This window comes from Enoplosus armatus, unplaced genomic scaffold (assembly GCF_043641665.1).
Source record: "Enoplosus armatus isolate fEnoArm2 unplaced genomic scaffold, fEnoArm2.hap1 Scaffold_49, whole genome shotgun sequence".
Lineage (NCBI taxonomy): Eukaryota > Metazoa > Chordata > Actinopteri > Centrarchiformes > Enoplosidae > Enoplosus > Enoplosus armatus.
The window spans coordinates 6,300-78,388 of record NW_027261241.1 but is presented as its reverse complement, the minus strand read 5'-3'; the positions used below and the strand labels follow the sequence as shown (position 1 = coordinate 78,388).

Below are 72,089 nucleotides of genomic sequence, written 5' to 3'. Positions count from 1 at the left end.
AAAACCACTCGGCCAATCACAATCAATCACAAAACACACTTTGGCCAATATCTCCCGAACCGAACCTCGTACACTCTCCAAACCACCTTCCGTATACACTAATTACACCACGCTGAACACGTAGGAAGTGTCCCCAGCTCTCTACGACCTACCGTTCCCGAGATACACACAATTTCCGGCCAAAAAATGACGTAGCTCCGCACCGGAAGCTCGTACAGACTCGGGGGTGCTACCGTTGGAACGGCCGTAGTCGATATAGGGGGGACGTATCTTGGTTTCAAGTGTCTACGACCTTCCTATCACAAGTTATTCAAGAATAGCTGATCCTCAAATAGCTGATCGTGGTTTTTACCCCTATTCCTAACCCTAACCCTAACCCTAACCCTAACCCTAACCCTAACCCTAACCCTAACCCTAACCCTAACCCTAACCCTAACCCTAACCCTAACCCTAACCCTAACCCTAACCCTAACCCTAACCCCCCCTAACCCTAACCCTAACCCTAACCCCTAACCCTAACCCTAACCCTAACCCTAACCCTAACCCCTAACCCTAACCCCCTAACCCTAACCCTAACCCTAACCCTAACCCTAACCCTAACCCTAACCCTAACCCCCTAACCCTAACCCTAACCCTAACCCCTAACCCTAACCCTAACCCTAACCCCTAACCCTAACCCTAACCCCCTAACCCTAACCCTAACCCTAACCCTAACCCTAACCCTAACCCTAACCCCCCCTCCACCAAAATGCTCAAAAGTACAGTCAAATCAAATCCACTCCAAATTGCCTGAAACGTGCTCCTAACCACTTTCTGGGAACACCATTTAGTTAGGCATTTTTCACCTCCCTCCACACTTAGGCATTTTTCGATAAAAATTCACTCCATTCATTCTCTATGGAGAATAGCACACACTTGTATCTCCGGACAGGAACGTCCTACAGACTCGTGGCTGCTACCGTTGGAACGGCAATAGTCCATATATGCTAGACGAATGAGGGTTGCAAGTCTCTAGCACCTTCCCTTCAAAAGTTATTCAACAAAAACCACTCGGCCAATCACAATCAATCACAAAACACACTTTGGCGAATATCTCCCGAACCGAACCTCGTACACTCTCCAAACCACCTTCCGTATACACTAATTACACCACGCTGAACACGTAGGAAGTGTCCCCAGCTCTCTACGACCTTCCCAAGCTGAGATACACAAAATCATGACCAAAGGAAGTGACGTATCTCCGCAACGGAAGCTCGTACACACTCGGGGGTGCTACCGTTGGAAAGGCCGGCCCACTATTTCAATTCAAGGACCTTGGTTTCAAGTCTCTACGACCTTCCGTTCAAAAGTTATTCACCAAAAAGTAAGTGAGCCCAGGCTCACTTTGGGTAAAACCCCCTAATCCTAACCCTAACCCTAACCCTAACCCTAACCCTAACCCTAACCCCTAACCCTAACCCTAACCCTAACCCTAACCCTAACCCTAACCCTAACCCTAACCCTAACCCTAACCCAAAAGTACAGTCAAATCAAATCCACTCCAAATTGCCTGAAACGTGCTCCTAACCACTTTCTGGGAACACCATTTAGTTAGGCATTTTTCACCTCCCTCCACACTTAGGCATTTTTCGCTTCAAAATCACCCCATTCATTCCGGATGGGAAATATCACACACTTGTATCTCCGGACAGGAACGTCCTACAGACTCGTGGCTGCTACCGTTGGAACGGCAATAGTCCATATATGCTAGACGAATGAGGGTTGCAAGTCTCTAGCACCTTCCCTTCAAAAGTTATTCAACAAAAACCACTCGGCCAATCACAATCAATCACAAAACACACTTTGGCCAATATCTCCCGAACCGAACCTCGTACACTCTCCAAACCACCTTCCGTATACACTAATTACACCACGCTGAACACGTAGCAAGTGTCCCCAGCTCTCTACGACCTTCCCAAGCTGAGATACACAAAATCATGACCAAAGGAAGTGACGTATCTCCGCAACGGAAGCGATTACACACTCGGGGGTGCTACCGTTGGAAAGCTTGACCCAGAGTGTTTATTCAAAAGTGTTGGATTCAAGTCTCTACGACCTTGCGTTCAAAAGTTATTAAAGAAAAACGAACTGCACCGGGGTGCAATTTCGGTAAAACCTCCTAATCCTAACCCTAACCCTAACCCTAACCCTAACCCTAACCCTAACCCTAACCCTAACCCTAACCCCTAACCCTAACCCTAACCCTAACCCTAACCCTAACCCTAACCCTAACCCTAACCCTAACCCACTTTGGCCAATATCTCCCGAACCGAACCTCGTACAGTCTCCAAACCACCTTCCGTATACACTAATTACACCACGCTGAACACGTAGGAAGTGTCCCCAGCTCTCTACGACCTTCCCAAGCTGAGATACACAAAATCATGACCAAAGGAAGTGACGTATCTCCGCAACGGAAGCTCGTACACACTCGGGGGTGCTACCGTTGGAAAGGCCGGCCCACTATTTCAATTCAAGGACCTTGGTTTCAAGTCTCTACGACCTTCCGTTCAAAAGTTATTCACCAAAAAGTAAGTGAGCCCAGGCTCACTTTGGGTAAAACCCCCTAATCCTAACCCTAACCCCTAACCCAATTCAAGGACCTTGGTTTCAAGTCTCTACGACCTTCCGTTCAAAAGTTATTCACCAAAAAGTAAGTGAGCCCAGGCTCACTTTGGGTAAAACCCCCTAATCCTAACCCTAACCCTAACCCTAACCCTAACCCTAACCCCTAACCCTAACCCTAACCCTAACCCTAACCCTAACCCTAACCCCCTAACCCAACCAACAACCAACAACCAACAACCAACCACCAACCCAAACACCAACCCAAACACTAACCCTCACCTCTCCTCTATCCTTACCCTAACCAACACAGGGGGAGGCAAGCTCAAGGTTGGGCTTAGGCAACACATCTCACACTGGTTAAGGTCAGGGAAAGGGGCCAGGCTAGTGCGTCGTCACCTACCAATCCACCAAAATGCTCAAAAGTACAGTCAAATCAAATCCACTCCAAATTGCCTGAAACGTGCTCCTAACCACTTTCTGGGAACACCATTTAGTTAGGCATTTTTCACCTCCCTCCACACTTAGACAATTTTCGCTGACATTTCACTCCATTCATTCTCTATGGAGAATAGCACACACTTGTATCTCCGGACAGGAACGTCCTACAGACTCGTGGCTGCTACCGTTGGAACGGCAATAGTCCATATATGCTAGACGAATGAGGGTTGCAAGTCTCTAGCACCTTCCCTTCAAAAGTTATTCAACAAAAACCACTCGGCCAATCACAATCAATCACAAAACACACTTTGGCGAATATCTCCCGAACCGAACCTCGTACACTCTCCAAACCACCTTCCGTATACACTAATTACACCACGCTGAACACGTAGCAAGTGTCCCCAGCTCTCTACGACCTTCCCAAGCTGAGATACACAAAATCATGACCAAAGGAAGTGACGTATCTCCGCAACGGAAGCTCGTACAGACTCGGGGGTGCTACCGTTGGAAAGGCCGGCCCACTATTTCAATTCAAGGACCTTGGTTTCAAGTCTCTACGACCTTCCGTTCAAAAGTTATTCACCAAAAAGTAAGTGAGCCCAGGCTCACTTTGGGTAAAACCCCCTAATCCTAACCCTAACCCTAACCCTAACCCCTAACCCTAACCCTAACCCTAACCCTAACCCTAACCCTAACCCCCTAACCCAACCAACAACCAACAACCAACAACCAACCACCAACCCAAACACCAACCCAAACACTAACCCTCACCTCTCCTCTATCCTTACCCTAACCAACACAGGGGGAGGCAAGCTCAAGGTTGGGCTTAGGCAACACATCTCACACTGGTTAAGGTCAGGGAAAGGGGCCAGGCTAGTGCGTCGTCACCTACCAATCCACCAAAATGCTCAAAAGTACAGTCAAATCAAATCCACTCCAAATTGCCTGAAACGTGCTCCTAACCACTTTCTGGGAACACCATTTAGTTAGGCATTTTTCACCTCCCTCCACACTTAGACAATTTTCGCTGACATTTCACTCCATTCATTCTCTATGGAGAATAGCACACACTTGTATCTCCGGACAGGAACGTCCTACAGACTCGTGGCTGCTACCGTTGGAACGGCAATAGTCCATATATGCTAGACGAATGAGGGTTGCAAGTCTCTAGCACCTTCCCTTCAAAAGTTATTCAACAAAAACCACTCGGCCAATCACAATCAATCACAAAACACACTTTGGCGAATATCTCCCGAACCGAACCTCGTACACTCTCCAAACCACCTTCCGTATACACTAATTACACCACGCTGAACACGTAGCAAGTGTCCCCAGCTCTCTACGACCTTCCCAAGCTGAGATACACAAAATCATGACCAAAGGAAGTGACGTATCTCCGCAACGGAAGCTCGTACAGACTCGGGGGTGCTACCGTTGGAAAGGCCGGCCCACTATTTCAATTCAAGGACCTTGGTTTCAAGTCTCTACGACCTTCCGTTCAAAAGTTATTCACCAAAAAGTAAGTGAGCCCAGGCTCACTTTGGGTAAAACCCCCTAATCCTAACCCTAACCCTTGCGTTCAAAAGTTATTAAAGAAAAACGAACTGCACCGGGGTGCAATTTCGGTAAAACCTCCTAATCCTAACCCTAACCCTAACCCTAACCCTAACCCTAACCCTAACCCTAACCCTAACCCCTAACCCTAACCCTAACCCTAACCCTAACCCTAACCCTAACCCTAACCCTCCTAACCACTTTCTGGGAACACCATTTAGTTAGGCATTTTTCACCTCCCTCCACACTTAGACAATTTTCGCTTGACTTTCACTCCATTCATTCTCTATGGAGAATATCACACACTTGTATCTCCGGACAGGAACGTCCTACAGACTCGTGGCTGCTACCGTTGGAACGGCAATAGTCCATATATGCTAGACGAATGAGGGTTGCAAGTCTCTAGCACCTTCCCTTCAAAAGTTATTCAACAAAAACACTTGTCCATTCATATCAATACCAATTCAAACTTTGGCTAATATCTCCCGAACCGAACCTCGTACACTCTCCAAACCACCTTCCGTATACACTAATTACACCACGCTGAACACGTAGGAAGTGTCCCCAGCTCTCTACGACCTACCGTTCCCGAGATACAGACAATTTCCGGCCAAAAAATGACGTAGCTCCGCACCGGAAGCTCGTACAGACTCGGGGGTGCTACCGTTGGAACGGCCGTAGTCGATATAGGGGGGACGTATCTTGGTTTCAAGTGTCTACGACCTTCCTATCACAAGTTATTCAGGAATATGTCATCCTCAAATATGTCATCGTGGTTTTTACCCCTATTCCTAACCCTAACCCTAACCCCTAACCCTAACCCTAACCCTAACCCTAACCCTAACCCTAACCCTAACCTCGTACACTCTCCAAACCACCTTCCGTATACACTAATTACACCACGCTGAACACGTAGGAAGTGTCCCCAGCTCTCTACGACCTTCCCAAGCTGAGATACACAAAATCATGACCAAAGGAAGTGACGTATCTCCGCAACGGAAGCTCGTACAGACTCGGGGGTGCTACCGTTGGAAAGGCCGGCCCACTATTTCAATTCAAGGACCTTGGTTTCAAGTCTCTACGACCTTCCGTTCAAAAGTTATTCACCAAAAAGTAAGTGAGCCCAGGCTCACTTTGGGTAAAACCCCCTAATCCTAACCCCCTAACCCCTAACCCTAACCCTAACCCTAACCCTAACCCTAACCCCTAACCCTAACCCTAACCCTAACCCTAACCCTAACCCAACCAACCACCAACCCAAACACCAACCCAAACACTAACCCTCACCTCTCCTCTATCCTTACCCTAACCAACACAGGGGGAGGCAAGCTCAAGGTTGGGCTTAGGCAACACATCTCACACTGGTTAAGGTCAGGGAAAGGGGCCAGGCTAGTGCGTCGTCACCTACCAATCCACCAAAATGCTCAAAAGTACAGTCAAATCAAATCCACTCCAAATTGCCTGAAACGTGCTCCTAACCACTTTCTGGGAACACCATTTAGTTAGGCATTTTTCACCTCCCTCCACACTTAGGCATTTTTCGATAAAAATTCACTCCATTCATTCTCTATGGAGAATAGCACACACTTGTATCTCCGGACAGGAACGTCCTACAGACTCGTGGCTGCTACCGTTGGAACGGCAATAGTCCATATATGCTAGACGAATGAGGGTTGCAAGTCTCTAGCACCTTCCCTTCAAAAGTTAGCAAACAAAAACCACTCGGCCAATCACAATCAATCACAAAACACACTTTGGCGAATATCTCCCGAACCGAACCTCGTACACTCTCCAAACCACCTTCCGTATACACTAATTACACCACGCTGAACACGTAGGAAGTGTCCCCAGCTCTCTACGACCTTCCCAAGCTGAGATACACAAAATCATGACCAAAGGAAGTGACGTATCTCCGCAACGGAAGCTCGTACACACTCGGGGGTGCTACCGTTGGAAAGGCCGGCCCACTATTTCAATTCAAGGACCTTGGTTTCAAGTCTCTACGACCTTCCGTTCAAAAGTTATTCACCAAAAAGTAAGTGAGCCCAGGCTCACTTTGGGTAAAACCCCCTAATCCTAACCCTAACCCTAACCCCCTAACCCTAACCCTAACCCTAACCCTAACCCTAACCCTAACCCTAACCCCCCCTCCACCAAAATGCTCAAAAGTACAGTCAAATCAAATCCACTCCAAATTGCCTGAAACGTGCTCCTAACCACTTTCTGGGAACACCATTTAGTTAGGCATTTTTCACCTCCCTCCACACTTAGGCATTTTTCGATAAAAATTCACTCCATTCATTCTCTATGGAGAATAGCACACACTTGTATCTCCGGACAGGAACGTCCTACAGACTCGTGGCTGCTACCGTTGGAACGGCAATAGTCCATATATGCTAGACGAATGAGGGTTGCAAGTCTCTAGCACCTTCCCTTCAAAAGTTATTCAACAAAAACCACTCGGCCAATCACAATCAATCACAAAACACACTTTGGCGAATATCTCCCGAACCGAACCTCGTACACTCTCCAAACCACCTTCCGTATACACTAATTACACCACGCTGAACACGTAGGAAGTGTCCCCAGCTCTCTACGACCTTCCCAAGCTGAGATACACAAAATCATGACCAAAGGAAGTGACGTATCTCCGCAACGGAAGCTCGTACACACTCGGGGGTGCTACCGTTGGAAAGGCCGGCCCACTATTTCAATTCAAGGACCTTGGTTTCAAGTCTCTACGACCTTCCGTTCAAAAGTTATTCACCAAAAAGTAAGTGAGCCCAGGCTCACTTTGGGTAAAACCCCCTAATCCTAACCCTAACCCTAACCCTAACCCTAACCCTAACCCTAACCCCTAACCCTAACCCTAACCCTAACCCTAACCCTAACCCTAACCCTAACCCTAACCCTAACCCTAACCCAAAAGTACAGTCAAATCAAATCCACTCCAAATTGCCTGAAACGTGCTCCTAACCACTTTCTGGGAACACCATTTAGTTAGGCATTTTTCACCTCCCTCCACACTTAGGCATTTTTCGCTTCAAAATCACCCCATTCATTCCGGATGGGAAATATCACACACTTGTATCTCCGGACAGGAACGTCCTACAGACTCGTGGCTGCTACCGTTGGAACGGCAATAGTCCATATATGCTAGACGAATGAGGGTTGCAAGTCTCTAGCACCTTCCCTTCAAAAGTTATTCAACAAAAACCACTCGGCCAATCACAATCAATCACAAAACACACTTTGGCCAATATCTCCCGAACCGAACCTCGTACACTCTCCAAACCACCTTCCGTATACACTAATTACACCACGCTGAACACGTAGCAAGTGTCCCCAGCTCTCTACGACCTTCCCAAGCTGAGATACACAAAATCATGACCAAAGGAAGTGACGTATCTCCGCAACGGAAGCGATTACACACTCGGGGGTGCTACCGTTGGAAAGCTTGACCCAGAGTGTTTATTCAAAAGTGTTGGATTCAAGTCTCTACGACCTTGCGTTCAAAAGTTATTAAAGAAAAACGAACTGCACCGGGGTGCAATTTCGGTAAAACCTCCTAATCCTAACCCTAACCCTAACCCTAACCCTAACCCCTAACCCTAACCCTAACCCTAACCCTAACCCCTAACCCTAACCCTAACCCTAACCCTAACCCTAACCCTAACCCTAACCCTAACCCCTAACCCAACCCAAACACCAACCCAAACACTAACCCTCACCTCTCCTCTATCCTTACCCTAACCAACACAGGGGGAGGCAAGCTCAAGGTTGGGCTTAGGCAACACATCTCACACTGGTTAAGGTCAGGGAAAGGGGCCAGGCTAGTGCGTCGTCACCTACCAATCCACCAAAATGCTCAAAAGTACAGTCAAATCAAATCCACTCCAAATTGCCTGAAACGTGCTCCTAACCACTTTCTGGGAACACCATTTAGTTAGGCATTTTTCACCTCCCTCCACACTTAGACAATTTTCGCTTGAATTTCACTCCATTCATTCTCTATGGAGAATAGCACACACTTGTATCTCCGGACAGGAACGTCCTACAGACTCGTGGCTGCTACCGTTGGAACGGCAATAGTCCATATATGCTAGACGAATGAGGGTTGCAAGTCTCTAGCACCTTCCCTTCAAAAGTTATGGACACTTAAACACTCGGCCAATCACAATCAATCACAAAACACACTTTGGCGAATATCTCCCGAACCGAACCTCGTACACTCTCCAAACCACCTTCCGTATACACTAATTACACCACGCTGAACACGTAGGAAGTGTCCCCAGCTCTCTACGACCTTCCCAAGCTGAGATACACAAAATCATGACCAAAGGAAGTGACGTATCTCCGCAACGGAAGCGAGTACAGACTCGGGGGTGCTACCGTTGGAAAGGCCGGCCCACTATTTCAATTCAAGGACCTTGGTTTCAAGTCTCTACGACCTTCCGTTCAAAAGTTATTCACCAAAAAGTAAGTGAGCCCAGGCTCACTTTGGGTAAAACCCCCTAATCCTAACCCTAACCCTAACCCTAACCCTAACCCTAACCCTAACCCTAACCCTAACCCTAACCCCCTGAAACGTGCTCCTAACCACTTTCTGGGAACACCATTTAGTTAGGCATTTTTCACCTCCCTCCACACTTAGGCATTTTTCGATAAAAATTCACTCCATTCATTCTCTATGGAGAATATCACACACTTGTATCTCCGGACAGGAACGTCCTACAGACTCGTGGCTGCTACCGTTGGAACGGCAATAGTCCATATATGCTAGACGAATGAGGGTTGCAAGTCTCTAGCACCTTCCCTTCAAAAGTTATTCAACAAAAACACTTGTCCATTCATGTCAATACGAATTCACACTTTGGCTAATATCTCCCGAACCGAACCTCGTACAGTCTCCAAACCACCTTCCGTATACACTAATTACACCACGCTGAACACGTAGGAAGTGTCCCCAGCTCTCTACGACCTTCCCAAGCTGAGATACACAAAATCATGACCAAAGGAAGTGACGTATCTCCGCAACGGAAGCTCGTACAGACTCGGGGGTGCTACCGTTGGAAAGGCCGGCCCACTATTTCAATTCAAGGACCTTGGTTTCAAGTCTCTACGACCTTCCGTTCAAAAGTTATTCACCAAAAAGTAAGTGAGCCCAGGCTCACTTTGGGTAAAACCCCCTAATCCTAACCCTAACCCTAACCCTAACCCTAACCCTAACCCTAACCCCTAACCCTAACCCTAACCCTAACCCTAACCCTATTCCTCCAAACTCACGGTTTGACTGAAAACAGGTCAAATATGCAGTTTGAGAGTGACCGAGGGCCGAAAGTGAAGCTTTCATTCAAAACAGGAGGAAAGGACAAGTTTTCAGTGAAAGCGGCCTGAACGTGAACTTTTCATTCAAATCAGCTCCATTGTCACGGTTTGACTCAAAACGGGTGTAATACGCAGTTTATGACTGAAAAAGGAGGAAAGGACAAGTTTTCAGTGAAAGAGGCCTGAAAGTCAAGTTTTCAGTGAAAGAGGCCTGACAGTCAAGTTTCCACTCAAAACAGCAGGAAAGGTCAAGTTTTGACTGAAAGAGGCCTGAACGTGAACTTTTCATTCAAATCAGCTCCAATGTCACGGTTTGACTGAAAACGGGTGTAACACGCAGTTTATGACTGAAAAAGGAGGAAAGGACAAGTTTTCAGTGAAAGCGGCCTGAATGTCAATTTTTCACTCAAAACAGCAGGAAAGGTCAAGTTTTGACTGAAAGAGGCCTGAACGTGAAGTTTTCATTCAAATCAGCTCCAATGTCACGGTTTGACTGAAAACGGGTGTAACACGCAGTTTATGACTGAAAAAGGAGGAAAGGACAAGTTTTCAGTGAAAGCGGCCTGAATGTCAAGTTTTCACTCAAAACAGTTGAAAAGGTCAAGTTTTGACGGAAATAGGCCTGAACATGAACTTTTCATTCAAATCCGCTCCAAACTCACGGTTGGATTCAAAACGGGTGTAATACGCAGTTTATGACTGAAAAAGGAGGAAAGGACAAGTTTTCAGTGAAAGAGGCCTGAAAGTCAAGTTTTCAGTGAAAGAGGCCTGAAAGTCAAGTTTCCACTCAAAACAGTTGAAAAGGTCAAGTTTTGACTGAAAAAGGCTTGAACGTGAAGTTTTCATTCAAATCAGCTCCAATGTCACGGTTTGACTCAAAACAGGTCAAATATGCAGTTTGAGACTGAACGAGGGCCGAAAGTGAAGCTTTCATTCAAAACAGGAGGAAAGGACAAGTTTTCAGTGAAAGCGGCCTGAATGTCAAGTTTTCAGTGAAAGAGGCCTGACAGTCAAGTTTCCACTCAAAACAGCAGGAAAGGTCAAGTTTTGACTGAAATAGGCCTGAACATGAACTTTTCATTCAAATCAGCTCCATTGTCACGGTTTGACTCAAAACGGGTGTAATACGCAGTTTATGACTGAAAAAGGAGGAAAGGACAAGTTTTCAGTGAAAGCGGCCTGAATGTCAAGTTTTCACTCAAAACAGTTGAAAAGATCAAGTTTAGACTGAAATAGGCCTGAACATGAACTTTTCATTCAAATCCGCTCCAAACTCACGGTTTGACTCAAAACGGGTGTAATACGCAGTTTATGACTGAAAAAGGAGGAAAGGACAAGTTTTCAGTGAAAGGGGCCTGAAAGTCAAGTTTCCACTCAAAACAGCAGGAAAGGTCAAGTTTTGACTGAAATAGGCCTGAACGTGAACTTTTCATTCAAATCAGCTCCAATGTCACGGTTTGACTGAAAACGGGTGTAATACGCAGTTTATGACTGAAAAAGGAGGAAATGAAAGTTTTCAGTTAAAGAGGCCTGAATGTCAAGTTTTCAGTGAAAGAGGCCTGAAAGTCAAGTTTCCACTCAAAACAGCAGGAAAGGTCAAGTTTTGACTGAAAGAGGCCTGAACGTGAAGTTTTCATTCAAATCAGCTCCAATGTCACGGTTTGACTCAAAACAGGTCAAATATGCAGTTTGAGACTGAACGAGGGCCGAAAGTGAAGCTTTCATTCAAAACAGGAGGAAAGGACAAGTTTTCAGTGAAAGCGGCCTGAATGTCAAGTTTTCACTCAAAACAGTTGAAAAGGTCAAGTTTTGACGGAAATTGGCCTGAACATGAACTTTTCATTCAAATCCGCTCCAAACTCACGGTTTGATTCAAAACGGGTGTAATACGCAGTTTATGACTGAAAAAGGAGGAAAGGACAAGTTTTCAGTGAAAGAGGCCTGAAAGTCAAGTTTTCAGTGAAAGAGGCCTGAATGTCAAGTTTTCACTCAAAACAGCAGGAAAGGTCAAGTTTTGACTGAAAGAGGCCTGAACGTGAAGTTTTCATTCAAATCAGCTCCAATGTCACGGTTTGACTGAAAACGGGTGTAACACGCAGTTTATGACTGAAAAAGGAGGAAAGGACAAGTTTTCAGTGAAAGCGGCCTGAATGTCAAGTTTTCACTCAAAACAGTTGAAAAGGTCAAGTTTTGACGGAAATTGGCCTGAACATGAACTTTTCATTCAAATCCGCTCCAAACTCACGGTTTGATTCAAAACGGGTGTAATACGCAGTTTATGACTGAAAAAGGAGGAAAGGACAAGTTTTCAGTGAAAGAGGCCTGAAAGTCAAGTTTTCAGTGAAAGAGGCCTGAAAGTCAAGTTTCCACTCAAAACAGTTGAAAAGGTCAAGTTTTGACTGAAAAAGGCTTGAACGTGAAGTTTTCATTCAAATCAGCTCCAATGTCACGGTTTGACTCAAAACAGGTCAAATATGCAATTTGAGACTGAACGAGGGCCGAAAGTGAAGCTTTCATTCAAAACAGGAGGAAAGGACAAGTTTTCAGTGAAAGCGGCCTGAATGTCAAGTTTTCAGTGAAAGAGGCCTGACAGTCAAGTTTCCACTCAAAACAGCAGGAAAGGTCAAGTTTTGACTTAAAGAGGCCTGAACGTGAAGTTTTCATTCAAATCAGCTCCAATGTCACGGTTTGACTGAAAACGGGTGTAACACGCAGTTTATGACTGAAAAAGGAGGAAAGGACAAGTTTTCAGTGAAAGCGGCCTGAATGTCAAGTTTTCACTCAAAACAGTTGAAAAGGTCAAGTTTTGACGGAAATAGGCCTGAACATGAACTTTTCATTCAAATCCGCTCCAAACTCACGGTTTGATTCAAAACGGGTGTAATACGCAGTTTATGACTGAAAAAGGAGGAAAGGACAAGTTTTCAGTGAAAGAGGCCTGAAAGTCAAGTTTTCAGTGAAAGAGGCCTGAAAGTCAAGTTTTCATTCAAATCAGCTCCAAAGTCACCGTTTGACTCAAAACAGGTGTAATACGCAGCTTATGACTGAATGAGGGGCGAAAGTGATGCATTCAATCAAAACAGGAGGAAAGGACAAGTTTTCAGTGATAGAGGCCTGAAAGTCAAGTTTCCACTCAAAACAGCAGGAAAGGTTTGACTCAAAACGAGTGTAATATTCAGTTTATGACTGAAAAAGGAGGAAAGGACAAGTTTTCAGTGAAAGAGGCCTGAATGTCAATTTTCAGTGAAAGAGGCCTGAAAGTCAAGTTTTCATTCAAATCAGCTCCAAAGTCACCGTTTGACTCAAAACAGGTGTAATACGCAGCTTATGACTGAATGACAGGCGAAAGTGATGCTTTTAATCAAAACAGGAGGAAAGTACAAGTTTTCAGTGAAAGAGGCCTGAAAGTCAAGTTTTCAGTGAAATATGCCTGAAAGTCAAGTTTCCACTCAAATCAGCTCCAAAGTCACGGTTTGACTGAAAGAGGCCTGTACGTGAAGTTTTCATTCAAATCAGCTCCAAAGTCACGGTTTGACTCAAAACAGGTGTAATACGCAGTTTATGACTGAAACAGGAGGAAAGGACAAGTTTTCAGTGAAAGAGGCCTGAAAGTCAAGTTTCCATTCAAAACAGCAGGAAAGGTCGAGTTTTGACTGAAAGAGGCCTGAACGTGAAGTTTTCATTCAAATCAGCTCCAAAGTCACGGTTTGACTCAAAACAGATGTAATACGCAGTTTATGACTGAAAGAGGGGCGAAAGTGAAGCTTTCATTCATAACAGGAGGAAAGGACACGTTTTCAGTGAAAGAGGCCTGAAAGTCAAGTTTCCACTCAAAACAGCAGTAAAGGTCAAGTTTTGACTGAAAGAGTCCTGAAAGTCAAGTTTCCACTCAAATCAGCTCCAAAGTCACGGTTTGACTGAAAGAGGCCTGAAAGTGAAGTTTTCATTCAAATCAGCTCCAAAGTCACGGTTTGACTCAAAACAGGTGTAATACGCAGTTTATGACTGAAACAGGAGAAAAGTACAAGTTTTCAGTGAAAGAGGCCTGAATGTCAGGTTTTCACTCAAAACAGCTCCAAACTCACGGTTTGACTCAAAACAGGTCAAATATGCAGTTTGACACTGAACGAGGGCCCAAAGTGAAGCTTTCATTCAAAACAGGAGGAAAGGACAAGTTTTCAGTGAAAGAGGCCTGAATGTCAAGTTTTCACTCAAAACAGGTGAAAAGGTCAAGTTTTGACTGAAATAGGCCTGAACGTGAACTTTTCATTCAAAACCGCTCCAAACTCACGGTTTGACTCAAAACAGGTCAAATATGCAGTTTGACACTGAACGAGGGCCCAAAGTGAAGCTTTCATTCAAAACAGGAGGAAAGGACAAGTTTTCAGTGAAAGAGGCCTTAATGTCAAGTTTTCACTCAAAACAGGTGAAAAGATTAAGTTTTGACTGAAATAGGCCTGAACGTGAAGTTTTCATTCAAATCATCTCCAAAGTCCTGGTTTGACTCAAAACAGGTGTAATACTGTGACTTCGGAGCCGATTTGGTTATAAACATCACTCTGGAGCTGATTTGGGTGAAAATGTCACTTTGGAGCTGATTTGTGTCAGATCTTGAATTTTCCACTTCATTTGAGTGAAAACGTCACTTTGGAGTTGATTTGGGCGAAAAGTTTTATTTTCCACCTCATTCGAGTGAAAACGTCACTTTGGAGGTGATTTGGGTGAAACGTCACTTTGGAGCTGTTTTGTTTGAAAACTTCACTTTCAGGCCTCTTTCACTGAAAACTTGAGTATTCCCCCTGTTTTGAGTGAAACCGTGACTTTTGGAGCTGATTTGAATGAAAACTTAACTTTCAGGCCTCTTTCAGTCATAACCTCCGCTTTCCTCCTGTTTTGAGTGGAACCGTGACTTTGGAGCTGATTTGAATGAAAACTTCACTTTCAGGCCTCTTTCACTGAAAACTTGCTTTTTCCACTGCATGTGAATGAAAAATTCATTTTCGCCACTTCATCACTTTGGAGCTGTTTTGTTTGAAAATTTGAGTTTTCCACCTCATTTGGGTGAAAACGTCACTTTGGAGCTGATTTGGGTGAAAAGGTCACTTCGGAGCTGATTTGAGTGAAATAGTCACTCCGGAGCGGATTTGGATCAAAACTTCACTTCGGAGTTGATTTGGGTTAAAACTTTGCTTTGGAGCTGATTTGGGTGAAAACTTCACTTCGGAGTTGATTTGGGTGAAAACGTCACTTTGGAGGTGATTTGGGTGAAACGTCACTTTGGAGCTGTTTTGTTTGAAAACTTCACTTTCAGGCCTCTTTCAGTCATAACCTCCGCTTTCCTCCTGTTTTGAGTGGAACCGTGACTTTGGAGCTGATTTGAATGAAAACTTCACTTTCAGGCCTCTTTCACTGAAAACTTGCTTTTTCCACCGCTATTTGAATGAAAACTTCACTTTCGCCACTTCGTCACTTTGGAGCTGTTTTGTTTGAAAATTTGAGTTTTCTACCTCATTTGGGTGAAAACGTAACTTTGGAGCTGATTTGGGTGAAAACTTGTGTTTTCCACCTCATTTGGTTGAAAACGTCACTTTGGAGCTGACTTGGGTGAAAAGGTCATTCCGGAGCTGATTTGGGTGCAAATGTCACTTTGGCACTGATTTGGGTGAGAACTTGAATTTTCCACCTCGTTTGGGTGAAAATTCAATTCAATTTTATTTATATAGCACCAAATCACAACAAAAGTCATCTCATGACACTTTACAAATAGAGCAGGTCTAGACCGACTCTTTATAATGTTATTACAGAGACACAACAGTTCCCACCATGAGCAAGCACTTTGGCGACAGTGGCAAGGAAAAACTTCCTTTTAAGAGGCAGAAACCTCGAGCAGAACAAGACTCTAGGTGGGCGGACATCTGCTTTGACCGGTTGGGTTTGAGAAAGAGAGAGAGGGAGAAAGAGACAGAGAGATTTTTTTTTTATTTTTACAAAAACACTTTATTTACATACTTCACATATTTACAGACAACTCAATAAAGTGCTAATTAAAAATAAGTTATCCAGTAAAAACCTGTGCAAAATGCAATTCATCATTATTAACAGAACAGACGATGTCTCCGTAGCACCAGCGCTGTCTAAAAGCGTCCAAATCACCAATGTGTTTAAAAAACCTGTATTCGAGCCACAGTCTGGCCCTGATGTTACAGAGCCAGATTGACCTGGCCTCCTTTCCCTCACGGTTCTCCACCCGGTTCTTCCTGCTCACATATATGGCCATCTTTGCTTCTCCTGAGAGGAAGTTTAGGAGCTGCCACTTCTCTCTGTTTGTCTTTTTGTAGCCAGCTCCCATGATAAAAACACTCTGAGAAAACTTCACACCAAAGAGACTAAAAACCAACGTCAGAAGAGTGAAGAACTCCGTGAGTCTCTGACACTCAGTAAAAACATGGAAGACAGTCTCGCGGAGATCACAGAATGGACACTTGTTAAAAACAGCAGGATTAAGAACAGAAATAAAAGCGTTGGAGGCGACGGCACCATGTAAAATCCTCCACTGTGGGCTGGGTCCGGTTTCCCCGGCCAGTCTTTTAGTCCACACAGTGGGGGGCCTGCTGCTCAGTCCTTTTCTGTTGGTGCTTTTTACACAGTTGGAATAAAAAGTATTTTTGTCCGCTCTGTGCAAAGTCAGTTTGTTTGGGTTAATGACAGTCAGCAGGGGGCCAGTCAGATCTCCTAACCCTGGGCTCAGGTAGATCTCCGGAAACGGGTCTGCGGGGTCCGGTTTGGTCGTTCCCCGGCTGTAGTCCATTAGGAGGCTCCTCTCCTCTCCAGAGAGCCTCTGCCTCCAGAGCTCCAGGACCCCCTGAGCCACCCGGACCGAGCGCAGACCCAACAAAGAGCTCAGGGCCACAGCATCGCTCAGCGCCGGCCCCGCCGCATCCACCAGCTGCTGTAGGCACAGGGTCCTGGACCTGCACAGCGCCCCCATCAGGCCGGGTGTGGCGCTGCTGCTGATGTCCAGCCTGGCCCCGTGTATCAGTGGCGCTTTCAACAACCATTGCAGAGAGTCAGACTTCTGGCACCTTTTTTTATTAAAAAGGGTCCAGGACTTAAAAGCACCCTGATAAAACGGAGGCAGCCCACTTAAATTTAAAAGTTTTAAATCAGTTAAGAACAGAGCAGCGTCCAGCCCCAGGTTGTTAGCACGTCTGAGAATGCAGCTGGCCATGTCTCTCCAGACTAAATCTGCTGGACCTGTTAGATATTTCTGTATAAATTGGAGCCTAAAAGTGGCTGTTCGGCTGGCCAGGTGGACGAGGCCCTGTCCCCCCTCCTCTCTGGCTAAAAATAGCACCCCTTGTGGCACCCAATGCAGACTGTCCCAAAAAAAATCCACCATTCTCCTCTGTATTTGTGCTAATAGGCCTGAGGGGGGGTCGATACATGTCAGACGGTGCCACAGTTGGGATGCCACAAGGTTGTTTAAAACCAGAACCCTACCTTTAAAAGACATTTGAGGGAGCAGCCATTTCCATTTGGAAAGTTTTCCCTCAATCTTTTCTGTGACGTTCTCCCAGTTCTTCTGGACCATGTTTTCTTTTCCCAGAAACACTCCCAGGTACTTTAGGCCGTCTCTCCTCCAGGCCAGGCTCTGGGGAAGAACTGGGAGACCGCCACGCCACTCACCGACAGCGAGGGCTTCACTCTTCTTCCAATTCACCCTCGCTGCCGATGCAATAGTAAATTTTTCCACCATAGTGGCTAAAAGGTCTGCCTCCGCCGATAAAAACAATGACGTCATCGGCGTATGCCGATAAAACAATGTTTCTACTAAAACCAGGTAAAACCAGTCCTTGTATGCTGGAGCGTATCTTGTTCAGTAGGGGTTCTAGGGAGAGTGCACAGAGCATCCCCGACAGAGCACAGCCCTGCCGGACCCCTCTACACACTCTAAAAGGAGCACACAGACCGCCGTTAAACTTCAGCACACTCTCCACGTCACTGTACAACACCTTGATCTTAGCTATGAAACCTGCGCTGAACCCAAACTTCTCCATGACCTTCCAGAGGAAGTTGTGCTCAACGCGGTCAAAAGCCTTTTCCTGGTATAGAGAAATCAGACCAGTGTTTATACTGAATGAGCTAGAGAACTCCAAAACATCCCTAATTAGGTAGACATTGTCTACCATGGACCTGCCGGGCACACAGTAGGTCTGGTCCCGATGGACGACCTGCTCCATAGCTCCCTTCAGCCTGTTGGCCAAGGCCTTGGACAGAAGCTTGTAATCCACATACAGCAAAGACACGGGGCGTCAGTTTTTGATGTCCTGAAGGTTTCCTTTCTTGGGCAAGAGCGTAAGAACAGCTCTGCGGCAGGACATCAGCATGGAACCAGAGGCCAGACTTTCATTAAAAACATCTAAAATATCTACACCTAAGATGTCCCAGAAGGCTTTATAAAACTCTATTGTCAGGCCGTCAATGCCGGGAGCCCTCCGACCCTGCATACTTTGCAGAGCGGCCTGAAGCTCCCGCATCTGCAGCGGCTCCTCGAGCTGGGAGTTAATATCTCCAGAGACCTGAGGCAGAACTCCTTCAGCAGTGTGTCCTCCTCCTCGTACTCAGTAGAATAGACAGTGGAGTAAAACTCCCCCGCTCGCCTTCTGATCTGGCCTGGCTCCATGAGCTCCTGCCCCGTGTCTGACAGCAAGGAGTGGATTACCTTCCTCTGTCCGTTCTTCTTCTCCAGGCCGAAGAAGAAGCTAGAGGGAGCATCCATCTCAGCGATGTTCTGAAATCGGGACCTGACCAGTGCACCCTGTACTTTACTGTCTAGCAGGTCGGCTAAAGCCAGTTTTTTTATCTTATTTTTATTCTTATTGTTTTAGCTTTTATATTCTACTTATTTGTTATCAAAACAATAGCACCTTCAGACCACAGCAAATTCCTTGTAATGAATGTTACTTGGCAATAAACAGTTTCTGATTCTGATTCTGATTTTACTTTGAGGACTTCAATATATCCTCGATCTCCTGTGGACTCACTCATTTTCTCTAGTTCCACTATATCACTCTCCAGGTCCTTCATAGATCTGGTGACGTCTCGTGTAACATTGAGGGTGTGCTGTTGACATAGAAGTTTAATTTCAGTCTTCCCATGGTCCCACCACTGCCTAAGACTGCTAAAATCACCCTTCCTCTGTCTAAAAACACCCCAGAAATACACGAGAACCTCCCTGAACTTTTTGTCACATGTTAAAACAGAATTAAAATGCCAATATGCACTTTTCGGCAAAATATTTCTAATAAAAACATGACATAAAAGCAGGGAATGATCCGTAAAACCAGCAGGTATAATTCTGTACATTTTAAATATATTAAAATGATGCTTAAAACAATAAATACGGTCAAGTCTGGCTGAGGAGATCCTACTCTCTCTGAGGTGGGACCATGTGTACTGTCTGCTGTCTGCGTGCATCCTCATCCACATGTCCACCAGGCCATGAGAGTGGACCAGCTGCCCCAGAGCATGCTGGGATGCTGGATGAGGCTCTGCGTGGTTGTGATCTAAAGACGCATTTTCAGTACAATTAAAATCCCCACCTAAGAATAAAAAATCCTCCGAGGCACAGCTATTTAAAACATCGTTGACTTTTTGTAAAAACAGCTTCCTTTCTGCACCGTTTGTTGGAGCATACACATTGATAAAAACAGCAGTGAAATGCTCAAACCGAGCTTTAGTTAAAAATAACCTCCCCTCAATAAAATGCTCGACCTCCAGCGAGACTGGAGAGAAGTTCCTGGAGAAGAGGAAGCCCACTCCTCCACTTAGAGTGGTGTTGTGGCTTAAAATGGCTTCCCCTTCCCACTCTCTCCTCCAGTCTGCCTCATTTCCAGAATCACTGTGTGTTTCTTGTAAAAACATGACATCAATGTGTTTCATTCTGGCAATTTCATAAATAAGTTCTCTCTTTCCTGCATCTCTGGCTCCATTGACATTTAAACTTCCCACTCTAAAGACGTCCATGTTAAGTGAGATATTAAAAACAACAATTAAAACCAATAAGTTAATTAAAACACACATTGGAGTTTTTGACATCATCACTGTTCATTTGTTTCTTTACTTTAAGCACAAGTTTTTTCAACCTAAAACCCTCCTGGTCAGTGAGGCCAGACTCCTCTCTTTGGCTCATATGGAGTCTGGCCGATGAATAAAACACTGATAAATCAGGGAAATGATCTTCCATTTTAACACCATGTTGGTTCTTTGTCTGTTGGAGAAACGACCTGATCTTTTCTGCAGTGTACAGCTTTCTCTGCTGGCTGCTGCTCAGTTTAAAACACGGCACATCACTGCTGTCCGACACACACTCCTCCTCACTCCCGCTTTCATCCATCTGCACCTGTTTCCTCACGGTGTCCTCCCCAACTTTACTTGTTTTTGCCTCACTGGCTGCATTTTTTGTTTGTCTCCTGCGTTTGTTAGCAGGTTTTGGTTTTGCTGTTGCTGCTGCTGCTGCTGCTGCCTCCTCCTCCATCTCCGCTTCCTCCACCTGCTCACTCCACACAACACTTTCCTCACCTGACTTATTTTCCTGTGTTTCACTTTCCTTACCTGCCTGTATCTCTCCTAACTTACCTGTCTCACTGACCTCACCTGTTCTGTTTATCTGTTCCACCCCCCCACTGTCACCTGTTTCTGATCCCTTTTCTACCCCAACCTCACTGTCCCCTACTTCACCTACACCCTCACCACCTTTTTCTTCATCACACCCACTTCCACCATGTACATTATCCCGTGACACCCCGTGTACCGGGTCAGACACGGCAGCCAAACGACGCGCCAAGGCGCGCGGAGCCGCAATTGGCCAAGCGGAAGTGGGGCCCGGCCCCGCGACAGCAGCCACCCCGGGCGGAGGGACCGCCGCCGGGGAGCCGGACCCGCCAGCAGCGGCCGCCCCCAGCCCCGAGACAACGGGCGGCCCCACCGCAGCGCCGGTCGCCCCCCCCGGACCAGGCCGAGCCGGATCACCGCGCCCCGGACAGGCCTTCACGGTGTGTCCCTCCTCACCGCAACCAAAGCACTTTATTACCGATGAGGTTGCAAATATCACATAGTCATAATCATCTACTTTAAGGTGGAAGCGGAGGTTGAGCTCCTCGTCCCGGTTGTTCAGTATCATATATAACTGTCTCCGGTGAGACACTACGTGCTTCAGTAACTGAGATCTGCATCCAGACAGGATCTTTTTAATGGGGGAAACCACTTTCCCATGTCTGGAGAGTTCTCTACTGAGAAACTCGTCGGTAATAAAAGGAGGGACATTTGACAAAACAACTTTGGTTGCGGGCTGCGTCAGCGGCAACACCGACACAAACATCCCGTTCACCGGAATACCTGTCTCGATGACGCGGTTCACCTTGTCCACCTGGTCCAGGAAGATAACGACGGCGCTGTTCATCCGCGCGGCCGATCTGACACTACCGTGTCCAACCCTGTCCCCCACCGCCAGCCCGATGTCCTCCACACTGCACGGGAAACCGGCGGAGATCTTAATACCGTGTTTCCGCGTGAGCCTAGAGAAGTCTCCATTTACCATGGCGTCTAAGACGCCGGCCAGCAGAGACACCGGCAGGAGACAAAGAAAACCCCAAACAAACCCCAAAAACCACAAAAGTGCTCCAACTATCAATTAAAGTAAACCACCACCAAGAAACTACTTTAAATTAAACATATTACTGAAAAAAATAAACAAAAAAAAAAAGTACGAAATCCACTCACTCAGCGTCTCACTCACACACCACAATCTCCCAGCATGCACTCTGAGAGACAGAGAGACAGAGAGAGAGATAGACGTAGAGAGACAGATAGACAGACAGACAAGACAGACCAACAGACAGACAGGCAGATGTATGGCAGCACTAGCAGTAGAAATAGCAGCTATAATTATAATGATAATGGAAATATGACTGATAATAGTAGTTACAGCTGTAATAATAGATTAATAATAGCAATAACAGCTTTAATAGTAACAGAACTACGACTAAACATAATAACTGTAGTGATGAGAGTCAGGCAGGCCCATGGCAGCAGCACCCAGGCGTACCAGGACCACGATCCACAGGAACCTGCGAGACAACAAAGCACAAAGAAACTCCGGGGAAGATATAAAGTTAGTAACATGCATTGGACTGTGATGAATGTGCAAAGATGAAGAGGGAGAGGAGGAAAGCTCAGTGCATCATGGGAAGTCCCCCAGCAGTCTAGGTCTATACTGCATAACTAACTATAAGCGTTATCAAAAAGCAAAGTTTTAAGTCTACTCTTAAAAGTAGAGAGTGTGTCTGCCTCCCAGACCCAAACTGGGAGCCGATTCAACAGGAGGGGAGCTTGATAGCTGAAGGCGCTGATTTGGGTGAGAACTTGAGTTTTCCACCTCATTTGAGTGAAAATGTCACTTCGGAACTGATTTGAGTGAAAATGTCACTTTGGAGCTGATTTGGGTGAAAAAGTCACTTCGGAGCTTGTTTGGGTGAAAATGGCAGTTCGGAGCTGATTTGGGTGAAAAAGTCACTTCGGAGCTTATTTGGGTGAAAATGGCAGTTCGGAGCTGATTTGGGTGAAAACTTCAGTTTTCCACCTCATTTAAGTGAAAACGTCACTCTGGAGCCGATTTCAGTGAACATGTCAGTTTTCCAACTCATTTAAGTGAAAACATCAATCTGGAGCTGATTTGGGTGAAAACTCCACTCTGGAGCTTAATTCAGTGATCATTTGACTTCTCCTACCTATTTGGGTGAAAACGTCACTTTGGAGCTGATATCAGTGAAAACTTCAACTTTGAATGTATTTCAGTGAAAACTTCATTTGCTCACCTATTTGAATGATACCTTCACATTGGAGCTGATCTGACTGAAAAATTCAGTTTTGGGCGTATTTCAGTGATAACTTGAGTTTTCCCACTTATTTTAATGATGACACTTAGCTGATTTATGTAAAAACCTGACTTTTCCCACTTAATCGCGTGATAATTTCACTTTTTCAGATGATTTTAGTGGTAACTTGACTTTTGAACTCATTTGAGTGAAAACTTCAGTTTTGTGCTTATTTGAGTGACAACTTCACCTTTTCCGCTTTAAAAGTTTCTATCATTTTTTTTCTGCAGGATTTCACTTCAGTCCACTTCTGAACTCATTTTGTTGAGATATTTACAAAACTGTGATGAGTTATCATTTCAACCTGGTGTGTTTCAGGTGTTTTTTTTATTATGAACTTATTGCACTGAAACAATGTCAAAAGCCTGCTGTCTGGAGAAAAATCTTTAAAGAAATTCAAATCACACCATTTGTGTTTTGATATTCATCCCCCTTTCAATCATTCAAATGTAGAAATTTGTTTTTGAGAGCTTTCGGAAAGAAAAGACAGATTAAAGTGGAAAAACAAGAATTCAAATTCAATTCTTGAATTTCGAGACAGGAAGATGGGTATGACATGCAACTGTAATTTTTTAGTCTTCTGTTTATTCGATTGTATTCCATTTGACTAAATTTGACACTCTACCTGGAAGTGGTTGCTGTAAGCTGTTTTCCCTGACTGACTTCATGTCTTTTTGGTTCTTAAATTTGCTTTGATTCATTTTAAACATTTTAAACATTTGAAACATTTTTTAAAAAGTTACTATTGACTTGGTCCCCATCTATCAGATGTAAAGATCAACCCCACCTGGAGACAGGACCCTATAAACTGTAAATGGTAAATGGTCATCACTGGTAGCGTCCTTCAACCTTAACGGTTCCCAAAGCGCTTTACAGATTAGGTCACATTCACTTACACATTCACACCCCAATGGCGACCGAGCTGCCATGCAAGGTGGTGGTCTAGATCGGGAGCAAGTTAGGGTTCAGTGTCTTGGACACTTGGACATGATGGGGGAACCCCCAACCCGCACTACCCTGCTGCTCTACCTCCTGTGCGACAGTGCTAACCACTGCGCCACCATGCCGCCTGACCTCCCAAGTCATATTTGGGTGGTTCACTGCTAATACACATACACTCAGGTACTTATACTTTGAAAAGCATGTTGTGAGAGTGTTCTTACATACCATTGTCCATATAAACCATATCACACTCAGGCAGCTACACACATACAGTACCAATGTAACATGTTGGTAGATTTTAAATTTCCAACCATGTTGGGTGTACCAAGCACTAGTCTTGTCTGATTCAGGTCTCTGACAGCCGTCTGAATGTGGTTGCTCTCAGTCATCATCTGTAGCAGATAAAGCACGGAGGAAAGAGACAATTAATGGACAGGTACTAGGAATGTACCATTAGAGAGGATATTTGAGGTTTCAAAAGAAGAAACCATCCTACTGTTAACAAAAAGCATGAGAAGAAAACTTTGCTTTGAACCTTACTGGATCATTTTGTGAGATATAGACTGTCAATGCAACATATGAAAAAACAATGAAAACAATCCACTCTGAAACTGTTCTTTAGCGACTTGACAGGCCAAATGATTATGGTCTGTAGACTATGAAAACCATAATTTATTACTTCATTGTTTATCTACTGCCAACTCACTTGCTTGAATAGTGGCCCTCCACCTGCAAGTGGGGGTGTACGCTTTTTTTCCCTGAGTGACTTCATGTCTTTGTGGTTCTTAAATTTAATTTGATTCATATTGTCTCGCCTTCCATTTATTACTAGTGACTGGGTCCCCATCTATCAGATGTAACTGAACAACCACACGCATTCAACTAACATACAGATCAAATGCAGGTGGTCCAAGTATTCTTAAAAACCAAAGCATTGCCACTATCAACCCCTCCTGGGGACAAGACCCTGTAAACTGTAAGGACCTCCCAAGTCATATTTGGGTGGTTCACTGCTTAACCCACATACGTGTGTGTGTGTGTGTATCCTTATCTTGAGAGAGTGATGTTTTCCTGCCTTCCATTTATTACTAGTGACTGGGTCCCCATCTATCAGTTGTAACTAAACAGCTTACCACACACATTCAACTAACATACAGATCAAATGATTGAGATCAAGTATACATTTATACACAGTCTTTATGTATGTGGCCGTGTAGTTGCACTGTGGAGCTACAACAAATCCCACCAAGGATTACTTCCAGATTTGAAAGTAAAGGATGGCTTTTTTCTCCCATTATTTGCGAAGGAACAAGACAATGCACGTTAATTGAAAAATGAAATGAAAGTCAGCTGATCGACTCCATTACGATTAACCCTAGCAATCTTCCACCCCTATTCCAATTCTGATAAGCAATAAGCAGGTTCAAAGTATTCCAAGACACTTCGGCGGATGAAATAACTACTTTATAGATTACTTCCACCAATACTGTGAACTACCTCAACTATGTAGTTTTTGAGAAATCCAATGTCCCTTTTTTGTCCCATGTTTCTTTAAATCAGAAATCACTGGGTAGAGCACATACCATACAGGCTGAGGCCTCCCTGCAGTGTCCTGGGTTCGATTCCGACCTGGGCCCTTTGCTGCATGTCATGCTCTCTCGCTTTTTTGCATTTCCTGTCTCTAGGCAAGCTGTCACTATCAAATAACTGGTCAAAAAACGTCTTTAAAAAAACAATCACAATTGTCTAAGCCCAAGATGCAGCAATAGTGCACTTGCAAAATAGTGTCTGTGGGGAACCTGGTCAAACATTTGCACATCAGGAGGCGAGCCCTGGCATTAAAATGGTTAAATCCTAAGAAAACACCACTAAACAACGTATGTAGACTATGTGATACAACTTTTGCTGTTAAAAAAGACAAACATAACTTGATCATCGGTGTTAGAGGTGAAGCTTACCTATGCTTTAGCTTTAGAGAAGCTCACTGGACCCATTAAAACCACAGACAATCCAAATCTTTGTCAAAACTTGCCAGAGGCTGCTAGCTCGGAGGTTGTTGATATTATTGTTTCACGTAGTGACAGGGACATTGAAAACAGTAGCGGAAGCAGAGGAGAATGGCAACTGAAATAGTTGCCAGACTTATCCAAGCAGCCTACATCCAGTGAGTCAGACTACTAATGAGTTGGTTGATGTGTGGAGTGATCACTTAACTTCTTACCATCATTATCATAACTTAACTTTGACTTCCTGTGTGCAATGCACAGGATGTTTTTAGGAATTTAGGATGTTTTAGGATGTTGATATTTGAACTTTTTACAATTAAAAACATTTCACTGTAGTAGCACATGTGCCATTATTAGATTTTTTTTCCATTTGTTTTTTATCTTTTGTTTCTGGCTTTTCATATTCAACTGACTTAAGGTTGCTTTGATGTGGCAATTAACACACAAATAAATTCATCTTTGAAATGCTGAATGATTTTTTTTGTCATATTTTCATGTCACATCTTTGGTTAAGCCATATGCTATTTGCATATTTTAAAATCTTCTATCCAATGTGCAGACAAAGCAATTTCAATTGCTTGTCCTGGCTTCTCAGAGTTGGTCCTTATTCATCCCCAGGCACTGCTCATGGACCCATCTTTCACAGGTGTCACACTGTATCTGTAACATGAAATAAAATGGAAATAATGAAGTAGATGTGCAACAGAAAATCATTTGTAGGAAGGGCAATGTATATTTATAATAATTTTCTATTTAGATTTCTATATGGCAATTTATGTCCACTACATTACATGTAGCAGTAGTTTGTGGTATTCTGGCCTCAAAGACCAATTTCATATATCAAATTATCATTAAGCCTTTGATATTTGAGGTACATCTTCCTTAGAGCATTCTTCATTTTCGACCCATCAGTATCTATATGCAATTTATTAAACAATTGACATATATAATATTTAAGTTTAAGTCCTTGCAACAAACAATATTATGTAACATAGACTCCAAGACCTGCCTGAGATCTCACAAAACCTATTTCTGATAAGAATGGCAGAAGTGTTTTGTGCATGTTCATTTTACTAAGGTGTGTAAATGATATTCAAAACCGTCTTCATGTGTTTGGAGGTGGTTCCATAAAGCCCCAGTAGAAGATAAATAAGGACTTTTTTGAACTGTGAATCATGCAAAGCTACTCTAGTATAATCCCAGAATAAAAATATAGAGCTGAAATGAGCAGAATATGGGACCTTTTTGAATTCTCTCCAAAATGTAAGGTAATTCATTCATTTCCAAAATGGACAGTGAAAGAAGAACTGTACTTACTGGTGTATTTCTTGTTTATGTCTGTCTGAAAAAGAGACGTTTTTAGCTCGTCATTGTCTAGACTGCCGATGTTTTCTCCTTGTGTCAGTGAGCTACATAACATCCAATTGTAAATTCCATTGCAGAGGACAGCAAAAAGTTAAAATATTTCAACCTGGACAGCAATGGCGTCTACCATTACTGTCGCTGGTATTCTCTGCCAGCTTCAGCAAATTTTACCGACCTGCTCTCGTCCACTAAAATGTTATCCGGTTTGCCGTCGGTCTGAATCCATGTGAATGCTTTGTGGCTCCAAGGACTACAGACCCGTGGCACTGACCTCCCACATCATGAAGACCCTGGAGAGACTCGTCCTGGAGCAGCTCCGGCCCTTGGTCAAGCCACACTTGGACCCCCTTCAGTTCGCCTATCAGCCCCGACTTGGAGTGGAGGGTGCCATCATCTACCTGCTAAACCGCGTCGACGCCCACCTGGATAAGCCGGCGAGCACTGCGAGTCATGTTTTTTGACTTCTCCAGTGCGTTCAACACCATCCATCCAGCTCTACTGGGTGAGAAGCTGACAGGGATGCAGGTGGATGCCCCCCTAGTGTCCTGGATTGTCAACTACCTGACTGGCAGACCACAGTATGTGCGCTTACAACACTGTGTGTCAGACAGAGTGGTCAGCAACACCGGGGCCCCGCAGGGGACTGTCCTCTCTCCCTTCCTCTTCATCATCTACACCACAGACTTCACACTACTGCACAGAGACCTGCCATCTTCAGAAGTTTTGTGATGACAGCAATAGTTGGATGTATCAGTAAGGGTGATGAGGATGAGTACAGGGCTGCTGCAGAGCCATCTGCAGCTCAACGTGACAAAGACAAAGGAGCTGACTGTGGATCTGAGGAGGACCAAGGTGCCGATGACCCCTGTTTCCATCCAAGGGGTCAGTGTGGACCTTGTAGAGGATTACAAGTACCTGGGAGTTCACATAGACAATAAACTGGACTGGGCGGTGAACACTAATGCCCTCTACAAGAAGGGCCAGAGCCGTCTCTATTTTCTGAGGCGGCTGATGTCCTTCAACATCTGCCGGACTATGCTGAGGACGTTTTCTGAGTCTGTGGTGTGCCAGTGCTATCCTCTATGCTGTTGCATGCTGGGGCAGCAGGCTGAGGGTGGCGGACTCCAACAGACTCAATAAACTGATCCGCAAGCCCAGTGACATTGTGGGGGTGGAGCTGGACTCTCTGACGGTGGTGTCAGAGAGGGCAATGTTGTCCAAGCTGTGGGTCATCTTGGACAATGTCTCACATCCTCTCCATGACGTACTGGTCAGGCAAAAGAGCACCTAGAGTGGGAGACTAATTCCTCCCAAATGTACAACTGAGCGCCACAGGAAATCATTCCTGCCTGTGGCCCTCAAACTGTTCAACTCCTCCCTCTGCGTGTCAGACACTCAGAAGAAACGTACTAACGACTATTTTCCCCTCGGTCAGCAACTACTACCTCATTATTTATTCTATATTTATATTTACACTTGAACTGTGCACTTCTGACTGTTACTGACTTAAAGATTACAATAATTCACCAGGGCAATACATATATATACATACATATACATTGTTATATTTTTTACTTTAATTTTTTACTTAAATATTGTAAATATGTATATTTTTTATTTTCTATTTGTTATTTTTATATTTGTACATACTTTTAGTTGCTACTTTCTACTCTTGAATGGGAGCACCAGTACTGTACAATTTCCCCCCGGGGATCAATAAAGTAATTCTGATCTGATCTGATCTGATCTGAAAAAACACCACTGTCACCACAACCCCAGCTTTTATTTTGAAAGTAGAAGGAAGGGTCTAACAGGATGACCCTTCATGTCCAGGTCACAGGTCAGTTTGAGTTTGAGCGCTGGGGGGGTTAGACTACCAGCTTTGATCATTATGAGCATGAGAATCCCTGGTGCTGTTGAAAACAGTGACACGATTACCCTTCATGCTCAAATGATCTGTTATGTTCATGCACACAAATCTGATTCTCTTTGCGCTTACAAATCCTGTATGTATGTGCTGTCAAAGGTTGACTTGCAGACTGAGAAAAGCTCAAATTTATTTTCTGCTCTCACATCTTTTGTCGTTAATATACATTCATAATAAACTAACCTCTTAGTAATATTCCAGGTGTGGGTTATTGTTAATTCTCAGTATATTCCCCTCCCAGTCATTAATTTCTCAGAACCCCAAGATGATGCTTTCAAAATAATGTATGTTTATTCAACAGATAAACATTGATAAGTAATGTAACAGATGTAATGTACATAGGGCCTCTAGCTGAAGCTAATTTGCAACCCCTCCACATGTCTTGTTTTGCCAGACCTACATTCCAAAAACCCATATTCAGTATATGGACAGCATCATAGACTGTTTTACATTCCCTGAGGCTTTTTCAAGTCGATACATACCCATATAAATATTGAAAGGGTTAATGATCGCTGTAAACATTCCTCTAAATATGCTTTAGGAAGTGATCTCTTCATGGCCCCGGGACACAAGGAACTATCATAGTGACCAATAACTGTTACAATTTACATATGGGCAAGTGAGTGTTGTCAAGGTCCACATTTGGTTTTAACTTAAAATACCACATAAGTATATTACATATTTTATTTACATGATGGTACCTCAGTAAACATTTTCCTAATAGCTTCATGGTCTCAATCACTAGTCTTCAGCATGATGTTCATTTTGGAAATGGTCCCATTTAGAGTAAAATAGATGATACAGCAGGGTATACTTTAGGGCATGGCTACCTTGTGATTTACAAGTTGCCACCATGGCGGCCTGTCAATCAGGATAGAGATGTTTGGTTGTACTAAAAGACACTCTAGGAGTCAGCTGTTCATGTTTTCGGGTAAATACATTTACAAGCTAACATTGTTAGCAGCTACTTCGCACAGTGTAGCCAGGAACCAGATGCAGTCTCAGGATGAGAGATTTAGATTAAATCATCTCTGGTGTCTGTATTTCTTAGGTATTACCAGCAAATAAGAAGAATTAATGGAATAAAATGTACCCATTTCCTATAAAGACATCACTATATGTTTTGCTTTTTGATTGATAAAGCATGTAATGTCCTCAATCTTTCACAGTCAGACCTTGGCAGCAGTATTTTTCCCTCTTCTCGTCCTGACCTGTGTGTTGGAGGCCATGCGTCATGATTCATCTGCCAGCCGCCGGAAGGCAAAAACCCCTCAATGTCGCCCCCCACAGCCGGCCCGAGGGACCTCTGCTTCAACACCCCGGTCAAGACGGAGCCGAGTTTCAAGTGAGAGGGACTGAAGACATTTGAGTTAATGATTATGTTCCAGTCATAGAAATAAATCACTGCTTTTGTCAAAACTAAATATAAGGAAAAAAAAACAAAAAACAAGTTAGGCCATTTAACAAAACTATTATTTACAACCATACTCTAAAAGCCAAAACTAAATAAAATATTAAATATTCCCTCTGGTGAAGTAGAACATTTGACCTGTTTGTTATCTTCATTCCTGTAGAGGAAAACCTACCTGTCCTGCCATCACAGCAAACAGTCAAACACTATCTGTTATCCAGGGCAGCCTCCTGTATCTCCCAAGAAGAGAAGGTTTCGACCAGGAACCAAGGCCTTAATGGAGATCCGCAGGTACCAGAAGAGCACTGATCTTCTGCTCAGGAAGGGACCCTTCTCTCGCCTGGTGAGTCAAACAGCAGCAAACCATGGGGAGAATATGATAGCAGTACCTGTATGTCTTCACCCCCTTTCACACATGCAGCTTCATCCAATCATCTGGAAGAAGCGTGAACAGGAGCAAGACTCGGTATTGAAAAGACGATGTGGCAAATTGCTCCCTTGGAGATATTCTTAGCAATTTCCCTTGAAAAGTGAGTTTTATGGGTGCCCACAATGACAGTCCTCTGTCTGTCTGACTGTGGACCTTTGTTGCATGTCTGTCTCCTTCTCTCCTGTCATCTCTGTACTGTCAGAATGACAAATGAGGGCATGAAAATGGGCAAAATGTATATGCACACTCAGGGCTCTACGCTTACATTTATTGTAAATAAAGAAATGTAGGGGCACAGATGAAAATTATGGGGTACAGTTTTGTTTGTTTTTTAAGGAAAAAACAGCATGTCTTTTTTTTTTTTTAAAACATAGAGTACGTGTAAGACACAAGCTCAGCTGACAGAACCATAGACTGTATATAAAGATGGACGACATGACAGCTCCCCAAAAGTGAAGCCAAATCATCTCAATCACCCCCCTGCTGGCTGGTTGCAGGATAGGTCATAAGCCCCATCCCTCATTGTCACCTCCTTTGGTAATAGAGAGCCAATGAAGGGAAGCTAAAATTGGTGTGATATGATAAAATGTTTTAGTTTTAGTTAAGATCCTAGCTGCAGCATTCTGATCTTGGGCTGAACAATTAATCGAAATTTTATCAAAATCGCAATATGACAAAGTGCAATATGCAAATCACACAAGTTTGCAATTTTTTGATAAAGGTAAAATGTGTCTCAATATACCATTTATAAATGAAGCACTGAGGTGCTACAGTGATGCCCCAGCCTACAAATAATCAAAATCTCCAGATGTATGGTAACATGCTTGTTTGATACAGACACACCATCGTAAAATGTTCAAGTTTTTTCAGTGAAAATGTCAAAATTACCATTCCCTCTAAATCGTGACTCATATCGCAATATCTGTCAAGATTATCACAATATGATTTTCTTCGCATATCGTTCAGCCCTATTCTGAACTATTTGAAGCCTTTTAGTACCTGCACGTGGCACACCTGACGACAAGACATTATAACAATCAAGTCTGAATGAAACAAAGGCATGAATTAGGATCTCTGCAAAATTTTTGCTTTGTTGCATAGGTGGAAAAAGCCATCTTGACGATTTATTTTTGTTTTATGAGAGTTACTGTTACTTGATTATATCATATATATGTATGTATTTATATTAATTTGACACTAGCAGCTGTTTGCACTCGTAAACGTCATGTCACGATGAAAGCAGTTGAACTGGATGTAGCCTACATTCAACAATAAAAACAAGTAATATCAAGGTCAAATGTTATTATGGAATGTGGTTAGAACAGCACCTTACAAGGCACAACACAAAGTTTGGTCGGGCATTTGATCATTTTGAATATTTAATACAACAGGGGCAGCTTCCTGGATAGGAACGCACATGCGCTACAATGAAGCCCAGAAACGACACTGACTCGGCATGAAAATCGCACTTCTTGGCCTTGACATACAGCCTGTGCTCCAACAACCATGACAATACCTGGCGAACATGAGTAATATGGGTCTCCTCATCCGGCGAGTAAACCAGAATGTCATCCAGGTATAAATAAACGAAATGGTCAAGAAAGTCTCTCAATACATCATTAACTAGGTTTTGAAATACTGCCGGAGTGACCCGTTGGTGTGTTGAATCCTGTCTTCCACTCATCCCCCTCTCTGATGCGGACAAGGTAGTAGGCGTTTCGGAGGTCGAGTTTGGTGAAGATCTTGGCCGACTGTAACTGCTCAAACGCCGAGGACATGAGCGGGAGAGGGTACCGGTTCTTTACGGTAATGTCATTAAGGGGAGCATAGTCAATACAGGGTCTCAACGGCCTGTCCTTTTTCCGCACAAAGAAGAAACCAGCTCCCACCAGTGACGAGGACGGTCGAATAAGACCCGCTTTTAGGGAGGTCTCGATGTAATCCTCCATAGCCCTCCTCTCTGGTCCCGAGATGGAGTAGAGACGCCCCCTGCGTAAGGTGGCACCTGGAATGAGGTCAATGGGACAGTCATAGGGTCTGTGAGGAGGAAGAGATGTGGCCTTATCTTTGCTAAAGACCTCTCCTAGGTCATAGTAACTGGCAGGAACACTGGATAGGTCGGGAGCCTGAGCGGGTTCTGGAGGGGGAGACCCAACAACACTCTCCAGAGAACCGACCCAGTGTCACCCTCCTCTCAGGCCGCAGACAGCTAAGTTTACAGCTCTCTCCCTACCCCATGATGGAGCCAGTGTTCCAATCTACATGGGGATTGTGTTTGCACAGCCGCGGGAAACCTAAAACTAACAATTGGAGAGCAGAATCAAAAAGATGGAAACTTAACTGTTCATGGTGACCATCAATGTTTATCAGCTCGGTCTTATGCATGACATGAAATAAGGTTTTGCCGTCAAGTGCGCTTGCCTCAAGAGGGCAAGGTAATAGCTCTGATCTTAATCCCAGTTCTTTAGCAAGACCCCAAGCCATCAGGCTTTCATCCGCCCCTGAGTCAATAAAAACCTTCTTGGTCCATGTGGTGCCGTTGTGTGTGAATAATACCTTAGTGGGAGTCCGAGGTGGGAATTTTGCAGGCAGACGACTCACCAGTGGCCTCCTGTAGGTGTCGCTGTCGCTCCTCGGAGGTGATCTTGGTCCGCCCCAGCTGCATGGGCTCCACACCGGAAGCAGGAAGAGCAGACCGGAGACGAACAGGCGGGTAGTTTCCCCGCGATGAGTGCCCCTCGTGGCGATGGTGGCTAACTGCGGAGGCCATCCTTTAGCTGGTCCGGTCCCGCAGTCGACTGTCCACTCTAATGGCCATGGCAATAACAGAGTCCAGATCTTGTGGTAGGTCTAGAGGGGCTAGATGGTCTTGAATGAGGTCAGACAGTCCTTCAGTAAAAGCGTCAAATAACGCTGGGTCGTTCCAACCGCTGTCTGCAGCTATAGTGCAGAACTCAACAGCATAGTCAGACACAGGGCGGTTGTCTTGTACTAACCTCTTCAGGGCTCGGGCTGCCTCCCATCCGGGTGTGGTGTGGTTGAAGATTTTGTCTATCTATGAACAGCTCCGGCAAGTTGCACACTGGGGATTCCTGAGTTAACTGACAAAGTTAACAGAAAATCCCTCCAGAAAAGTGGAGGAACAAAACTGGTAAAACCAAGACAGCAAAGTGAACAAAATGACAAGAACACTGAAACCACTCACACAGGGACTAACAGGCAATCTTGACGTGGTATCACGGCTGGTTATCATGACACTGAGGACATGACGAACTGGCACAAGACAAAGGGAGACTATTTAAACATGAGGTGAGTGAACACAGGTGGAAACAATCAGGGCAGTACTGACAATCACAAAGGCGGGAAACACGAGGGCAAGTAAAGTAAAGTAGTAAAGTAAAGTGATCTGAAACGAGAGGAAACACAGTTACTACAAAATAAAACAGGAAATGACAAGACAGCATGACTAAACGAGACAAAAACTGTAACTTAACTTAACGTAAATGACGAGACATGACATAAACAAGCTAAATTCACTGAAAATGTACATAGTTTCTACAGTGAATGTAACTAAGAACTTGTTTTGGTTTTTGACAAACTCTCGGAAAGATTGTGGGGAAAAGACAATTATCTTGTCATCACAATGAATTATAGAAAACAATGCCCTGGGTTTGGTATTTTAATACAAATTGTTCATCAGAAATAAAGTGTGTAATTTCTTTGACCGAACTTCAACAGTTTTTAATCCTCGTCCTCCCAGGCTGCAGAGGCGTTTCTTGTCATGTTATTCTCAGATGCCAGTCTGTGTGCCATCCACGCCAAGCGGGTCACTGTGTTCCCCCGTGACATTCAGCTGGCCAGGAGGATCCGCGGGGTGGATAACCTCTAAAAACACCGCAGTACAGGGTGGACACGCGAATACCAGCAAAAGGAATGACATTCTGACATCCTTTACACTTCAGTCTGTTCTGATTCAATTCAATTCAATTCAATTTTATTTATATAGCGCCAAATCACAACAAAAGTCATCTCATGACACTTTACAAATAGAGCAGGTCTAGACCAACTCTTTATGATGTTATTACAGAGACCCAACAGTTCCCACTATGAGCAAGCACTTTGGCGACAGTGGCAGGGAAAAACTTCCTTTTAAGAGGCAGAAACCTCGAGCCGAACCAGACTCTAGGTGGGCGGTCATCTGCTTTGACTGGTTGGGTTTGAGAGAGAGAGAGGGAGAGAGAGAGAGAGAGACATAGAGAGGGAGGGAGAAAGAGAGAGGGGGAGAGACAGACAGACAGACAGAAAGAGACAGAGAGAGAGAGATAGACGTAGAGACACAGATAGACAGACCGACAGACCAACAGACAGACAGGCAGAGATGTATGGCAGCACTAGCAGTAGAAATAGCAGCTATAATTATAATAATACTGGAAATATGACTGATAATAGTAGTTACAGCTGTAATAATAGCTGAGATTAATAATAGCAATAACAGCTTTAATAGTAACAGAACTACAACTAAACATAATAACTGTAGTGATGAGAGTCAGGCAGGCCCATGGCAGCAGCACCCAGGCATACCAGGACCACGATCCAAAGTAACCTGCGAGACAAGACAGCACAAAGAAATTCCGGGGAAGATTTAAAGTTAGTAACGTGCATTGGACTGTGATGAATGTGCAAAGATGAAGAGGGAGAGGAGGAAAGCTCAATGCATCATGGGAAGTCCCCCAGCAGTCTAGGCCTATAGCAGCATAACTAGGGGCTGGTCCAGGCAGGCCTGAGCCAGCCCTAACTATAAGCGTCATCAAAAAGCAAGGTTTTAAGCCTACTCTTAAATGTAGAGAGTGTGTCTGCCTCCCGGACCCAAACAGATAGCTGAAAGCTCTGGCTCCTGTTCTGCTTTTGGAGACTCTAGGAACCACAAGCAACCCTGCATTCTGGGAGCGCAGTGCTCTAGTGGGGTACTATGAGCTCTTTAAGATATGATGGTGCCTGACCAGTAAGAGCTTTGTAAGTCAGGAGAAGGATTTTAAACTCTATTCTAGATTTTACAGGGAGCCAGTGCAGCAAAGCTAACACAGGAGAAATATGATCTCTTTTCCTGGTTCCTGTCAGTACACGTGCCGCAGCGTTCTGGATCAGCTGGAGAGTCCTCAGGGACTTATTGGGACAGCCTGATAATAAGGAATTGCAATAATCCAGCCTAGACGTGACAAATGCATGGACAAATTTTTCTTCATCTGTTTGAGACAGGACCTTCCTGATTTTTGCAATGTTACGGAGGTGAAAGAAGGCAGTCCTTGAAGTTTGTTTTACGTGGGAGTTAAAGGACATGTCCTGATCAAAGACAACTCCGAGATTCCTCACGGTGGCGCTGGAGGCCAGGGCAATGCCATCTAGGGTAACAATATCCTTAGATACTGTGTTTCTGAGGTGTTCAGGGCCAAGAACAATAACTTCTGTCTTGTCTGAGTTCAACATCAGATAATTACAGGTCATCCAGGTCTTTATGTCCTTAAGGCATGCTTGGAGGTTGGCTAACTGATGAGGTTCTTCTGGCTTGATCGATAAATATAGCTGGGTATCATCCACATAGCAATGAAAATGTATGGAGTGTTTTCTAATGATATCTCCTAAAGGAAGCATATATAAGGTGAATAGTATTGGTCCAAGCACAGAACCTTGTGGAACTCCATGACTGACTTTGGCAAACATGGAGGATTCATCGTGAACATGTACAAACTGAGATCGATCTGATAAATACGACTTAAACCAGCTTAGTGCGGTTCCTTTGATGCCAATTAAATGTTCCAGTGTCTGTAATAGGATATGATAGTCAATGGTGTTGAATGCAGAACTAAGATCTAACAAAACAAGTATAGAGACAAGTCCTTTGTCTGATGCAGTTAGAAGGTCATTTGTAACTTTCACCAGTGCTGTTTCTGTGCTGTGATGCGCTCTGAAACTTGACTGAAAGTCCTCAAGCAACTTATTGTCATGTAGAAAATCACACAGCTGGTTGGCGACTGCTTTCTCAAGAATCTTGGAGAGAAAGGGAAGGTTAGATATAGGTCTATAGTTGGCTAAAACCTCTGGATCAAGAGTGGGCTTTTTAAGAAGAGGTTTAATTACAGCAACTTTAAAGGACTGTGGTACGTAGCCTGTTAATAAAGACAGATTGATCATGTCTAGTAAAGAAGTGCTGACTAAAGGTAAAACCTCTTTGAGCAGCCAGGTTGGGATGGGGTCTAAGAGACAAGTTGATGGCTTAGATGAAGAGATAGTTTTAGTAATTTGGTGAAGGTCAATGGGAGAAAAGCAATCTAAATATACATCAGGTTTTACAGCTATTTCTGAGATTCCTGTGTTTGAAGGTAAGGTACCACCTGAAGACAGGAGGTGATCAATTCTGTCTCTAATAGTTAGAATTTTATCATTAAAGAAGCTCATGAAGTCATTACTGCTGAGGGTTATAGGAATACATGGCTCAATAGAGCTGTGACTCTCTGTCAGCCTGGCTACAGTGCTGAAGAGAAACCTGGGGTTGTTCTTGTTCTCTTCTATTAATGTTGAGTAATAGGCTGCTCTGGCTTTACAGAGGGCCTTCCTATAAGTTCTAAGACTATCTTGCCAAATTAAACGTGATTCCTCTAGTTTGGTGGAGCGCCATTTCCTTTCAAGTTTCTGCACTGTTTGCTTTAATTTGCGGGTTTGGGTGTTATACCATGGAGCTGACTTTCTTTGTTTTATTATCTTCTTTTTAAGAGGGGCAATAGAGTCAAGTGTCAATCGCATTGAGCCTGCAGCACTGTCAACAACATTGTCTATTTGAGAGGGACGAAGGTTAGCATAGGAGTCCTCAGTTGTATTGAGACATGGCATTGAATTTAATGCCGATGGAATCACTTCCTTAAATTTAGCTACAGCACTATCAGATAGATATCTGGTGTAGACTTTTTTGCCTAATGGCGTGTAGTCCAGTAATAGGAATTCAAAAGTTATTAAATAATGGTCCGATAACAAAGGATTCTGTGGAAAGACAGTTGGATGTTCAATTTCAAGTCCATATGTCAGAACCAGGTCGAGGGTGTGATTAAAACAGTGAGTGGGTTTCTGTACCCTCTGACAGAAGCCAATCGAATCCAATAAAGAGGTAAATGCAGTACCAAGGCTATCCTTATCAACATCCACATGAATATTAAAATCCCCTACGATAATGACTTTGTCTGTTTTAAGGACTAAACCTGATAAAAACTCTGAGAATTCAGATAAGAATTCAGAGTATGGGCCTGGAGCGCGATAGACTATAACGAATAATACTGGCTTCAGTGTTTTCCAGGTTGGGAGTGAGAGACTCATAACGAGGCTTTCAAATGAGTTATAATCTAGTTTAGGTCTAGAGTTCATCAACAGGCTTGAGTCAAAGATGGCTGCAACTCCACCTCCTCGGCCGGTGCCTCGAGGGATGTGAGTATTAGTATGACTGGGCGGAGTGGATTCATTCAGGCTGACATACTCTTCATGACACAGCCAGGTTTCTGTCAGACACAGTAGATCAATATGATTCTCTGATATTAGCTCGTTTACTAATACAGCTTTAGATGACAGAGATCTGATATTTAACAGTCCGCACTTAATTTTCCTATTGTTTTGGCCTATAGCAGTAGTGGTCTTAATTTTTATTAAGTTTTTATTAATGACTCCTCTCCTGTTTAACTTTGGTTGAATTAATTTAAGTGGTCGGGGGGCAGACACAGTCATTATGGGGTGTTGGGTGGGTAAGAGGTGCAAAAAACGGAGGATAGGTTGCTTAGCACTGCAAGTTACGTTTCCCTTAACTTACCCGAAAAGAAATAGGTCAGTGCAATCGTAAACAATATGATAAGGTTATTAAAAGTATATCAACTTCTTTTATTTTGATGGCTAAAAACACACTACCTCATATGGTTGCCTCCCCTAATCCCCCTTCACTGATGATTGATGGACATGATTGAAGAGTCTGTCAAACAAAGTTGTCCGTAGTCTCTTTACAAACGTTTTATATCCTATGCAATTCAGCAGGAACTCAGCTTCTCATACCTTTTGTCAACTTACCTTAAAGAAATTACACATTAACTTCAAAAGCAAAAGAGTATTTAATGATATATATCCTTCAGGAGAACTCCTTAGACAAAGGTTCAACTTTGATCACAATAACTGTATATTCTGTGAAAAAGAAACAGAAACTACGCATCACTTATTTTTCTTCTGTCTTTATAGCAATACTTTCTTTTGTGAGATGTATGATTGGTTAGAATCAAAAATCGTTTCTCTGTCCCATTTGACCAGAAATTATATTACGTTTGGAATTATAATGGAGGATGAAAAAAATGAATTTCTGTTGAATACCTTAATTATTTTAGGTAAATACTTTATCCATAAATGTAAATGTATCAAGACACAACCCTTATTGGTGTTTTTTATGAAAAGACTAGCACTGTACTACAAATATCTGGAGTGTATGAAAAAAAAAACAGCAAGAAAAAAACAACTGAACATTATCGATGCCTTCAAGTTATTAGAAGAGACCCCTTGTTGTTGTTGTTTTCTTTATTTTATTTTTTGTCCTTTGTTAGGTAATAGTTCTGTTTACATTGTGTGCTCCGTTTTCTAAATCATCAATAGTAGTATTGATGATGTATGTGTACTTGCCATACTTATACTTTTCAATTAAAAAAAAAGGTATATCAGAAATAGGTGACTACAGCATTCTCAGTTGACGCGAGATTACAGACGATTTAACAGTCGGAGCATCGCGAGATTTGACCAGCTGTTTAGTCTGTGTTTTTTTTTTTTTTTTTCTTTTTTTTTTTTTTTTTTAGACTGGTGCTAGTCGGTCAACACGTGGGGAGGAGAGACTGACTTTCCACAGGGAGACGTTTGAGAAATCTCACATTACCAGTATTACTCTCATCGTGGCGGTACCGAGGAACCGAAAGTACTGTAAGTAAACTAAAAACTCTGGAGAGGAAAGAGTGCATTTAGCAACTAAGGGGAAAGACCATGCAAGGCGACAGTCATCTGTGCCATGATCACACAGCGTGATTTTATTCAAATCCGCTCACAGTGGACACGCACAGTGTATAAAAAACAATGCACTGACATTTCCACGCATCTCTGCAAACTGTCTACAGTTTACTGTGTCACCGACTGAGTGCCGTAATCTCATGTCATTGAACTACTAGCCTTCTCATATTTCTCTAACTTAACAGTCAGCACACTCTAGCTAGCTTCTTTCCCTGTTGTGTAATTTAGATTACCCTAATTCCTTCTCTCTTGTGGTCTCTGTGCACTAACTAACAACAGGGTCGTGTGTCTTGAATACTTGAAAATTATTTAGGTTGTCAGCATTAAGAATGCAGTTGGCTATCATTTTCGCCAGACTGGCTAGCAGGCTAACGTGAAGGTCTGAGGCCCATGCAGGACAGAAGCACTCTTTGGCTTAAAATGTCCTTTAACCCTGCGTCAGTCTGGCACAAGCTCTCATTGGTGCATTTGGTTGCGTTTAAAGCTTTGTAATGCATTACCTTTTAAGTTGTGGCCTAAAGCGATGGTCAGTCGGTGTAATGAAATTCTCAAGTGGCCTAAAACACGAGGCTTTAATGATTGTTACCAACCCACGGTCATGGTCTTTGGTCCAACGATAATGCAGTGGAGGGAATGTGCGAGTAGCTGTCTTGACATTTTAATTTGCGTTTATGTTCATAGACGTTTTAGCATTATAACCTATGCACTTAATACTTTGTATCCTGCACTGCGGCCTCCTAACCAGCCATGCTTTATTCGAAGTGGTGTAACGTTAGCTCTAGGTCACAACCACCTCTGCTACCGGATTTCATACAGTACATTCAATGTTACGCTAAACTCCCTTTATATATCTCTCAGCTAACACATCTTACTGGCAAAGCGTTGTACATTTTAGTACTGGACATAAGCTCTTCTGTGGATGTTAAGTGTTGTCTGATACATTCGGCATTCAAACGAGGCACCTAGCGTCACATTACGTTAAAATATCTATAAATTGTTGTAATTTCTTGATATCTTACCGCCCACCAGTTTTGGCTTTACTTGGTTTTACACAATTTTGCAGCAGTGATGGTTTATTGAGGCATGCAAAAATAAAGAGACTCGTGTGAATTGGGAGGAAAAAGTCATGACTCCTTCTGATGAGCATAACGTAGCCTTCCCTAAATGACCTCCCTGCAAGGGAAATTAAACATGATTCTAAGTGCTGTTTCACGTTGTGGTCTTTGTACTTGCTAGCTAGCTAATTCCATTAGCCGGCCTGTGTTGTGATGGGTTGATCGTAAACGACGTTTTTTGTAGCTGATATTGAGCTACACACGGCACGAGAAAACGCCAGTGGGATTATGTATTATGAGCCACGCATAGTCCCGTTGAAGTTATTTTTAGCACGTAGCTGGAATTAGCAGTATGACCCTCGTGTACAGTAGACAACCCGGTAAGCCAAGATGCAACCTCTCATCGTGTCATAGAATTGTAAACGGCAACTATAAGATTTTGGTTGGGCTTTGGTTCTCTGTCAGCTACATTGACGAATTAGCCTTTTGTTGTAGCTAACATTAACGCTAGTTAAGTTAAAACTTGACTGCAGCAGTGAAACCCCTGTACGTTCCGTCCCATCTTTTGGCCAGACCGCATGCAAAATCAGACAGCGTAACGTTACTGATGCGTTATCGCCAGACACAGACTCCATAAAGTCTCAAGTGAAATGTTACGACAATTGTGCTGGAACGAGGGCCACTCTATAATTCGGCCTGCAATTCCTATATTTGTGTTAATGGTTATAAAGTGTCACCTTTTTAAGAATTGGGTTTCCGGCGAACAGTGTGAACTAGGGCTGCACGATTATGGCCAAAATAATAAACACGATTATTTTGATCAATATTGAGATCATGATTATTTAACACGTTTATTAATTGATTTTAGGGACAAAATATTTTTTATTGCACTTTCACATTCAAATAAACAGAACACTGCTTTCACTTCAGAATCAGAATCAGAAACTGTTTATTGCCAAGTAACATACATTACAAGGAATTTGCCGTGGTCTGAAGGTGCTATTGTTTTGATAACAAATAAGTAGAATATAAAAGCTAAAATAAAAATTAAAATAAGATAAGATAAATAACAACAGTGCAGTGACCAGAATAAAGTAAAGTGTCCAGTAGGGGGTGGGTGCGTTAATGTAACGCAGGGGGGACAGGGGTGATGTACGTTAATATAACGTATAAGTAGTGTTTGTGTTTGGGGGGGGGGGTCAATGTAAGTTCGTCAGGTTGACTGCAGAGGGGAAGAAACTGTATTTGTGGCGGGAGGTTTTGGTCCTGATGGACCGCAGCCTCCTGCCAGAGGGGAGGGGGTCGAACAGATGGTGTCCGGGGTGTGAGGGGTCGGCAGCGATCTTCCCTGCTCTCCTCAGGGTCCTGGAGGAGTACAGGTCCTGAAGAGATGGGAGGTTGCAGCCGATCACCCTCTCTGCAGAGCGGATGATACGCTGCAGTCTGCGTCTGTCCTTGGTGGAGGCAGCAGCGTACCACACGGTGATGGAGGAGGTGAGGATGGACTGTATGATGGCAGTGTAGAAGTGAACCAGCATTGTTTGTGGCAGGTTAAACTTCCTCAGCTGCCTCAGGAAGTACATCCTCTGTTGGGCTTTCTTGATGAGGGAGCTGATGTTCAGCTCCCACTGGAGGTCCTGGCTGATGATGGAGTCCAGGAAACGGAAGGACTCCACAGTGTCCACTGGAGAGTCACACAGGGTGATGGGGGCGGGTGGGGCTGCGCACTTCCATGTTATGCTACATTCCTGCTAATGTACAAATCTTTGCAACAAAGTAAGACTGGACCTTATTCAAAGTGCATCTCCTGGAAGCAAAATATGAATAAAAAAATACCAAAACTTCTTACAGTGACGTGCTGTACAGCGTCGCTGTTATGGGTGTCTGAGTTGACGCTGGATGAGGATTGGATGATCGAGTTTCACCAAAATCGGTGAATAAAGTTGTGTGTTTTTGTACAGTAATCAGTGAGGCCCAGTCCCCAGAAAGACTCAGCTCCAGCAGCATCTATCGTTTTTCCAACCTACTTCTTGTCTCATTTGTGGTCTGATAAACAGTTAGTTCATCAAATTCAGTGCCCCATATCTCTATTTTCCAAGCGAAGTTACTATTGCTGTCATGCAGTCAAAAGTCAAAAATAAAGATATAGAGCTGGAAATGAGCATAATACCTCCTTTTTAATATTTGATTAATTGTGCAGCCCTAGTGTGAGCTAATTATAAAAAAGTTGGGTTTCACAGGTCTTACAGTCTTCTGGGTTGTTTAGATGTCATATTAACTAAACTAACTACTAACCATATTTAACAGTGATTCTCCTTATTGGTGATAACCTTAAATCACACACCCTTTTGTGCGATGAGGCACATACATATGCTGAAGTATGGGGAAATTGCAAAATGTATAACATTTAGTACGTACACAAAGGACTGTAGAAATCAAGCAAGTGACAGTATACTAAGACTGCTTAGGTTACCTGTGCTCACACATTATAGGGTTTGTAACATGTATATACAGCCTGTCCAATCCCTTGTCTGAACTCCAGGGTAACAGTCTGAATCTTGACTTTAAGGCCTAGAAAACCAACAATGAACACCAGTCTGACTTGTATGGTTGACTCCTTGTAACTTCTCTTTTAACCTTGTCCAAGGTGAATGTTATGTGGGCCACCATTTCATAGACGCATGTATACAGGCTCATTATTACCTTTCTGTATTAGGTTTGGTACCCAGATTAGAAAGATTTAAATTGTTGATTTGATGATTAAAGGTGTTGCTTACCATGGTGTTAAGAGGCTGTTGTTTGCAGCTCTTCATCTCACCAGGCCATGGCTGATTCAGCTTAGGCCATTCTTGTCATATTATCCTTTGCAAAACTGAACTGTCGACTTATCAGTGAGGTGTTACAGTGAACATTCTGCACATACGACTCACCCTTTATCACATAGATATGATTATATTCTTGGAGCTCAGGGACAATCCGTGGACATTTGTAGGCCACGTCCCTTTTTTGGCTTTGTTTTTAAATGCCCTGCAACCAAATTTATATCCTCTGTAAAGCCTGTCAAATTTGTAATATTGTTGTTATTATTGTGTTTTGCACTTGTTGAATAATGAAAGGCAGAGCAGCAATTTGAGTGAAGACAATTTACATTTGATTCCAGAAATCTACTTAATTCTTAGATTTGTGATAAAAGATTTGTGATAAATTAGCCTACCTATTTCAATTGGGTTGTGCTGTAAATAGCCCAGGTCAATTGTTTAAATGAAACAAGGAAAAGCATGTATCTTTAATGCGTAATCAAGTATTGATCAAATATGAACCTCATTTAGGAGGGGCAGCAGTTAAACTGTTAATGAAATATTAAAGTGCATGTCGTATGGGATTTCAGTTGTCATAAAATTTGATATCATAAATGTAGCTTGCCCTTTTATAGCTTATATATCTATATTGCTAATGCGTTTCCTTAGCGATCAACATTTGGCCATGTAGCAACAGGCAGTGAGTTTTCAAAATTCTTCCTGTTGGTGCGTTCAAGAATGCTCCGACATCTAACAGCAACCTTTTGTAATAAAACAAATTATCCTTGTCACTGTGTCCATGCTTGTTTGATTTTTGGAGCTTTTTGTGAGCTGACATTCCAGTGTTTTAGAGAATTTACTTGTGCTGGTGGTGGTGGATGGTGTGGCGTGTGACGGCGCGGCTTTGTGATGGGTGGGGTCGGTAATAAACTACCCATAGTCCAACCATTACCCATAGTAACGTTAACATTAACACATTAAATACGACAAGGCATTCTTTTTAGGCATCCAATAGTAGGTGTGTAATGGTACACAAAATTCACAGTTCAGTGTGTACCTTGGTTTTGGGGTCACGGTTTGTTTGTTTGTCTGTACAGCGTGGGAAAAAAATGCCACGTCATTTATTTTGAAAAATGTAACGTTAAACATTCAACAGTGGCTTATTGGCCATAATTCTTACTTTAACAGTTAATGCACTCAAATAGTGGCATATTAATTAAAATAGTAATAAAACAAATGTCAGTAATGCTCCATCCAAGACTCTGACCTGTTAATTCCTGAACAACTGTACCTTGTGCTGGTTTATACATGCAGGCACAACGGACTGACTAACATGCACATGTGAAGGCACAATGTAGCGGGACTCAAGCACTTAATCCCTATGACAGTGTACGGTCACATATCTGCAGTGATTAACACTCCTGTAGCATTAGTTATTACTTTGACATGGTCTGAATCTGCGGTGAGAGGCTTCCTGAACGCTGTGGGGAGAAGGAGTCGCCTTCCAGTCTGGTTTGTCGGTATACAGTTTGACACAAACCATTGTCCATTTTAGCTGTAACTAACTGGGAAAAGGTTGCTACAGCTAATAGACATCAACTGGTGCGCTGCCAAAACATCCCGGGTAAAACTCACGCTGTAGTGTTCCGCGGGACTTAAGTCCGCTGGTCTGTGTGCATTATTAAATGACAATTGCGTGTCTTGATCGGGGGAAAAGAAAATGTTATTCGGACTTCATCTACCTGGGCGGGCCACCCAAGTAGAGTCTATGTATGGGAAACACTGCTTCAGTACTTGGAAGTCTGAGCAGCCTTCAATGTACAACTAAGAAGAACTGATGAATACAGTAGCTTTGACCAAAAATAACAGTGACTAAATGTTAACTGTAATTGGTCACCTATCTCAAGCTGGGATACACAACACAATATTTTACCATTATCCAATAACTGACGATTTCTCAATGCTTCTTTCAGCCAACGTTATTTGTCGTTTCAATGCAATGCTCAGTGTTTCCCATAGTATTTTGTGAAACGGGTGGGTGAACTTTGAACCCTCTAGAGGGGTCCGGGGGCTTGCTCCCCCGTAGGAACATTTTGAAGTTTAAATGCATCAATCTGGTGCTCCTTCAGAGTAAAATTAAGAGGCTAATTCTATGAAGAACTTTGTGCTCTAATAAAGAATTTAATCATAAACATATTGCTCATATAGCACTGAAAAGTTCACTCCCACTTGCTCCCATTCTTTGTAAACAAAACATCATCACCACAGCAACATATCGTCATGCATGTTTTGTTTTGCCGTCCTGCCATTCCATTGGACTGTTTGTTTTTCTTCTGCCGTCCAGAAGGTGTTGTCCGTCTGCCTGAATCCATGTGAATGCAACATTAGGCAGTGACTTAATTTAGGATCTTAGTGGCCCGAGGGTAGAAGCTCTTCTGAGTGAGAGCCTGAGAGCCTCTGAATGCTGGCCTGGTGTATCCAATACCTTCTTCCTGGTTGCAGCAGGGAGAAAAGGCCGTTATCTGGTTGGTTGGGATTCTTAATGATTCTCCTAGCCTTATTCCTACAGTGCCTCGTGTAAATATCCTTTAGGCAGGGTAGTGCACCGCCTACTCTTGGCAGGGCTTTTAACGCAGGGTTGTGTGCGAGTGACACTATGTGACCCATTTGTGTGACGTTATGTTGTGAACTTTAACCAAATGTAATAGCAACTTAAGTCAACACATGTTGGTTCCTTATCTCTGAAAAGAGGAGGGGCCATGTAGAAGAAGTGTTCTAGCAGACACATCGGAACTCTGGGGGATTTGGCATTTTAACTTAGATTTTCATTCATTACAAGCTATGATCAATTCATCGTTTATATAAATGCATATTTACATTTCCTGTTTCATTAGCTAAATAAAGAGACCACACATCCCATCTTAACTCATCTGTATTAGTAGATATGTGTAACAAGTTCTTAGTTCAAGTAGTTAGTTCAACTTCTATTTTACCAGCATCAAAATCAGCATGTTTACCCAAAGCTTTACATCCTTCCTATGGAGGGAATTAAACATCACATATCAATTAGTGTACATTACATTTTACAATGCAAAGTCACTTTCTTTGTTCTTCTGCGTCTGTCCTGGAATGTGGGTTAGTATTTGCAGTTTTCAAACTGGTCCTGTCGTAAATTGGCCAATTGTCACTTAACTTCATTAGCATCCAGTCTTGAGGTCTGTTTTATGACCTAGATGTAACCTAAGGACGGGGTGTTTGGGGAAAGTTCCTCTTTGGGTCAGATCCGGTTTTCATGACCCGGAGAGGCCAGGTGGACAACATTTTTTGTATACTGTGTAGCTGTATTATGTAGAGAAATAATCTAGATCCAATATGATATTGGCAAATATTAAAAATTAAAGGTTTTGGAATGAGATGGGAGACAAAGAAACAGTCAGAACATCCCTACTGTCAAGTATCCTATTGTTTTTAGGAGCCCATCAAAGACTTTCTCAGTCTTGTGCGTGGCATAACCCCCTTTTGTAAAAAGTTCATGACCTCAGTAATTACAGAGTTTGCAAGTTGTCATGTGAATGTACAAATGGAATGCGTTTATTATATTTTCAAGAGGATTTCAGAAGATTTGATTTATCTACTGGTATCATACCTGCTTAGTCTTTCTTGGGGTCACATGGTTACAAGTGGACTTGAGTGAAAGACAAAATTAAAGGGTAAAATGAAGCTTAATCCTTAAATCAACTTGCAATCAACAGGCAGCTCCAGATACATTTTCCCAGATTTGCTATAAATGAATATAAAATGTCTCTCTACTAATCTGTGTGTCTTTGTAACTTTCAGGTGTAGCTGTTAGTGTCTTGAGGAAATGCCGCTGAGGTTTCGCTCTGTTGTGCCCTACACTCTGCCCGGAGTCCTTGCATTGATCGGCTGGTGGTGGTACATCTCACGGAAGAAAGAGCGGCTCATCAGCCATGACAGCCAAGAGGGGTCTATAACTGCTATGGGCCTTAGAACATCTCCAGCAGAGGGTAGCAACGGTTTGGTTGAGAAAGGCACTGTTTCCCCCACGAATGACACAGAAAGACCTCCAAAGCTCAGTAACCAGAGAACAGAACCTGACATTATTTCCCTTGTCCTTGTCAAGGACACTGAAGCAGCACCTTCACAGCAACGAGAAGAAGTCCAGAAACAATCAGTCTTGACTCTATCCCCTGGCAAAAAAGACTGCCTGCAAGTGTCATCGAAAGACCACCCTGGGCAGGTGAAAGAGCTGGAGAAACACCTTGTCAAAGATCTGGCCTCTGCTCCAGAAGCCACAGTAGAAGAGATCATCTTGCCCTGCCAGTCTACCAAAATCACCAGCTCTCCCACAACTGTACACTTTTCTGATGCAGAGAGACCTGAGCCAGAGGGGGAAGTTGCAAAGCACAGCAGCACTGTTGATACACAAGATGAGATGGTTGTTTGTGCAGTCACCCCAATCAAAGTGCAGAGAGTGATGCCATCAGAGGTCGAAGCTCTAGAGACACCCCCTTCAGCGCAGGATTTCCACCAACACATTCTAACCAGCACACCTACCTCCCTGGCCCCGGCTTCCACAGCGCTGACCACGATCCAGTATTCCATCACCACATCAGTGACTCCAGAAGACATCCAGGTACACAGTGACAGTAGAGAGGAGCAGGATCTGGAGCTCCTGGCAGCTGGACTCATAACTGAGGTCATCTCGGCAGCCACCCAGGAGGTCCTTGGTATCACCAGCTGCCAGGTCACCGACAACAGCGAGCCCAGCTGCAGTAGCAGCACACCACTGGGTAGTGGCAGACTATGCTCCCAACAGGAGCCAATAACACCAACACAGCAGCAGCATCATCTACTGATAAGCCCCTCTCAGATAGGCTGTGAGTCTAGGAAGGCAACGGAGAAAGAAGAGCAAGGGATGCCTAATGGATGCTCCTTGGCTCCAGTATGGGAGCCTGTTGAGGTCAGTCACAGGGTTCATCAGACAAACAATGCACAGAGAGGCCATTGGCCAACACCATCGCACCAAGCAACACAAAGTACCCATTTGATAAACATGAAACTGAAAGGTGATGAAGCAGTCGCACTGACTGAGGACTCAGCTTGCAGTACATGCCACTCTGAGGATGGCATTGGCAGCGAGGACCTCCAGAACAGCATGTTTGATAACCAAATGGATGTGATCCAGGTTACAGACTTGTCCGCAAGAGAAGACATACAGCCTCAGTCACTGGTTGAGACTGCCACAGAGGCAACGGTTTTGGCTGTAACTGAAGAAAACTCGGTGGATGCTGTTTGTGAGATAAAGAGGCTCAATGGAATGGGCCTGAGGAATGGAGCTCATGGGACATGTGAGGTGGAGACGGACCAGTCCGGAGGTGAGACATAAATCTGTAGGGATGGGTACCGAAACGTGGTATTAAATGGGGCCCAGGACTGAATTATGAAAGACTGTGGTATTGAAAGGCTCAGACATTATCGGTTCTGCTGTCAGTATTGGAGAAATTAAGAAAATATATATTCTATTTCTTTTTGGGCTACATAACGTTATCTTGCACCTTTTTATCTCAACAACTCCCGTTTCTAATTTGCTATAAGATTTAGACATTTGTCTCTCTCTCTCTCTCCCTTGGGGCTGGTCATATTTGCGAGGGGCGAGACACACACACACACACACACACACACACACACACACACACACACATATAGAGAAAACCCTCTTAGCGACAATGTCTGAGAACTAAACGTGAACAAAAAGTGCAGTTACATGAGTCAATGCTGACAATGCTTGTTGTAACAAGTACTGGAAGTCTGTTGCACATAAGGGCAGAAACATGAGCAATCTTTGGAAACGTCTAGTGAAAGTTCATCACATACAGGCGGAGAAATGCACAGTTTTCAACCGTCTAGCTCATAGTCCATCCTTCATTGCCCCATCCACCTCAGGTATGTTATGTATGCTAGCAGCCTAAAGCCCACATGGAGTTAACTAAATTATGCAAACATGGGTTAATGATTAAAAGTAACCCACCTTCCTCTCACCGAGAAGAGCGAATATCACACATCAAGTCTGAGTCCTTAACTGACGGTTCAAGTCAGGACTCGAGAAGCATCCTTACTGGCCTCATAAACCCATTGCTGACCTATATCATGTATCTATATGTATATATACACATACATTTCTACTGTTGCACAGTATATATTGTCATATCTCCCAACCCTACTTGGACTCAATTGGACTGATTAGAATTTGGTGGTCAAAGGTCAAGGTCACTGTAACCTCACAAAACACGTTTTTGGCCATAACTCAAGAATTGTTGACCATATTTCACAGTTGGTCCGCAACTGAAAAGGTAACACTTTGACTTAAAGGTCACTGTGACCTCAAAATGACCTTGACAAACAAGTTTTTGGTCATAACTTAATTAATGCAGTAATTATGACAACATTTCACACAGATGTTTTATGGGATGCAACGATGAAGTGATATTTTTTTTTTTAATTCTTTTATATATATATATATATATATATATATATATATGAGCGCCATCATCAAGTTACCTCAGGGAACTGCCCTGCGAGAAGTACTCTAGACTTTCTTACGGTCTAGACCTGCTCTATAAGCAGACCAGAAGACGCCCACGAGAAGAAGAATCTTGTTTACCTTTTACCGGCATGCTAGTTGCTCGTGATCTCTTGATGTGGACAGACGATCACTCGCATGGGCCAGCATACTAGCAGCCCGGACACAGGTTAAAGTTCCTCTTTTTCTTCTCTTTTGTTGTTTAGAGGCAGTTGGTAAACTATGAATTAGGTTCAGAAAAGTTCACAACATAACATCACACAAATGAGCCATGTAGTGTCACTCCCACACCGCCGCACAACCTTGCATTAATCGACGCAACCGTTGGATTTGGTCTGAATGCAGCCTTATGGTGTCACTAACGATCCCACACCCCTCTCAGTTGATACCACGTTCCCCAAGCCAGATAGAGCCAAAAGTCTGAAACTGAAAAAAATTGGATCAGAAAGTGGGGGGGGGGGATCAGAAAGTGGAAAAAAGATCTAAACCCTAATAAATAATGTTTTTCAATCAATATAGATGGGAATGAGAAAAATAACAAATGATATATCCAAAATAATTACAGAATTGAATCAAAATTGTTTAAACTGAAAACTTTTACTACACCTATTTATTTTGAATACATTGTTGTATTTTTCAAAGTTCAAGTTCAAAACTTTTAGGTTTTCACTTAAAAATGTTTTTGTTCAAGTCACACCATTGGCCTGCATTTAACTCCATAGAAGCAGAAAAGGGGACTTTTCTTACCTGCTAATTCTCACATTTTTGACACTACACACACAAATTTCACAGTACATTCAGCAGGCGAATAGGCGATAGGAATTACGGTCTTGAAGTTATAAGTAGGGGTTTTAGAGGTTTACCTCAGCTTAATCTCTATGAAATAAACTGAGTCACACAGCATGGTAAATTAACCTTCAATTGCAGCTAGGGACGCACAGCTGAAAGAAATGGGCTAATTAGTGCAGTTTGTCTCTCTCACACACATACACAGGCTGATTCAACAGCATTCACACTATTGTTGTTCTTACTCTTTATTATTTTGACTCATTATTCTGTACATTTTTAGTTTGTTTCATTATTTTTTTTCAGTCCTTTCCTGAGTTTATAATGGTGATGTGTCTATTCTACTTCTTAGTGTGCCACATGACCTGATGTCACCCACTAATCCTCTTTATACTGTAATGGTTAAAGAACGTTTCCTGACTTCACCCAATCACTATACAAAAATGAAGCCAAAATATCCCGGATACAGCCTCTGCCGTCTTGCACCGGTGACGTCAAGTCAGTCTGCGCAGTAGAGATTGGCGAGTGGTCCCACGGTATTGAGGCCCCGCCCATACATCTGCCCGACCTAATTGCTAGCACATGACAGTCAATCATGGCATTTCACCCCCTTTGTATAGCATCAAATAACTAATTAAAACTAAAGTTTTCAGAAAAATTAACACTTGATATATAATATGTATATAATCGTCATAATATCCACCTAAAATGACAGGAACCATCTTTGGGGAAAGTGTATGACTTGCGTACTTGTGTACATTTATGACCTATACTGCAGCCAGCCACCAGGGGGCGATCGAGGTGTTTTGGCTTCACTTTTGGAGAGCTGTCATGTCGTCCATCTTTATATATAGTCTATGGTGATTACGGCCTTTGAGTAATAAGCCACAATTTGAGAGGTGCGCCTCACCTGACCTGTTTAAGCTGTTGTCTGCCTGTGGACAGAGTGCGTGTGTGTCTCGCCTCACTGCCCCTCACCTCTCCTCTCCCCCAGGAGGCTGCAATAACTATAGCAACCAGTGACTCGAGGCAGAAATGCACAAAAAAATGATTTTCTGCTAATTTGACCAAGTTGCATGTGATGTCAAATACAGTGTAGGTGCTGTTCTTTTGAGTATCTCTCAACTAAAATGATGATTTCTGTTAAATAATACACCAGGCACCCTGGGCTGCATATCAACAAATTGCTCAGGATAACCACTGAAACAAACGTGTTACTGTAAATACTGCTGTTAAAAGTGACGATGATTTTTTGCGTGTTTGTGTGTCCAGGCTCTGACGTGAACAGTATGGACTCAGGGGACAGTGGCTGCACTATGGGTGCTGGGGAAATCCTGAGCAACCACGCTGCCTCCTCAAACTCTGAGCTCATCATCTGGGAAATTGAGGTGCCAAAGGTGAGTCAGGACAACTGATACAAGAAGTAAAACCATACCTTATCAGTGTGACAATATGATGAAGCATTTACTTCAACATGGCATGAATCTGAAGGAATGCACTGTGTTCGATGTGTTGCAGTCGCCCCAGAATACAGCTAACGTTAACATGAGCAACGTTTCATGCTCTACAAAATACAGACATTCACCTTTTTATATAGAAGGTAAACGAATCATGTCTACAAATTATTCTAATATATATTTTCTTAGATGTAGAACCCCCTCTAGTACAGAAACTCCTTTCACTGTAGCCATGAAGGGGAATATTGGTGTAGCTAAGGGTTATGAGGGGCACCTATACTAGGAATATTATAAAATAACAACATGAAGGCTCTGTTGTCTCACCCTTCACAATAAAAGCCCCAAACATATACACTGTATAACGGCCCACTACAAGGGACCCAGATTCCTGAGAGCACCTCATAGCTTACATGAGTAAGGAGTGGATGAATATCACCAAGCAGTGACAAGATTTGTGGTGAAGGGGTTACATCCCTTTGCTATGGTTTAACATAGAAAAATTCAATGAAGTCACAAGACTTGGGACTTTAATGGGTTAGGGTTAGGGATGTATAGATGTATCTTGAAGATGTAAATGTATCTTGAACTTGCTCTAACTTCCACAATTTTCACTCTTCATACATAAATTCAGGTTCAAAAGTTGGGGAAATTCACAGACATGTAACTAGACTTACAGACTTGCATTTCAAGATTAAAGTCGAAAGAATAAATCAATACAAGTGTTGGCGTGAACATAATAGAATAGGTTGCTTTGAGTAATTTTACTTATAGGTTGATTCGGTCACATGCACAATTTAGCATTTCCTGACGGCCTACAGATATTTTGACTTGTGAACATAATCATAATTTCGACTTTATTCTCAATGTAAAATAAAAAAATTATCTTATGCCTATACTCTTCCGTAGATTCATTCTACAGCTTCGTTCCAAACCTATATTTCAATGGATTGAACTCCAATCAGAAACTCTTTTTTTTCCCCTCTTGCTTATCAAAACATTTCATCTTGAGCAATATTATGCTGTTAATGTATAATGGGCACACACATTAACTCATGGTTCGCTACTGCCGAGTCAAGAGATGAACAGGAAACTTTCACCATATCAGGTGGAAAAACCAGACTATCTTATATATGTAATGGCTTGAATTGTTCGGTTTGAAGAGCACATCAAACTGTGAGTATTAGCTTCCACTCAACTGACAAGGTATGAAAGTAGCTACATGATTAGCTAGCTAACGTAGCAAATTATTATGATAAGCATGAGTGACATTGTCACAGGAGAGTAAAATATGGGGACGTTTATATACACAGTATTGCATCTCACCAACTAGGAAACAACGTAACGTAAAGTCACTCAACAGACTTAAAACACCACTGCAATGGGAAGGGAAGAGATGCTTTGATGCTTAATGTTACTGACTGTACTGACAAATTAGTGCTGGCTAGCTACCTCGCTAGCATAGCAAACAGATGTGATAAGCATGAGTGACATGACTGTTGTCAGGGACAGGATTGAATTGGTTATATTGAAAGGGGAATATAATGGGGTCAATTGTGAAATACATTGCTGGAAAATTAATAAACAAGTTGGCAACTGAACTTAACGTGAAGACACCACTTGCCTAGTGCTGGACTGAGTAGTTTAAGTTTGCTGTTTTATGCTCCAAAAATGCATATGTTACTTTTTATTAGTTTGTAATGCGTCTATTCAGAACACAGTGGCTATGTTGGTAATTGTCATTTTTGTGCTGGTTTATAGTTTTAACCATTGGTGAGGCAATATTTGTGAGCTGTTTTTTAGTAGGAACCAGTGGGATTTCAGGCACCTGACTAACTAGTAAGCAAGCAAACAGAAAAGGCTGAGTCCTTACCACTGCGGCCTGAGTTGGATTCAGGCCCGGGCCCTTTGCTGCATGTCATCCCCTCTCTCTCACCTTTCTGGTCTCTCTCATCTGTCACTATCAATTAAAGGCAAAATGCACACAAAAAGCAAAAAAACATCTATACTAGCAAGCTAACCTCTAGTTGGGTTGTATTGATAGCTGCAGCTGCCATGAGGTCAGAGGCTAGCAGTTCAGGGTCTGGCTCTGCTGTGCATTTTCCTGTCCCACCATGGTGTATCATTCTGACAGTCAATATGCATGTGTATGTGTATTTATCAATGTTGTCTCTTCGGCCCGTCTTCCTCTACCAGCATCTTGTAGGACGGTTAATAGGGAAGCAGGGGAGATACGTGAGTTTCCTGAAGCAGAACTCTGGCTCAAAGATCTACATCTCCACCCTGCCTTATACACAGGAGTTCCAGATCTGTCACATAGAGGGTAAGTCTGGGCATTTCAGAGAAACTCCTCTTTTTAGATCTATGTTGTTTTGGACCCCCTAAAACTTTGACTTGTGTTTGATTTTTTTTCTAGGTATGCAGCAGCAGGTTGACAAAGCCCTGTCCTTGATTGGGAAGAAGTTTAAAGATCTGGACTTGACCAACCTATATGCACCTCCGCCACCCCCACTCACATTGCCATCACTTCCCATGACTTCCTGGGTAAGAATGGGCTCTCTGGCTGCTCTCCGCAATTATTTATTTTGAGAGTTGCTTTTTAGCTGCTACAATATAATACAAGACTAGCAAGGCTGATAATACCTTAAATTCCTGCATTTTCACACTTTCCAGTATATGTCAACCCAAAGGCGAGGGCCAGGCTTCATGACTAAGATTATAGCTTCATTTTTGATTCATGGTTGTTATGGATTTTTTACAATTTGGTGCTAGTTGGAGTTTATTTAGTGGGATGTGGAATAGCTTGAGGGCGGCAGGTGGCGCAGTGGTTAGCACTGTCGCATCCCCGTCATGACCCCCGTCATGTCGAAGTGTCCTTGAGCAAGACACTGAATCCTAAGTTGCTCCCGATGGAGACCAGCACCTTGCATGGCAGCTCGGTGTGTGTGTGAATGGGTGAATGAGACTTAGCTGTAAAGCGCTTTGGGAACCGTGAAGGTTGAAAAGCGCTATATAAGTGAGATCATTTACCATTTAAATAACTTCCTCAACTTTCATATTAGTCCTGGTTATGTGGTAGTATCACAGCAATTTAGGAGACTGGAAGGCCTTAAGCGCATTCAGTCGTATGGATTCAGTTCCAGGTTGGTAAAATACCAGAATTCATTAAGCTTCGAGGCCAAAAAATCCATTGTCAGATCTTTCATTCTGTTTTGCCTCTTTCTGACACCTCAGGCATCTGCAGAGAACTAAACAACAAAACTAAAACAAAAAACCAAAGTCACCGAAACAACTGCGAAATGCAACATTTGCAGATGAGTATGCTGATGAGGGTTGGGTATCAAGCACCGGTTCTGAGTTGGAACAGATTCCAAATTTTCAAGAACCGTGGATTCAATAAGATTCATGAAGGAGAAGATAAGTATGGAGAAAGTGGATGATTTTTGGTGAAGGGGTTACGTCCTTTTGCTATGGTTGAGTCTCCTCCGTTTAGGTATGCTAAATGCGTTATTGATATTTGGTTATTCACGGCAATATCCATCAATTTTAGGCTTCCTTGATATTTTTCTGTGTCATAGCATATCAGAAACAGCTGAAAAATATAGGAATCAGAATAAGAATCTATAAGAACTGGATTCAATTCGCAGAATCAGAATCGATATAATTGAAATGATACCCAACCCTAGTGCTCACCGCATAAAATACAAACCAAGAAATCCAGTTAGAAGGCTCATCAGACACACTGCACATTTATTTTCATTTTAGAAAGGACTATACAAGACTGCAAAGTGAATACAGCAGCACTTATTTTCATCTACATTCAGCTAAGGCTGAATGATATGCAAAAAAAAAATCATATTGCTATGAGAATATACAATGATTTTTTGCTGCGGTCTGTACCAAAGAAGCCTGTTTCCTTACGTCTGGAGAATATGATTTGTAGGCTTGAGCATCTCTGTATCACCACAATACTTCATTTTAATGGTATATTGTGACAAATTTTACCTTTCTCAAAAAATTGCAGCTCGTAGAATTTGGATATTGCACATGGCCATGTTGCGATTTTGATTAATAATTGAGGATGCTGTTTTTTTGTGGATGAAGTGTGGTTTTAGCTATAGGGAAGGCAAACTAGACCATGGAAGCCATTTAGTGGAAGAGTAACAGTTCCTTATGTGTCATTTATCTTCTCAGCTTCTGCTCCCCAGTGGAGTGACAGTTGAAGTGATAGTGGTGAACATTGTGTCAGCCGGTCACGTCTTTGTCCAGCAGCACACCCATCCCACCTATCACGCTCTGCGAAGCCTTGACCAACAGATGTTCCTCTGCTACTCCCAGCCGGGCACCCCTACCTTGCCCTCACCTGCTGAAGGTAACCTCAGTCACACCGTGGGGCTAAAGTCAATGCATACTGATAAATGTTTCTACAATTTTAGTCATTCTTTGTCTTTTTAACCTTTTTGATTCCATTGGCAGCATAGGCAACTGCATCTTCAACATCCTCAAAAATCCACCAGTTGCATTGATGGGCATATGAATCTTTGGTTGGGGAGGGGAATTTACAAAAATATATCAATGGGTTTAGATTTTTTTTTCAGCAGTTGTGAAAATTAGAAAAAAAGTTAAATTGCTCCACTGTTGTATTTGCGGAACTTATATTCGAGTGTCTCCTGATGGTCTAAATATTGTCCCAGAGGCTATACCACCCTGAAAAAAAAACTGACATAACCCCCCTCCCCCCTTTTGTTTCCTTTGCAATTGAAATCTCACCAACACCATAGTTTACCAAAAGTTGAATCATATCCATTTTTATTTGTTGATGTTGGCACCAGAGATTGGTAAGAATCAATAATTATGTGTTAAGTGTACCACCTTTTCAAAATATATATAAATACATTGTTTAGATCATTCGTATATTTGTGTTTTTCACAAATAACAAGCCAATTTCCTAAAGACCAACTTAACGTCTATACAAGTTAGGTTTGATTTATAAAACAAAGATGACATGTTTTTGTCATTGGATCCGACACCAGGTAAGCATACCTGATGTTAAAGGGCTTTACTGTATACCCTATTAGACAGGGATCAATGACACTCTCCTCAGGCTGACAAAAGCAATACGAAATACTCAAAGGGAACAATGAAAGAAACATTAGGAAGGATCAAAATAAAGGGAACCATATTCTAGGCCTGGAAGGCAAGAGCCTCAAAGGTTGGAAAGAACGTGACAATATCGGCTGGTGTATCCTCAGCACAACAGTCTCCAGGATGACACCATCATGAGACGGAATGAAAGATCGCAATATTGCCATTCCCAGTTTAGCTCATTGTTATGGCACTCATAACCATAACAACTGCCAAGAAGAAGCACAGGCAGCACCTACATCAATTGTAGGGTATTCTGTTCGGTGAAGGTATTCAGCCAGCAGTGGAATCTGCACAATCCCTGCAAGTACTGGACACTGGTGTTGTTTTGGAAAGTTTAAGAGGGTCACACACGCACAGACCTCATGAACAGTTCGTGTCCACCAGGGCCTGATTTCTGTATTAGTGCTGTCTGAGTCAGTGTGGGAGAATTGAGATGGAGATGCATCTGAAATATCTAAGGAAGACAAAAAGTACAAGTGATTGGAGAGAGTCTGTGGGGTTGAGAGAGGCTGAGCTGGCAGGTCACAGGTGGATTTTTGGTTTTATTCACTTAAAATATGCAACAAAAGTTCTGGGTAAGCTAAACAGAATTAAACTCGGGTCAGTTTGGTCTGTTCAGTTTGTTAAATTATCATAATCTAACAAACTAACCACAAAGAGGAATATAATTGCTGATCAGACCATTTTAGCCACAAAAGGGGTAACAGACACAATATTCAGTGTAAATATTTTAACAATTTACTAAAGCAAAAGTATCATACATTACAAAGTATAGAAATGTACAAAATCTCTAAATTAGAAATCCTAATACCTGTATGATGCGGTGAGCACTTGGTACAGTCTGGCCATTCCCAGTATTTAACAGTTTTATTTTATGGGGGTGCATCTTTTGCTCAGACCTGACAAGATGTCCCCCCAGCAGTCGCAACCAGCAATGGTAACTCAAAAGAAATAGAAATTAGACTTAAATCAAACTTAACTAAAGAAAGAAGTTAGAACAAAATTTGCACACAAAATAAATGTACTTTTTCAAAAATATTAAATAAACTATGAATATGACATATGAAACAAAAGCTGTGTGTTATCATATATGCATTTGCTGATGTATGTACAATGTGATGTGCATAAGGTCGAAAGGTCAAAGTGTATTAAATGCAGACAAAATGAACAATAGAGAAAACTAAGATGCATGTGAGTGTAGGAGAGTAACAGACATTTAAATCAATTGCGCAGGTGCCATCATCACAGGGGTATTTTTGTTTTTTCTTGCACATGAATTGCTGTTAAATATGAAGTTCTACTTTTTATAATTTCAAAAATATTTATACTTGTATTAAAGTCAGCAGTATTTTTCCGAGATGATCGAACTGCTACTTGCAGCTTTAATATCTGTCTCTTGTCTGTCTCCAGTTGGTGTTATCTGTGCAGCACCAGCAGTGGAAGGAGCCTGGTGGAGAGCTCAGGTCATCACCTTCTATAAAGAAACAAACGAAGTGGAAATTCGATATGTTGATTATGGAGGCTATGACAGAGTTAAAATCGACTCACTACGTCAAATAAGGTGGGTGTCAGAAGTCTCACTGTATCAAAACAGTGTCATCGAAAGGAACAATGCCATATTTGAATACATTTGGGTTTTTTTTTTGTTATTGTGTAAAATAAATCACTATCACAAATATTGTAATATTGCTCACTTATAACATTAACATATTGTTATTATTATTATTGTTGTTGTAATTTCCAGCTCTATATTTTTATTCTGGGACACCACTAGAGTAGCTTTGCATGATTCAGTTTAAAAAAAGTCCTGATTTCTCTTACATTGGCCATTCATGCAGCCACTCAGTTTTAGCCCCTGTCTCTTTAAGCCCCCCCCCCCAAAAAAAAAGCCTACCATCTTCTCACTGGCTGACTTTCCAGAAGCCTACATAGGGGCAGGGAGAAGCCTCTGAGCCCTGAGCACAGCCCACACCGCCTCATCCTCTTGCCGGTGTGCTCGACGTCATATGGCAGCCACAGTAACTTAGCTTTTAAAATGGCGATATGGGACACTGAATTTGATTAACTTAGTTTATCAGACCACAAATGAGTTAAGAAGAGCAGAGTGTTTCTGGGGGTCGGGCTTCGCCAAGTACTGTACAAAAACACATGACACATAGCACATGAAAAAATAATTTTAAAGAGGGCGTTGTTGGTTTCTACAAAATTGCTCCTCTTGGTTTCCTCCTGAATTTTGTATCCGACCCATTATAGTGCTGGCAGCCTTTCAGAAACTGAGAGCTGGACCCATTAAAAACTGAAAAGCATGATCTTTTTGCCTGGTGTTCCCTAGCTATGTGCTTCTCACTGCTCCCATCCTCACAGTACAGCCCCAATATGTTCCCATTCTGCATTGTCTTCCTTTTCCCTCTGGCAGCTGGCTGTGGAGCTATGCTTGACGTGCCCTCTCCCTCACACTCTGTGCCTCAAGCTCTTGCTCTGCTGTGAAATCTATATTACTGTATGATCTGTCCAAAAAGCAGTGAGAGGGAAAGAGAGCAACACTGTGCTTTGTCAGACTTGAAATTTTAGTATATTATAGTTTATTTCCACAAAATGAATATGGAGCAGTGACATACGTACACAGTTTTACAGTTTACTAACACACTTTCACACTGAATTACTGAAAAAGTATGAGCTTAAGTATAACTTTCATTTTGGAATTTCGTAAGTCAATGCGAATTTCTATATACCAAATGCTTTTTTTGGTTTGAGGCTATATACTGTACCATTATGATACTCAATCCATATTATACAGTAACAGTGGATATTCATTGTTCCCAGGGGATTAATCTATTTTCGTCAGTGACACCCTGACCTTTCTTCTACTTCCATCAGGTTAAAAGTTTAAGTTAAAAATCCAACCCTTACCTGGACATCATCTTACCAGCTAAAACTGTTGAAAAATCAAGTAAGCTTTGTTTGTCGAGAGAAGTAGCTAGTGGTTGTGATAAGCTGTGACAAGCTGGTAAAGGCAGACCGAATAGGAGTGTACTGTATGAGGTATATTTACTTCTATTTTCTTTAACAGATTGCTCTTTTTATTTTCCAGGTCTGATTTTGTTACGCTTCCGTTTCAAGGTGCTGAAGTATTGCTTGACAACATCGCACCACTTCCAGGTACAAATTTTTTTGTGTTAACATAACTTTAAAACTTGCAGCTTAGCATCCAAGACCAATTTGACAACGGCAGAACTAGTTTGTCAGTCTGTTGACCACTTCTGCGTCCCACTCAGAGTGGACGAAGTGGTTCACAAGCTGATGTGAACCATCTCTCATTCACATGCAAAAAAGCAGGGAAATCACTCACTCATCACACTTACTAATACTTAGCACTGTATGTTGACATGCTCTTTCAGCAGCGAGGAGCTGTTGAAGGTTAAAAACTCCTATCAGGTTAACTGATAACTACTGACTCTGATTATTTCTCTCAATCTCTCTCTGACATTCCTATCAACCTGCTTCTCTGCTTCTCTCCTCTAGCGGCAGCATAGACTGTATAGGGCGCAACTGTGCGTCGTCACCACGTTTTGCACCGCACGTAATTTAACATAATGATGTCATCACAAGCATACAACGTGATGATGCTGAAGACAAAAGCCTTAGCTTTCCACTGCAGAAAGAATGAATGCTCTAGCTATTATGGCTTTTCAGTTATAATGAGACCCTATGGGGAGCTTGCTGGTACACCTGTCATTTGGAAGCTAATTTAGCCAAAAGTCCGTTTGATTCCAAATCTACATGGCTGTGAGCAAAACATTTTTTCCAACGCTTGATGATAAAATTTTGTATGTAGAGTGAAAATTGTGGGACTGGGAGCAACTGGAAGAAGACAGAATAATAAGCACAATACGTATGAGTAATTGTGCTTTGCACGTCAGGCACACCAACGATATTTGATGTTTATTTTTCCTTCAGAATTGGTCTTAAAAATCAAGTCCAAATTTTGCTCTCTGAAAGCTGCAGATATTGTGTGGCTGGAACGATTATTTAAAATGTCTTGTCATCAGGAGAGGATCGTTTTTCACCGGAGGCAACATCAGCATTGGAAGAGATGACCAGAGGAGTGGCGTTGCTTGCACAGGTAAGAGCTTTCCCACTAAACAGAGGGCGTTTTCACATTAGGTATGATTGATTCCTACCATGCCCGAGTACAATTGCCCTCCCTCTCCACTTCCCCGCCGGACAGCTTTCACATTGTTCCGTACCAAAGTACACTTGATCCACACTCTCTAGCAGTTGGTGGCGGTAATCCTCCATAACGAACCATACCCGAGTACACAAGAACCGTACTCGAGACCACCTCTTAGAGTGGACCCGGACACAAATCAGCAAACCGGGTATGGTACACAGTGTTCACACTAATCAAACGAACTGGACTTTGGGGTCAAGTGTACTCTGATGCGGGCCCAGGTCCCTGATGTGAAAGCCCCCAGAGTGTTCAGTGTAAAGTCAACTATAACTAACTGGCCATTTGTCTCTCTTTTTCTGTAAAGGTCTCAAACTACGATAACAACACAGGCCTCCCACTGGTCCACCTGTGGAACATGGTAGGAGATGAGGTACGGTGCTTGGATACACCTAGTTTGCAAAATTACCTTCATAATACAATGCTCCGTACCACTTATAATTTTCCATTTGGTGTTAAGCTGCTGTCAATTAATTAAATTAACACTTCAATTAAACACTTCCTGCACTGATATTTCATATGAAAAACCTCAAAGGACAATTTCTACATTTCCTGGTAGGCTTTCAATGTGAAACATCTGGAAATGTTGAATTTATTTTTTTTTTGACACTTGGATTTTATTAGATCTTTTTTTATGTCTAACAATAACACAGAACAACAACATAGCCAGGCACGGCGTCCAGATAAACATTCTATATTTAGAATAATGGACAGGGGGTCTTTATACAACTCCACATCATTGGTATATAGTCATCCATGATTGGCAGAGCATATAGTTAAAGATAGGTAAAAGAAATTTTAAGTGTGAGTGAGGATGAGTGGGGCAAACCACCAGCCACATTCCTTATTCTGCAACCCAATAATATGCTGCATGATTCCCCAAATATTTTCCCAAACAAGTTGTTCAGGCAGATCCAAAAAATGTGGTGGTTTGCCTCATTATCCCCACACTCTCTCCAACATCAATACTTTATATGTTTTCAGTGTATTAGTAATTTTATTAGTATTTAAGATTCTTCCAACAGAATTCAGGACAATTCGCAGAACAAAATGTAGAAAAAAATGTTTCACACGTTTTTCCATTGTTGACTGGATATTTTATCATTTAATTATTTTTCCTATCTCTCCTTGATATAGTTTGCAGTAGTTCCTCTACTTGGTAAAGTTTTGAAATGACTGATTTGGAACCTCCAGTGTATGCCTGTACAGTTAATTTGTTTATTCCAATAGGTTCTGTATTTCCTAGATTTTTCCTGAATATCTGAAAAGGTCATGCTGTTCCAAATTGTATTTTTCTTAGTGTCTGAAAGCTGTGCTCTTATCCATTAGTTTACAGTAGGCAGTGATAACTCCATTCGTCCATACAATTTGGTTTAAATTCTGTATCATATGCAACCCATTTTCTTTTTAACTGGGTCCACAAGTTTAATTGCTTCATAACATCAAACCAGGTGTAAGGAAAACGAGATCAATGGACTCAAGTGTCAAGTCTTGAAAAGTAATTTATGATCCCAATCATTGCTTACATTGTCGAGCCAAAGAATTAGACTTCACAACTTTGCTAACACAGCCAAACATCAAGCAAGTGCAACAACACAAGACGTAGCGAGCCAGAGCCACCAAGAAGGCCAGCTCGGAGTCTGTCTTGCAGCCTTTTATTTCGCGAAGCTCTCTCAAACGACTAAAAGCCAGTCTTTCAAAGTTAGGCTGCCAAAAAAAAAGTAGTAATAAAACTGCGAGGCTGTGTGGTACGACAATATAGAAAGTCAAATAGAAATAGTCAAGGCTCAAAGACTTGCTTAGAAAAATGTCCCGAGTTTAGGAGAAGGAAAAAGAAACTTAAAGACATCCAAAAAGACTAAGATAACTAAAATGATGTTACTTGAACTCAAGGTGAGGACCAGCCTAAGGGACGGAGGTTGGTGAGGCTCTTTTCACCAACTGGCCAAAACAGGAGGAGTTTGGGATGGAAGAAAGCATTTCGTGCTGAAAACTCTATTCCTTTGTCTGAAACTTTTAAATCATATTTCCTGACTCTAGTGAATTTAATTTAAGCTGTGGGCACAAAATTTCCATACCCTCAAACACCACTATGGCCATAACATAGTGTTTACAAAATCATTACGGGAACACATGGTTTAACAGCAATCATATTTCAGAACATCATTCAAACAGTTATGTAGTATTCCTAACTACTTACTATCGCAACATAATTTCCAATACCGCTAATAGTTGCACAGACACAACACTTAATTTGACCGCACAATACAGTATAATAAGCTACAGTTTTACACACATAATTGCATCCTTAGTGAATTGAGAACCATTATCTATGGTTGGTAGATGGCAATGTGGCAGAGAGAGAGAGATGTCGGTCTCTCCTCTTAGACTTAATCTCCAGCTAAAATAATCAAGAGTCATTTTGTTGGGTTCACATCTGGCTGTTACTTTGTTATCTTTGTAGGACGTGTATTTCGCAGGGGTGGAAAGTGTGTCCCAGACCAATATAATTCTGTATATATAAGAATATCTGCCAATATATGGGTATCGGTATTATTTTTATTCCCTGATATCGTTATTGGCCCCCCAAAAAACGTATTGGTCAGGCTCTAATTAGCATTGAGCTTCCTTCTGTGCCTTCCTTAAATGCCGTCCATGCGTGTTACAGCGCAATCTTCCTTCTAGGTCCATTATGCTTTATTCTCTCAGACAACAGACTCATTGTAACTTTTGATTTATCTCAGTCTTGAAATTATTGAATTCCTGCTTAATGTCATTCCTGAAGTCCATTATTTGCTGCTCAAGTTCAGTATTCAAGTCTTGCACGTCCCTGCTTAGGCTTTGGATAGCTTTAACAGTGGTCAAGTCCCCCTCCTCGCCACCAGATTCCTCTCCGCACTGATTTTGTTTTTATTCGCTTTTTTGTTCCCCCTCATTGTAGTTTTTAGATTTCCCCTAAACTTTCTTGCCTCCAACCTCATTCATTCTAGGACATTTAAGTTTATTCACAAAAGAAGTGTTTCTACACTAATAGTGTTTTTCGTGTTTCCTCGAGCTTTATTGATCTAGCAACAATAATCTGAATGTTTCTCTTCTTCCAGGTGATTTCAGTGAACCGTACGCTGGCAGAGAGGGGCCTGGGTGTTTGGGTGGATGGATTCTGAACTCCTAACATGCTCTGACCCCACCGCCCCCACCTCTGGATCTAAGAAGATTGTTTTTCCTTTCTTTATTTTTTGTTCCCACCCCTTGGAAAAGAAATTAAAAAAATTTTGCAGGCATAATCTTCAAGAACACAGCACTGCTTCAAAATAAGACAACCTTCCCCTTTTGTTCTTGTTCACAAAAAGAACTTAACGGAAGAGGTACTTGTACATTTTTAGAAAAAAAAATCTATATTGTAACTAAATAAAGGTTCAACCAATATTTTTTTCCTCCCCCATTTTACCTTAATTTTTAATCTTGGCCTTTGCTCACTGACTGTGATCATCATGCTGTGTGGAAGGACAAACGCCTCCATCAGTCTATGTTGACATTTGTTGTAAACAGTTTTGAGTTTCATTGACACCTCAGCTATAGTTGTCTGTAGGTCAATACAGTTGATTTAGCAGATTTTGGGCTTTTTTTTGTCTGGATAGAATGTAGTGGGCAAAAGGGCTAAAGAGACTGAAAGGTGATTGCATGGCAAAGAGCAGAAGAGGTCAGAGGGTGATCCCTGGTGGAGCACCAAGCACCCAGCTGGTCTGCCTGGCCCTGTGGCTTCAAGATACATGGACTTCTCTGGGGTCTCCATTCAGAGATGCTGCTGCTGCATTTCCAACTATGACAGAGGAGTGAGGTGGTTGCCTTTGCCCTACTTTTCTCCACCAACTTGCCCCGCGTTACAGAGGAACCAGGAAACGGCTTTTTAAATTGGAATTCAAAGTAGGGCAAGATTTCTTAAACTCATAATTTCTAAGATGACATCTTCTGACAGCAAGGCAACATACGGCTGATAATATAGATCATTACTTACTGTTTGTAATCCTCAGATTACATATGCTCTGTTTTTAAAGACTGCCATAACTGTAAAGATACACTCCGATTTTGTTATTGCCCCTTAAAATCCCCAAATTTAGTGTCCTGTCCTGAAAGATTTTTTTTTTATATATTTTGCGCACAAGAGATTTATTCTGCTCAAGATATTATAATTTTAAAAAAAAAAACTATAGGAATGATAAGAATTTTGCAAATTAACAGCACCATAACGGAGTCAAGTGCTTTTTTAAGTTCATTAAAACACTAAATCCGTCTGTATTGACTAGTCTTCACTGATATATCATTACCAATATTTCATGTTGGTCTAATTACTGTATGTCTCATGGGTGTCCTCTAGTTTAAGAATTCCAAAGAAATGTGGATTTTTCCAAGCTGGGATGCAGCATTAATACAGTTTGCCATCATACTTCTCCAGATCAGATGAATCCCATAGTACTGCTGGTATCCTGAAGCTCGGGGCTCTACAAAGACGAAATAATGAGGGATCCACTTAAAACTGACTGATGTGAGAAACCCTACTCACGATTTAGTTTACAGTACTGCTTTTCAGTGTCGACTTATATTAATGTTGCTCTGAATCCAGTCTGTCGTCAGTATGCATGCGCAACTCTGTTTTACACTCTTTGTTGTGGTTAAAGTGGATTGCGTTACAAAGCAGGGCCTTGTTCTTCACATGTGGATAACGGGAGTTAACTGTGATTATTGATGATTCGACACAAGCCTGGATTTTGCACTTCTTCAAAGCTGGCTTAAAGTTAATTTGGATCTGTTATAGTAACAAGTACTCAAGGCCAAACCTGTGAACTGTTGATATAATTCTGATTTCAGGGGCCTGTATAACAAAGCAAGTTCAATTTAGTCTGGCTCTGTTGCACATGAGAGAAGTTTTCTGCCAGTTAAGTTTAGGCATTGAAACTACTTGGTGAGTCTTTCTAAGTAGTTTTGGTGCCTAAACCTAACCAAACTGTGACTGTTAACCCTGTGAAAGAATGGTTTTATAAAAAGTACTACTTTAGGTTTAGGAAAAGATCATGGTTTGGGTTAAAAATTAAAGTCAAAATTGAGCTTCACATGGCACACAAATGGCAATTTCCTGGTTGAAGGTCCTGTGTTTGACCCATTCATCCATCCCAACCTGCACCCTACATGGATTTGTCACTCTTTATACTACATCACATGACTTCCTAAAGTCTTTCTGCTAGATAAGTGTTAGCCTTTCTGCCAGAAAGTCCTGAAGGCAAACATCTCCCTTAATCTCTGATTGGGTCCCCGGTTTCACTGAAACATTGGTGATCCTGGATAACTGGTATCACAAAACTGGTTATCAACTGGCTCTGTTAACTCTGGGTTTTCCAATCTAAGAGCACATTCTGGTGAAAGAGGCAGCGTTGTTAATTGCAATCATCATCATCAGAACCATTAGTGGAGTACTTGATATCACAAGATGAAACAGTGATACCCACCGGGACATTGGGTTACTGAGGCAACAAAAACATGATACTCTGCGAGGTGGGGGATGTATATAATATAAACACACAACTTGAACACAATACAAAATTGTAGAAAATGATATTCAAACATTAAAATTGAGGCCAAGTTATTTAGTTCCCAGTTTGTTGTTTTAGGTGTCCACTCTGGGTTTTAAACACATCTAACAAAGTGATTCTACTGGTCTATAAAATATTTTTTACTCTTGTCAATTTTCCAGTGATCTGATTGGTTAGAAGGTGGGTTGTTGACAGGTTTTGATGTGATCCTCTGAGCATATGTCACGATGTTAATGTGTAAAAGTCAGCCAGCTTTGAGATGCAGGAAAATGTATGTGACTTGAGCCAAAAGATAGCCAGCTAACCCACTATTTGCACTTCATGATACAGGCCCCAGAATGGAACTATTTTGTTATTGAGAATCATGAAGATCTTATGGTGTAATTATCAATTTTTACAAAAATGTATTTCCTTTATTCTCAAATATGTAAAGAGAAAACTGTCATATTGGAACTCTGGCGAAAGTTAAGCCTAAAAAAATAACCTGACTAGGACGAGACTAGCTTGGAGGGTTAAGTTTCCCTGATTTACTTAAGTAATCCTATTTTACCTGGTAATCTTGCATTGTGAAACACTCGTCTGGATAAGTTCGACCACATTTGAAGAACAGGGTTCTGCTAAGCAGGGAGAACCACAGTCCTACAACTGCATTTTACCGTTGCTTTTAAGTTAAATCTGCATTTGAATGTGTCTTGTCACTGTAGTATAGATCTGTTTTTTCAGACAAAAAACAGGAATCATATTGTTTATCCAATGTTATTAAGTCAGACCTTCTCTGTGTTTGCACTTCTTACATGGCAATGTTGGATTCAGTCTGAAGGGGCTGAAAATGAATTTCCACAATGATGTAACTCTAAATAACATTGACTCCATATCTTTGAGTCTCTTTTCAATGGAATGGAAATCACTGTTGATCTAGCAATAAGGCAGCTTTATTATGACGAATTGAAGGACAGCATGGGGAAATGGGTTTAAGTGTTACATTTGACAGACTGAGAACAGGAAAGTTCGCTGCATAACGTCAACATAACAGGTAAAAAAAACACTAAATAATAATACGTAACTTCAATAATGTATCTCAGGAATAATTAATTCCGTGGTTAATTGGTGAACGGGGATGATTTTGCTTGAAAAGAGTGATGTGATACTGAATTACATAGAAGGCATTTCTTGAAGAATAGGCCATACTAGTATATATCCTCCCCATCTTTAAAACAACAACCCACCCCCACCCCCCAGTTTGATCAATCTACAGTTTTGTTAATTTCTTTGTAAATAAGATATTTGACTGTACTTTTCTATTACACTGGAGAGAAAGATATATAAAAGGGAACATTATTATATTTTGTTTCTGTTTGGTTTGTTCTGGTTCATCCTGCCTCCCCTTGTTTAGCCACTCAATGTTCTCAAGCTCGGGGGACTGATTTTTAACTGTTTGCATACCTGGACAAGTCATCATTTGATCATTTAAATGGGTGTTAAGCTCTTGTGCCCAAAAGCATTTAACATGTATAGATCAGTTTTTGCTAGTCTCATTTTAAGTTTGATTTGTTGATTGTACAGATCTAATAGGGAAAAAAAATAAAAGATATTGGAAGTGTTTATGGTACTTTCTTTTTCTCATAGCTCTTGACTGGAACTAATTGCTTAAGCACATTTTCTGAAACACTGTTGCAGTTCACAAAACTTAAAAACAATCACCTAACCCTAACCCTCAGAGGGGAAGAGGTCAAGCCTGTGCCCTCACAGGAGAACATGCTTGTCACTTAGCGATTCAAATCTTTCCCATAAGTGAGATACTAAGGAATTCCTGTCCTAATCCCATCAAACCCAATTTAAGAAAAAAAAATGGTGTGCTACACCTACACCATTCAATCAGTGGCTCTACAGGCTCTACAGTGGCTCTATAGGAGAGCTACAGGAGGAAACTGGAGGAACATCTGGGGCAGAATAACACCAGGGATGTCTGGAGAGGACCTAAGAAGATCTCTGGACATGAAAAAGGTGAGGGGAGACACCAGGACAGTGGAGACAGGGACTGGGCTAACCAACTGAACCTGTTTTTCAACAGATTCGATTCTGCCCAGTCCCCCCCCCCCCCACCTATCCTGCCCCCTCTTCACACCTCCCCAATCTGCCCTCCACTCCACCCCCCTGCTCATCCCCTTCCTTATTAACACTGTCACCAGTCCACGCTGTCATCTACCTACTACACAGATCCCTTTCCCACCTGGAAAACACTGGAAGCACTGTGAGGATCATGTTCTTTGACTTCTCCAGTGCCTTCAACACCATCCAGCCAGCACTGCTGAGGGTGAAGTTGGAGGGAGCGGGAGTTGACTGTCTCCTGGCTTCATGGACAATCAACTACCTCACCAACAGACCACAGTATGTGAGGCTCCGGGACTGTGTGTCTGATGTGGTGGTCTGCAGCACGGGGGCCCCCCAGGGTACGGTTCTCTCTCCATTCCTCTTCACTCTCTACACCTCGGGACTTCAGACACAACACTGTCAGTTGCCACATCCAGAAGTTCTCTGACGACACTGCCATCATTGGATGTGTGTCTGAGGGGAACGACCTGGAATACAGGGAGGTCATCAGCGACTTTGTCAGCTGGTGTGAGCTCAACCAGCTTCACATCAACGCCAGCAAGACGAAGGAGATGATGATCGATTTCAGGAGGAAGACATCCAGCATCACACCAGTGAACATCCAGGGTTTGGACATTGAGGTGGTGGAGAACTACAAATTCCTGGGTGTTCCCCTGAACAATAAACTGGACTGGTCTGACCACACTCAGGCCCTGTACAAGAAGGGTCAAAGCCGCCTCCACCTGCTGAGGAGGCTGAGGTCCTTCGGTGTGTGCAGGAAACTGCTCCGGACTTTTTATGACACTGTGGTAGCTTCGGCTATCTTCTATGCTGTGGTCTGCTGGGGAGGGGGTGGGGCAGCACGGACAGGGACAGGAGGAGGCTCAATAGACTGATTAGGCGAGCCGGCTCTGTTCTGGACTGCTCACTGGACTCCATTGAGGAGGTGGGGGAGAGGAGGATGTTAGCCAAGCTGACATCCATCATGGACAACACCTCCCAACCCCTGCACGAGACTGTGGGGGCCCTGAGCAGCTCCTTCAGCAGCAGACTGTTACACCCACGGTGTAAGAAGGAGCGCTACCGCAGGTCGTTCATTCCTACGGCTATAAGACTGTTTAACTGCACATAAATCTGCACAAATTGTACATACTTTATATTTTCCGTGTATATATTTATTTTTGTCCCCCATATTTTTTACATCTGTATTTATTATTTGTATATTGTTTTTTCTTTTTAAAAAATACTTCTAATTCTTATTGACACAGTGCTTGTCTGCTGTGTTTCTGCACCTTTTTGTCTTTGCTGTTGTGACGTGTAAATTTCCTCGCTGTGGGATTAATAAAAGTCTAAGTCTAAGTCTTTTATGATGCATAATTTCTATACGTCTCGTAGTTGGTTTAAATAACCTTCCCGTCCTTGACCTCAAACGACCCCTAGATCCATACCAGAAGGGAGGTCAGTAACAGGGCCCATTGCAGTCTCCCACTCCCTAGGGCCCTCTGTTGGACAGAGTTCCTTATCTCCAGATTGTGATTCAAGTGGCTAGCTCCCATGAGTATGTGATGGATGCACTTCATCCTCCAGGCTTGTCTCAGCAGTACTCAGCATTATCCATGACCCCGAAGACCTGGCAACAGTACCCATCAAGTCCACATCATCAGAGATGGTCATTCCAGTAAAGTCCGTTCCAGATTGAGATTTCGTGTGAGGGAGAGGAAGGAAGTTAACAGGCATTATCATGTTGCGATGTACTGTCTTTTCCTGACCAAATGAACTGCCCTGGTGTGGCTACCAACCAGTATATCCGTGACAGTGTAGATGGTAGTCTCCCGATGGTCAGCAAGTTTCCGTTTACCACTCTCCCTTATTGGGCAACAGCACTCTATCTCCAATCTCCACAGGTGTACATGAGTAGGTGAAAGCAAACATAGAGCCATAAGTTAGTTTCAGTTACCTTTATTGAGTTCAGGTTTGAACATCGTTGGATTGTTTGTTCCTTTGTTCAAACCCACCATGCAGTACTACTGTTTGGGAGGAGGCTGCCCGCCCTTTCCTGATTTTTATGGTGATGATGATGTCATGACTGACATCATTGGGCCAAACCAAGTGGAGGGGTTTATTTTCTGTAGGAAGGTTTTGTCTTGTTTGTTTGAGGCATTTTAAAGTAATGCGTTTGGATTACTTACCTTCTATAGCCTTCTGTAAATGAGCTGATACATACGTCCATGAATGTTATTTAATTTCCTTGGTCTAGACCAGGTCTAGTAAGGTCTAGGTCTAGACTTGGTCTAGAGTAAGCACTTGGCAACAGTGGCAATGAAAAACTCC

The 72,089-nt window shown here is 42.5% G+C and overlaps 1 protein-coding gene and 1 pseudogene across 1 annotated transcript; both read left to right on the top strand.

Moving 5' to 3' along the window:
- Nucleotides 1-23,852: 23,852 nt before the first annotated feature.
- On the top strand, nucleotides 23,853-34,832 carry LOC139307248 (histone H3-like centromeric protein A; annotated as a pseudogene).
- A 4,986-nt stretch (nucleotides 34,833-39,818) lies between these two features.
- Nucleotides 39,819-65,508, top strand: LOC139307247 (A-kinase anchor protein 1, mitochondrial-like). The gene is made up of 11 exons (XM_070931086.1): nucleotides 39,819-39,928; nucleotides 47,703-49,261; nucleotides 52,525-52,649; nucleotides 54,903-55,029; nucleotides 55,123-55,250; nucleotides 56,901-57,078; nucleotides 59,265-59,415; nucleotides 60,946-61,013; nucleotides 61,904-61,977; nucleotides 62,390-62,455; nucleotides 65,184-65,508. Exons 2-11 carry the CDS (start codon nucleotides 47,728-47,730, stop codon nucleotides 65,244-65,246), a joined length of 2,514 nt encoding a protein of 837 aa, XP_070787187.1. The 5' UTR covers nucleotides 39,819-39,928; nucleotides 47,703-47,727; the 3' UTR covers nucleotides 65,247-65,508.
- Nucleotides 65,509-72,089: the final 6,581 nt, after the last annotated feature.

Excerpts from the sequence above, each read along its gene's own strand:
- LOC139307247 (XM_070931086.1), top strand. The coding sequence starts at position 47,728 with ATGCCGCTGAGGTTTCGCTCTGTTGTGCCCTACACTCTGCCCGGAGTC. Across the intron at positions 55,251-56,900 it reads CACTTCCCATGACTTCCTGG|CTTCTGCTCCCCAGTGGAGT; the intron begins GTAAGAATGGGC and ends TTATCTTCTCAG. Across the intron at positions 62,456-65,183 it reads GGAACATGGTAGGAGATGAG|GTGATTTCAGTGAACCGTAC; the intron begins GTACGGTGCTTG and ends CTCTTCTTCCAG.